At 41.9% G+C, this 72,089-nt stretch overlaps 1 protein-coding gene and 1 long non-coding RNA gene across 2 annotated transcripts; both read right to left on the bottom strand.

Moving 5' to 3' along the window:
• Positions 1-33,231: 33,231 nt before the first annotated feature.
• LOC139752664 (uncharacterized) lies at positions 33,232-51,551 on the bottom strand. The gene is made up of 2 exons (XR_011713554.1): positions 37,533-51,551; positions 33,232-37,490 (listed from the first exon to the last, which is right to left on the bottom strand). It is a non-coding gene; the product is annotated as an uncharacterized lncRNA (long non-coding RNA).
• A 5,311-nt stretch (positions 51,552-56,862) lies between these two features.
• Positions 56,863-59,221, bottom strand: Ktl (BTB/POZ domain-containing protein Ktl). The gene has a single exon (XM_071668420.1). It carries the CDS (start codon positions 58,669-58,671, stop codon positions 57,835-57,837), a length of 837 nt encoding a protein of 278 aa, XP_071524521.1. The 5' UTR covers positions 58,672-59,221; the 3' UTR covers positions 56,863-57,834.
• Positions 59,222-72,089: the final 12,868 nt, after the last annotated feature.

Here is a 72,089-nt window from a genome sequence, read left to right as displayed (position 1 = left end):
AGGATTACAGTGCCACGGCCTGCCATGAACCAGAGATACTGCTGAGAGGTGATACTGACGGATCATAATGCTTCATGTATCATGAGACAGAGGCACTGGTGGGTCACAGTGCTACAGAAACCTTGAATCACATGGACTGCTGGGAGGAGGCACTACCGGGTCACAGTGCCACGGGTGCCATGGACAACCTCCAAGTCTTTGGCAACACTAACAGGAACTTACGGCAGCGTCACCACCCGCTACGTCTTTCCTCGGCTTCCGCTGCCTCCTGCGGACCTCTAAGGGCCTCCCTTGTCCCCTGGTGACCTTCCACGGTTGCCCTTGTCCCCTGGGACCCTTGAAGAGCTGCCCTGTCTCCTGGGAACTTGAATGTAGGTAAAAGTATCGTTCAACTGTCCAGCATGGGCAGATTTGAAGGGTAGTGGGGAGGGTAATCATATTCTGTACGTGCGTGTGTGCGTGTACAAAGTAAGACATATACACGTGAGACAATCGCTTTAAGCGTTTATTCTTTCCTCACTTTCTTTAAATGAAGTTGGCGGACCAACTGGTAATCCTAGGCAGAGGACCCGCCGGCCTTGTTTACTTTAACCAAACAGCCTCTGTCTGGGCAAACACATCCAGAGGCAGTGTCTTCATCAGCTGGGCCGCGGTGGGTGCTCTATAACGCAGCACAACCAACGAACATATTCCCACTAAAAAAGTGAGCGATAGTTTGGGGCCTCTAATTGTACACCGTTTATCACCATTTGTTAGCCAGTGGTACGTATGGCTTCACGGAAAATTACTCTAATTCCCGGCAGTTACTGTTATACTGAAATATGATTCTGAGTTACAGTGATAAGGTAGATAAAGGCATCAAAAATGCTTGTTACTCGTGGATAAAGGCTTGATCTAGTAAAGGAAACCTAGCGAGAGATTACCTTAAGCTGCTTCACTTGACGGTGTAGACTTGAGGTTCTAGTCACTGATGTCCTGTTCCTAATGGACAACTTTTTCAAAGTCGATGTTGGAGAAGATGGGAAGTGAGTACACCAGCGGATGTAGAGGCACCACACTCACCACACTCACCTGGATCCTATGTAAGAGCATCTTTGGCCTGTCACTTTCGTTCCGTCTCCCTGAGGCTCGGCAGTGGACGAGGTATTTCGTGGAGAATCCTGGATAGGGAGGTCGTGGGTCACGGAAATCGTTGTACGCAGGAGAGCTGGAAGCATTTCTTGCTGTAGCAGGTTACTGGTGTCTCCTGTGTCGGCCTGGATTACCTTAATCTGCTATGCTGACACTAAAGGTGTCGAAGTGTAGGATTTTCTATTTCGTGCAAGTTCCATGATGGATGTAACTGTATGTCACTTATATGTGCATGTGCATGTGTGTGTGTGTGTGTGTGTGTGTGTGTGTGTGTGTGTGTGTGTGTGTGTGTGTGTGTGTGTGTGTGTGTGTGTGTGTGTGTGTGTGTGTGTGTGTGTGTGTGTGTGTGTGTGTGTGTGTGTGTGTGTGTGTGTTTTAGTCCATAGAATTTAAAACATTCAGAGAAACACAAGAACTCACACACACACACACACACACACACACCATTTCAGCAGCAAAACAAGTTCAAACACTCGTCAACAAAAGCCAAAAAGACACTCGAAAACCTTTCCTTAGTGATCCAAACGCTGACATAACCCACTTCACCATACAACACACTTGATCACGCACTCAGAATCCCAGTATGTTACAAATGCACAACACACTTCATCAGACATTCAAACCCAGACTGTCACAGAAACAATCCATAACAAAATAAACAGACGAGTAAACAAAGGACATAAATTAACTGGAAAATGATTGTAACAAACGTTTTGATGACCCAGTTGTCTATATTGTAACTGGTTCTGCTGACTGTCACCGGTCTGTCCAACAGTCACCCACGAGTTGAGGCCCAGTCACCAGTTCCAGTCGAATGGCTATGTCCATGTAGGGCTGCGGGAGGCTGGGTCAACGCGCCCGCATGCTTTAATCAAATGAAAATATATGCAAATTGTTCGGTCATTTGCATATACGTGAGCTTGATGAAGAGTGAAGGGTTGAAGGTTATGGGGGAGGGGAAGGGAGGAGGGGAGGGGGAGCAATGGGGTTTTGAGCTCTCTCATTCGTTAACATTCATAAATAATGATAAATAATACCTTAATTCCCGACTGTCTATGTCATTGTTTCACATATCCGGTCTCGTTGTCATTCTCTCGCCCGTCGTTATTCATCATACAAACGTGTCTTACATCATCTCCGGGAGCTCACTCCACAAGGGCCCGGAGCGCCACTCCACAAGGCCTCGCCAGCAACCTAACCAACACAGTAATCCACATTTTTCGAGTACTGAGCCAGGAATCCTCGAAGCTTGATAAAACATTCATGAAAAGATGTAAAGTTAACATTTCTGCGGTGTTTGATCATATCCAGAGGAAATCATATTATAATTATCTACTGTGCTTTGTCTGAGGACGGGTCTGCTCTGCGCATTACAGCTCCAGGCGACGAGTGCAGAGTAGAAAGGGTCTGCAACCCCCGGTACAGCCCAGGGGGAGTACAGACTATTTGCTCAAGTTTTTTACACGAGGTGGGTGTTTACACTGGCAGCGTCTGGCAACTATAGCTGTTGCCAGATTTATGATGTCTTTCATTTACACTCTTTTGTCGTGGCCTTTTGTCTGTTATTCTCTCTCTCTCTCTCTCTCTCTCTCTCTCTCTCTCTCTCTCTCTCTCTCTCTCTCTCTCTCTCTCTCTCTCTCTCTCTCTCTCTCTCTCTCTCTCTCTCTCTCTGTCTCATCTTAACCACCGTTAATTCGTTCAAAATTGTTATGTGAAGCAAATTGCCTGAAGACTGTCATATATTCATAATTAGGATAGCAATATTCCTTCCATTGTAGAAAACGCTTTTCTAATTATTTTTTCCCGATCAGACTGTGGCCAGGGTTGTCACACCCGAATATAAAAACAGTCCCAATAATCTAATGTAATTTAATCCAATATTCTGATACGATCTGATAATCTAATATTCTAACGTTCTAATATAATTAATATAATTCTTATGCCAAACAACATTTCAAATAATATCGAGGATATCCACTAAACAGTCTGAATGAAAAATCTATAGAGGGAAAGAGTGAGAGAAATATAGCGAGACTAGATAAAGAGATCTGATACCTTTGTAAACCAAACGATAGGAATTTTTTTCACCTGTCTAAGACTTTCCTCAGTCCGTGTGATCTCATTATACTGCAAGTTTAATTGTAACCAGGTGCTAAGCGCAGTTACAATGGTACTTTAGGTCTGAATGTGATTACACTGACAGTCTAACTGAAAATGTCCTGTATGTCTAATACAACATAGACTGTGATTGTAATAGCAATTACACTGTATATCTAATTGCTATCATAAAGGAAAATCAATTGCAATGAAACTGAAACAAAGAATATATTTTCCTAACAATCAACTTTCGAAAAGGACAAACATAAAACCATGAACAACAAAGAAACTATGTTAGTCACACAAGACAGATACTGAATACAAGCCATATGAACTCTGGTCAGCATCTGACAATGCTAAGCAACAGTTTTGTGGCGAAACCTGTGCGGATATTGAGAGACTTCGCCGCATTACCTCAGATATGGAGTAATGTTAATGATAATCTATTTCACATCATTTAACATTATAAATTCTGTTACGTTAAAGGGGAAAATTTTGATGCGAAATTTTCTCTAATCTTCTTACAGTCAAAGATTTGTTTTCACATTTGTTTTTTTTAACTATCTTACTTTGTACTGGTGTAGACCATGCACGAACATCAGCCATGCTAAACTGAACAGAGTGAGGCGACGAGAACCCTCGGCTGGGTATGAGGTAACTCGTAAATAAACTGAGCGACAAACATGATGGGGAAGCTTACTTATTATGGTCTCATGAGGCGGGGCTTGATGTACATGGGGCTCGTATGAGGCGAGAACAGAGTGTGAGAGGAATGGGTAGAAGAGAAGGAGGAGGAGGAGGAGGAGGAGATTGAAAGGAAAGAAAAATTTAGGAAGCTGAAAATGGTAGGGTTATATAAAGATGGGGATAGAAAAGAAAATTAAGAGAGAGGAGTGAGGAGGGGGTGATGAGAGTAGGAGGAAGTTGGAGAATATGCAAAACAATCGCAGAGAAGAGTAGAAGGTCAAGGAAATAGAACAAAGACCAGAAAGAGGGAGAGAAGGTCAATGGAATGAGGGTCATCGTCAGGGGTAGAAGGTTAGAGACAGGGGTAAAGAAGGCAATGAAGAGGTTAATAAGGCCATCATAAAACGGGAGAAAAGACCATAAAGAGTGGAGCAAGGCCATGAAAATTAGGAAAAGACCGTAAAAATTGGGATACTGCCATTACGGGGCAATAAGAATGAGGAGCGCAAGCCACACCAGCGCCTCTGTGGCAGATGACCGGATGCTCTGATCCACACGAAACGAGGAAAGCAGCGTCACTTGCATGAACTTAGTACCCCAGCCTGAACCCTGACCCACAGCCCGAACTCTCCCCCCAGCCTGAACCCTAACCCACAGCCCGAACTCTCCCCCCAGCCTGAACCCTAACCCACAGCCCGAACTCTCCTCCCAGCCTGAACCTTAACCTTTCATCTGTACCGTAACTCCAAGCCTGAATTACATACTTCCAGTCTTGAACCCTATTTCCAAACCTTTATCCTGTCTCCAAGCCTGAACCTCATCTCCAAGCCTGAACCTCATCTCCAAGCCTGAACACTAACCCAAGCCATATCCGACGTGTTGACTGGGAGAATCATGTCTCGAGATGCTGGAACTTGAAGGGAAAACAGATGGTGATAAAGATGTGGGAGAGAGAGACAGAGAAACACAGACAGACAGACAGACAGTCTCTCTCTCTCTCTCTCTCTCTCTCTCTCTCTCTCTCTCTCTCTCTCTCTCTCTCTCTCTCTCACACACACACACACACATACACACAGTCAAGAGAAAGAGAGGAGGGAACGAAGGAAGAGAGAAAGCGTGCAATTAGTAACAGCACCAATATGTTGGTCCCGCACCAGCACCATCAGCCAACACAGCCATCATGGTTGCAGCGCTACAAAGCGACACGTCTTTCAGTCTATAAAACAGTGCCGCTCACACAGTATACCCACCCGCCTTCTATTTGCATAATGCCTCTCTCCAGCACCCCTGCCAACAGGATATATAACTGCTGCTCTACGTCCTCTCCTTCTCTTTATTCTGCTCAGAGTTTTGTATATTTAATAAACTCAGCGTATTTTTTTGAATGGAAAAAACTTCACACCTCTGATAGCATGATCACTTCAACTTCTTAATGTTCAGATGTGAAAATGATAAAGTGAAAAAGCAATACTGATAACTCTCTCTCTCTCTCTCTCTCTCTCTCTCTCTCTCTCTCTCTCTCTCTCTCTCTCTCTCTCTCTCTCTCTCTCTCTCTCTCTCTCTCTCTCTCTCTCTCTCTCTCTCTCTCTCTTCCTCTTATTTTGCTCCCCACAACATTTATCTAGAGGATCGAGCCAATAGGTGGCATAAGGAGATTACATGCGCATCATGGAACTGATTTGTCTTTTGGTCCATCTCGTTTGTAGGTCTGCAGGTCCCTTGGACCCCTCTGACCCCTGGTCTCCTCGGTCCCCAGAATACATCGTATTTCAGGAGGATCCTTTACTGTGATTGTTCACTAACATCTCCCTGGCAGTGAGAGAATCACTGCGAGTCAACTGATCGTCTCCTCAAATGACGTTACTAACTGTACGAACAGATGTTGCTCGAATGTGGATGTTTACTATCAGTGGGTCTCCGTTTTCTCCACCTATACTACCACCTTGAGGATCTTCCGAGTTGGGTTGGATTCTCTATCCTGGTTATCAGAAAAACAGCAGAAGGTGAGAGTCGTTCACTACTCCCTGGCTACGGCTGGGAGTCTCCCTGCCTCTAGTCGTCCTCCCAATTGCTGGTTGTTCTTCAGGTACGACCGTCGCCCTCTAGATGGACAAGAGGGAGGCAGATGGAAACAGAAAGCAAGAGCGATGAGGGAGAAAGTGGGAGGGAGATAGGGAATGACTAGCGTTGAGACCGGAAATCATGGGTAAAAGTAGATTGTGAGTGTGTGTGTGTGTGTGTGTGTGTGTGTGTGTGTGTGTGTGTGTGTGTGTGTGTGTGTGTGTGTGTGTGGTGTGCTGGCGCGCGCGGAGAGGGTAGGAGACAGACGGGCTGGAGTACTGATACCCTCTCCCCTCTCGAGCCAATACAGAAGGCGCCACAGAACTTGACTCCTTCTGTCTGGCTGTTTGTTGGTGTCTGTCTGTTTGTCTGGCTCTGTATACAGAAAACCACGCAGCTCTGAATGTGATATCTTTTTCATCCTGATCGACATAATACGGCCAAAGGGCTGCCCCAGTCCTGGTCGACTCTGATGAAAGAGAAGACAACAGAGACGAGAAGTGTAGGAGGAATGACTCTGAGCTCCTCAGGTGTTTGCAGATCCGATCCTTAAAGATGGAAGGGTCACAGGAGGTGAAGAAGACCACAGATGGTATAGAACACCAATTCTGGCATACGTGAGACGGAGATATTATACCGGTCAATCCTCGTGTTGTTGGTCTCTCCACGGAAGCTATGAGATACATCAGCCAGACGCGTGTCACATGTCTCACCTACGCTCTTAATCATTCATAGCATCATGTATATCTCAAGAGTCAGATCAAAGAACCAGCCATCATACCCAGCGGTCATGCTGTCGTGCTCAGGGGTTTTATCTTCGTGCTCAAGGGTCGTACCGTCGTGCTCGAGTGTTTCAGTACCTGTCTCCATCCAACTACCATCCCATTTACGTAAGAGAATCCTCTTCTAACCATTTCTCCTTTTCGTAATCTCTCCTCCGTGGCGCTCGCCTTCCCTGGACCGTTACTATCAATCTCTTCTAATCTTTATTTACGCTGGAATGTCCTTGGATCTGGAACTGGGGTGTCTGACGATTCCTGGAGGCCGGTGTAGAGTATGGTTCTGGAAGAGTGTTACAGACACACATTTGTGTTCAAAAGATTGTCTGGAAATAGTTTTGGCCATGGATATTCCAAAGGCATTACTTTTTCTCTTTAGTGTTCTGGGTTTGTTTACGGTGTAGTCTTATAACCAAAGCGCTTCCAGATAAACCTTTTTTTCTGAATGTTTAGGACGAGAGACATGTGAAATCATGACGTCCGCTGGAAGGGTTGTGCGAGGCCTGACGATTCTTTTTGTATGGATTATGATAGCAGGGACCAAGATATCATCACTGGGCAGGACAGCAGAACCTAGAATTTCATAAGCTGGCAGGACGTCATCAATGGGCACCAGTCGACAGGATACCATTAGTGGGCTGGATATGATTAGTGGACAGGATCTCACCAGTAGGCAGGGAATATCAGAGTGGACAGGATATCAATAGGCAGAACATCAGAGGACGTCATCTAAAATCAGGACGTCTGAAGTAAAGTTTTCCATCAGAAGGACATCTCGGGTCATAGACGTTTCCATGCATTTCATTGCGTATATGTTCCTTTAGGCTGGACTTTCGCTCAGAAGACATTCCAGGTGTCCGTAGTTGGGGCATTTATCTAGTGGGACAGTCTGAGTGTCTATAGGCTAAACATTTACTCAGAAAGACATTTCCAGCGTCTGTGATCTTGACAGCCACTCAGGAGGACATTTCCAGGGTCTGTAGGTTGAAAATTAATTCAAGAGGACGTTTCCAGTGTTTGTCAGCCGGACGGTCACTCAGCAGCGCATTCCGAGGCAGGGCGAGGGCAGGCTGGGTAGTTTTTCCGTCCAGACCTACTGACGGCACCTTTGTCCCTCCTCGAGGGCTGGTAAAAGCGTTTTCATGTTGCTCCTTTGTCACTCCTGTGGCCATTGTTACTCCGGAAGAGATCCAGAGTGACCGTCAAGCAAGTTGACATGACAACTGACATTTTCTTCTTTCTCACTTGTTTTCTTTATGGTTTCAGATGACAGACTCTTGTTTATGTGTTCCACGGAATGGTTTTCATTGTCCTCTGGATCGCCCGACACACAATAACCCTTGTTTTCAAATCAGACCGTTTTGATAACACTTTTTACTCGATGTTCGCTAAACCGTTCACAAATTTTCTTGCTTCGAATACCATCAAACTCTTTAGCTACAGCATGTACGAATTTGAAAGGTTTGCATCAGGTTTGTCATCTCAGTTAAATCTTCATCCCTCTGAAGAGTTTGAAGGTTTCCTCAGAAGGATAGCGCAGGAGAATTCTAAGCCCGCAGGAGGGCAAGGCTATATCCACAAAGATGCCTCTGACAAGGAGAGATAGGACTCACCATCCTTATGTATAAACTCTATCAAGATCTTTAACTCACTCAACATGTTTCTTGATCTAATAGTTCTTGTAACTTTCCTTAAAAACTCTCGATACGTCCTGAGGAAGATCTCTCTCTCTCTCTCTCTCTCTCTCTCTCTCTCTCTCTCTCTCTCTCTCTCTCTCTCTCTCTCTCTCTCTCTCTCTCTCTATCTCTCTCCACACACATACACACACACACACACACACACACACACACACACACACACACACACATATATATATATATATATATATATATATATATATATATATATATATATATATATATATATATATATATATATATATTTTTTTTTTTTTTTTTTTCATACTATTCGCCATTTCCCGCGTTAGCGAGGTAGCGTTAAGAACAAAGGACTGGGCCTTTGAGGGAAAATCCTCACCTGGCTCTCTTCTCTGTTCCTTCTTTTGGAAAATTAAAAAAAAAAAAAAGAGAGGGGAGGATTTCCAGCCACCCGCTCCCTCCCCTTTCAGTCGCCTTCTACGACACGCAGGGAATACGTGGGAAGTATTCTTTCTCCCCTATCCCCAGGGATAATATATATATATATATATATATGTATATATATATATATATATATATATATATATATATATATATATATATATATATATATATATATATATATATATATATATATATATATATATATATATATATATATATATATATATATATATATATATATATATATATATAAACCATCATAAATCCAGTCATATATGTTTGAAGAATGTGTATCAAACTGCGGTTCCTTCCCTGGCTATATCATCATAAACATGTGCACAATTAATCACTAAAAAGTTAATCACTAGACGAGGGAACAATTACTTCTTTTTGGTTAAAGTTTAGGCCATAGTATGGAATTAATCACTGCGAATGGCTGCATTAAAACATTTGCTCTTTTTGAATCAGTAATTAAATTTATGCAAATTACGAACATGTATATTTGCGATGAACGAATTCGCGTTTAATTTGCATATATATATATATATATATATATATATATATAATATATATATATATATATATATATATATATATATATATATATATATATATATATATATATATATATATATATATATATATATATATATATATATATATATATATATATATATATATATATATATATATATATATATATATATATATATATATATATATATATATATATATATATATATGTATATAGTGCAGTAAGTACGGTTTTCTGGTATTGCTATTATACTTACTATTATGGATTTCACTGACAAGTTCATCAATTTTTCTACCTGTTCCAATAACAATTCGCTTTCTTCTTGAAGGTACCTAGACTGAATTATAGATGATAATGGGAGTAATTATTTTTCTTATTGGCGCACATGTGCCTTTACGTTGAGCACTAGATTATTCATTATAAATGACAAAAGCTGAATAAGCGTATTGGGCAGCCTGAGAACATTAATCAAAGCCAGCTGGGGAATCTTTTCAAAACTTTTTTCGGGATTGAGTTCAGAGAGCTCTTAAAATGTCCCCTGCTGACGTCATGTACTACGTCATAGAATGATGTCACAATGTAAACAAGGCTCTGTGCGTCATCAGTTTCAAAAAAGGGAGAAAATTGAGGAAAAAGTGAAAGGGAGCAGATGTTTTGTTTGTTGCGCAGAATAGATAGCATTTTGTTAGGTTCATTGGCCAAGCAACGAACACCATTTCCATGAAGACTTGGATATCGGACTCACAACATCACGGAGGTGAACGATCTTTGTACCCAACATACTCGCGTTGCATAACCGAAGTTGTGTAATACATTAACTGTACTTGTGAAAGGCAACAACTGGTCTTGTGAAGGCCTCATCCTTGGTTATGAGAAGCACAAATGTGGTATTGGAATACAGGGCCACTGGCTGTTGCTAGCCGTGTCATGCCGCCGTCAGGCGAGGGACGATGACATGCGATGTTGTGTTCTTCAGAAGACGAGTCCAGCATGACGGAGAAATTGCGGGTATCCTCCCCACCCAAGTGTGGCGAGGATAGTGAGGCTACAGGCCATGGGATCCAGGAGCTGAAAGCCGTCCACCCACCCACACACACACACACACACACACACACACACACACATACATCTGCTGCTGGGGAGATCTGTGATGTGTGAGAGGTACTGGGTTGAGTGAGACGGTAAAGCTAGAGGAGTAACAAGAGAGAAGCGATTCACGGCTATAAGAGTGAAGGGTGTGTGTATGATGTGGAAGATGTGTCGGTAATGAAGACAGGGAGCTAGAAAGTAAGGGAATTGGAAACTGACCTACTGTTGAAGATCTATGAAGGTTGAAAAACGTAGAGGTTCTGTTAACCATTTTCCAACAGAAAAAAACAAAAACAAAGAACAAACAGAGAGTATAAGATATTTGTGAAGGTTGGGGAAAGTGAAATATGATAACACTGAAAAGAGGATCAGAAGAGAGAGAAAGATGGTTGAAATCATGAAGAAGGAAGATCTAGACAGAGTCTTTGGAGCCCAACCTGGGAAACTTAATGAGACTATCTTCAAACGTTATTCGTCCTGGGACTCGTACAGCGCTGACTTCTTCCTTCTGTTCAGTCTTTGAAGATAATCAATTTTACTGATGATGGCAATAAACTGCAGTAGATTAATCTATTCCTTAATTCTAGATAATAGTGAAAAGAGTTGGTAGCATGATAAGTTATTTATTCGTAGTGGGTTTATAATTCATTTATTACTCTATATTGACTCCTTCCCTGTTGAAGACTCTTTGTTTTTTTTGACGACTTAAGAAAGTCAAACTAAATCACATTCTCTCTGTAGTTACGGCTCACTGGTGGTGTCATCATGGAAGGCCTAAGAACTTTTAATTTTCTTATCAGTTCCAGGAATATTTCCTGCGTACATCGCCTGGAATATTATTCCAGCAATCCCATTAGCCATAAGTTTTGCTTCCATCTCTGGAATCTCATCATCTTTTTATCGTCGTCTCCTCCATTACCTTGAGTGCCTCCGGCCCCAGGCCTCAACCTCCAGGGGAAATCATACAACAATATGTTCAAACATATTTTTTTCCCAACTTTATTGCAAAATTTGATTATTAAAGCCTATCCCCGAGCTTCGGTAAGGATAAGATTTCAACTGGTGTTTTATATATATATATATATATATATATATATATATATATATATATATATATATATATATATATATATATATATATATATATATATATATGTGTGTGTGTGTGTGTGTGTGTGTGTGTGTGTGTGTGTGTGTGTGTGTGTGTGTGTGTGTGAATTTACATAAGAATAACTTGTCTTTCTGCAAGAAACAATTACGTTTGAATAATGAGACACATTTTATTGTTGGCATTTTTCTGCATCACCTAGAAACCACAGGTAAACAATCAAAGACCTCATCAACATTCTCTCTCTCTCTCTCTCTCTCTCTCTCTCTCTCTCTCTCTCTCTCTCTCTCTCTCTCTCTCTCTCTCTCTCTCTCGATACAACTCATTACCAACTCCCACCAACTTAACGTCAATTACCAGATAACAGGCGAGAAGTTCAGACGTTCAATAGATAAAGGAACTTGCAACCTCTCCCTCCACGTCATGGGCAGGCTGTCTTCTCTTGCCATGGGGAAAGTACCCTCCCCATGTCATGGGAAGGCCCTGTCCATGTCTGTCATGAGAGACGCTCTCACAAAGTGTCATATATATATATATATATATATATATATATATATATATATATATATATATATATATATATATATATATATATATATATATATATATATATATATATATATGTATATATATATGTTTTCCCACAAGGTGACAATAAAGTAAAAATATCCGGTCACTTACGTTACTTCAAGAAGAAAATCGTCCGAAAAATTGATGATCGAAAGAAAAAGCCAAAGTGGAATAACCCGGGAGGAAATTTGTGATGGTTGTTTGGCAAGAACAGCCTCGTGAAGATCTTCCCACGACTCCAGGCTTCACAATACCCCAGGCCCTGGCGCAAGAAGGAACCAAAACACAATCTTCATAAAGAAAAGATTACTAGTGTAGTGGAACAACGAACAGTCGAGGGACGTATGGATTAGATGTATAAGAATGACCCTTGTCGACAAAGCATTAGTAACAGCTGTTCGGATTTTGTGACAGCGTGTAACGAAATAAATCTGGTGTGTATGTGTGTATGTGTATGCATGACTCATAACTGTATTTTGCTCCTGACTCACGTCTAGTGAAGTTGGTGGGTCCTGGTGAGCCTAGGGGGCCTGGTTTATTGATGACAAGCGTGTGGTATTGTGATGGATTGACTTCCCAGCTGACCCTCTCTTGGGATGAGTATACTAGCTCTCTCTCTCTCTCTCTCTCTCTCTCTCTCTCTCTCTCTCTTGATGGGCAGTTGGTGATCGTCAGCTACCGACCAATTTGGCAAATTACCTGTGCCACCCGCCTGGGCGCTGACTGCTGCGCTGAGAGCAAGCACTTCAGTGGCTGTCATGTAATTCTGCCTCACCCTCTCGCAGGCTGCAGGCTTTCACTCCACAAACGTACACTAACCCTGACTTTGGAAGAAAGTTCTTCGTAAGTAAGGCGTCTGCCAACATAAACTAGTAGATTGTCTACTTAAAGTAAAGGAACCGTTTCTTTCCTTCACTCCATCATCTTCAGAGCAGCGTTCCACTTCCTTATGTTTGAGACAACAGGTTTGGCTCTGGTCCAGCTCTCTTACACAACTGCTACTCAGGACCATGACACACACACACACACACACACACACACTATATATATATATATATATATATATATATATATATATATATATATATATATATATATATATATATATATATATATATATATATATATATATATACGTATTCGCCTTTTCCTATGCGCGCATTAATTGCTCTTGTCAATAACATTCATTAAAATCTATTTTTAGTTTATTTTCTCTTTCATTATTCTAACTTCATCTAACTTCCTAAACTTTATGTGTCCCTTTTAACTATTGGTTATTTACTTAAGTTTTATTACCCGGTATCTGATCATTACCCATGTAATGTCTCGACTGATGTTCCTCAGTTATCACTATAGCCATCTGTTTCATGGTACGTGTCCACTGGTGTCTGGGCCAGGTAAGGGAGGTGTGTCTGTGTGCTTCTGGCTGGTTTGTCTCCATTAAGTCAGTTTTTATAGTTCCCTCTCACTTTGGACACTTTTTCTCCCTCCCTCCCTTCCTCTCTCTCTCTCTCTCTCTCTCTCTCTCTCTCTCTCTCTCTCTCTCTCTCTCTCTCTCTCTCTCTCTCTCTCCTTTATAGGTAGTAGGCAGTAGGTAATCACCGACCAGGGAGGCAAAATTACGTCGTGGGTGAGCACGTAGGTAGGTCTTTCGGTAGGTATGTAGGTAGGTAGGTAGGCAGGCGAGTTGGTCGGACGGTCGGTAGGTATGTAGGTAGGTAGGTAGATAGGTAGGTAGGTAGGTCGGTCGGTAGGTAGGTAGATAGGTCGGTCGGTAGGTAGGTAGGTAGGCAGGTACTCACTCACGTAGTGGTAATCTACATCGACTCCCGGAATTGTTCACTGTGTGTTCCTCTGGTAAATGGTGAACGCAGCCAGCGCGATGCGGGACCCTGCCTGACTATCAATATTTTCCTAGCTCGTGTATTCCAAGTTAATTCTAAATCCCTAAATGCGTTTTGAACAAAATGATAAAAATAAAAATCCGGATCCATGAATACTGAATGGGTTTTGGAGTTTACTCAGCGGACTGTTGGTGCGTTGGTTAAATGGGTCAGCCTGAATTGGAATTATGAAGAGGAAATGAATGCTAAACTGTAGAATGAATAGGAATGAATGGACGGCAGCAGATGAATGGAAGATACTGAAAAGAGGAAGCGTTTGGCAAATTCTTCATCCATGAAATACATACAACACAAAATCTATTGATGGATTTCAATCCACCCAGACAATACGAACCTAAAGGTGGCAATGTCTCATGAAAAGGATAAATCTGGTATGAATTAAGAAAATAATGAGAAAATCAAATGACCTTTAATGATACAGAAACCAAAATTCTCTCTCTCAACCCCCTCCTCTCTCTCTCTCTCTCTCTCTCTCTCTCTCTCTCTCTCTCTCTCTCTGAATAAACGAGCAACAAAGTCAGTACACGTAAGTACCTCTAAACAACTAACACACAAGTAAATAAGTTACGAGAGTGAAAAGAAACCCTTCCCAACACCTTGTTGTTCAAGACCTTTAAATCTCTAGGATTAATTTCCAGGCACCATATATCTTCAGCCGGCAACGTTGCTCTTGTCGTACGCCCATATTGCTAGGCCATAAATCCCCCTCTGCCAAACGCATGAGCCATAGTCGGCAGCGTGTTTACATTTTCATTGTTGCCAGAACCGCGAGTCAATGCCTCGCTGGGCCCGGAAAGGGAAACTTTATATCCGTTATTTTTTTGTTATTTTCCTTGTTTCTTTCGTTTTATTGAGTAACTTTAATAATGATCAGAGTTTTATAAATCGTGCATTGTTAGATGATGTTAGCAGAGTCCTGACTTTACGTTCAAGTAATTTCTCTTCGTAATATCTTGGAAGACTTTCATATTTTTGGTCAGTCGGCTCCAGTCCACAGTGTGGGACGCTGAACTTCATATACCGCTTGAAAGCGCTTAGTTTTTAGCCCATTGAGCACGACGATACGATCCTTGAACATGGCAGCACCGTCCTTGAACACGTCAGTTGTGTCAAAGACCAGGCCTTCAAACTATCGCACTATCGTATTCAAGTATCGCACCGTCCTGCTCGAGGATCGTATCGTCCTGATCGAGGATAGTATCCCTCCTGCTCGAGGATCGTACCGTCCTGCTCGAGGATCGAACCCTTCTGCTCACGAGGTTAATTCAAAAATTTCCTCCTCCATGTTAAAGAAGAGTTGCTCTTCGCTTCACTTTTTTGTGGCTGCATCAGCACGACGCTTGAGCTGCCCAAGTCTGATTCTTTCCTTGTGAACCGGTACGCCAGGAGTTAGCTGCTGATAGCTTCTCTGGTTCGAGGGATTATTGTTCCTCGGGGGCAAAGTTATGGCTAGTCTCGTAATGGCAGAATCCTGGAAAGAGTACCACAGTGTCAGGGTTGTGAGAACATCTGCTGAATCGGATCGATTGCATACTTCACAGAGAGTTACAAGATTCCTCCAGTTTATGCTTTCCTCTCCTTTACTGAAAACATATCACTCCGAGCTGCATGGTGCAGGTACACGGAGCATTTACATGGTACCCTTGCACGGTACATGTGCATGGTACGCTTGTGGGGTACATTTGCAGGATCAAGATAACTATAAAACACACAGACGAAAGGTCAAGTATTGTGGGCTATACATGTAAGATGAACATGGAAGATCATGACTCGTACACCTCCCACCTGCAGGAAGATAGTTACCTTTATAACCTTCACTGGTCAGATACACTTGCATAGTGATGTAAGATCAAGACCACTAAACGTGAGCACAGTCAACACCATAACTCTACAGGGAGAACCATAACAATGATACGAAGAAAAGCAACAGAAATATATCAAAAAAATATCACAAATGTCGCCTTTACCAAGACCCAGGCTGCCGGAACTAATAGCCGAGAAGGCCGGCCCAGAACTCAACAGTAAACCTCCTCTTTCTTCTTTTAACACGTCCTGCATCCTTCTTCACCTCCTTATCCCCCATCTTCCTCGCACTACAACACCCTTTTACCCTTCCCATAACCCGTCTTTCACTCCCTTTAGCCCCACTAAACCCCTTGACCCTTGTTCGACAGACCACAATGTCCTGGAAACCCTCGACTGATGGATGGGTCTTTTGTGTGACCGTATAATGCCTGAGTGCCTTACGCAATGCTCTCAAGCCATATTATCAGGAGCACCTCAGTGCTCCCTGGAGGCCGAGAAAAGACTGGAGAACAAGAGAATAAGGTCACCCCTGACCACAACGCCTTCAGGTTAAACCTGAAGAGCTTGAGGGGTCAAATCACTCTAAGTGCTCACTTAAAGGTGATCAACGTGTGGATAAGAGCATACGAAAAGCTAAAGTAATATCATTACACCTCACCCTGCTTCTCTTTAGTTTTCTGGCGTCTAGAAAAAGTGAGCTAATCGTCAAGAAATGTTATCGCGTTTGAAAGAACATGAAAAAGAAAGCTTTCACTTTACACTCCAGGTCTTTCGAGTAGTGTACTTGTAAACGACACTCTCTCAAGGAATGTAGATGCCACTAGCTGATGTTACAGAAGAGATGAAGAATATATCATTTAGAAAGTTTGGCTTTATAAAGTGATTTGCTGTTTGATAAGTTATTAGACGTATGACAAATATTATGTATATGACAAATTACTGTGCTTGTATGCCTGGCTATTAGCTGTATAAGATCTAAGCAGGATCATACAACGAGGATCTGTGATGACAGTAATGCTGGTTAAGATGGTTGAGATACTGATAACTTTGAGGAATCTTTGATAGCCTTTCAACCCTCGTAGTGACCTTTCAATCCCCAGTGACGACTTCTGATCCCTGTGGTGACCTTTTGTCTTCCATTGTAACCTTCCTCCCTTCCACGTCCTTCCCTCTTTCCTCTTCGTTCATCTCATCAGACCTCCTTCTCCTTGTCCCTATCTCTTCCTTCTGTTCTTCCCCTGACCCCGTGTTAGGCACGACCAATATTGCCCGCAGAAATAATCTCCGGCTGAGAGAAAGAGAGATGGCTGCCTTTTGTGCCGCCTTATATAGCCTGATGTTTTCCGCGCTGCTGTTCAACCGCATTATCAGGGAGACCAAAGAGGGTCCACGGCGGCCAGGAATAAACACAGAGACCGAGAGAAAATCCCAGAAGGTCTACAGGAGCCAGGGAATAAACGAGGCCATCAGGGAAGGCCTCAAAGGGTTCCTGAAAGCCAAGAATAAACAGAAGCACCGGGAAAAGTCCAAGAAAATCCCCATTAACTAAAAATAAACACCCGGACCATTGAAGACCCCAGAAGGACCTCAGGAGCCTAGAATAAACGAGAGCAGGAAAGACCCCTTTGGTCAACGGTCAACCTCCTTCAGACCACATCTGAAGAACAAGAAACTCCTGTTTTTTAGGCAGAAATGGAGAGAAATCTCGTCACTTTATAGTACTTTCTTTGGCCTTTACGTGACTGGAGAGAAACAGCCGGTGGGTATGAAGTAATCTTGCAGATCTAAATATATAACAAAAGGACATTTCTCAGTAGACACTTGCGTTTGCGAGTCCAACACTTGTATGAGACACTCACCTGGAAGTGTTTAATTGCTCCCACTTCTTAAGGCGAAATAAATGAGGAACAAACCTTGCAAGATGGTTTGAATGATCGGATAAATGAATCATTAGATTATAAAAGTAAGATGAAAGAATGCAGGCGACAACAGCAACAATGATGATGATGATGACACTGGTTATCGTGAACATTTTGTAATCGCAGAAGAAGAGATGGTTAAGAACTCACTTAAAAGTAACTGACGCTATTGATAACTAAACCATATGAACATGGGTAAGTGAGATACCAACTTGGCTTCTCTAGGTTTATTCTCCCTTCTAATTTCTATTGTTTCGCTATTCTACTGGGAATTGATGAGGCAGTGGAGCTGTGAAGTTTATGAAACTTAACTTTGATTGGAGAAGTTATTTTCGTTTTACGAATAATCTCTCGAGTGTAAAGTAAATGATGGAGGACTGCTATGATTGCACGGTTATTGACTTTCGTGCACTGATGATGCCATGCAATGGATTCATCCCATGATGATGCCAGCGACCTACTCGTGTCTGTACTGCCATTAAGCAGATGCATCCATCAGGACGTCAGTCATTCATAAAAGTGAGAACACTCCAGGCATCCACCCTCTTGCCTCATGGCATGGTGACGGTGAAGGACTGAGGATTGGAAAGGAGTCCTTGGAAGTGCACAGCCTGACGATGGGATGCGACTCGTCAGCAGGTCAAGGTCGACTTTGTTGATCATGTTATGACTGACAAGGTTTAAATGTCTGCGTCTCTTTAGGTTGAGGTAGAGAGAGACTAGGGTGCTGGCTAGGCACCAAGTTGTGGAGGAAGTCCTCACATCACCAAGAGGATGAGAGTTTACAGAATTTCCAGTGTCTGTGTTAAGCCCAGTTGAACACAAAACGTTCAGAGAGACAAGCTGGGCAACGGGATGATGACGTTGTGTCGTAACTCATTGTTTCCCTGTGGGTCGGATGACTGAGGTATCGAGGAAACACGTGAAACGTGCGTGCGTGTGTGTGTGAGGTGGGGGGTGAGGAGGGATACTGTAGGACTTTACATCCAGACAGTCTACCTGCTCACTACCGACCCAAGGCAGCAGCTATGGGTTAAGACTTTCCTCGCTACACAGTCAAGAAGACAGGTAAAGGAGAGATAGTTGGGGAGGGATGCTGAAGGAAGAAGTCTGCTTTGACTAGCAAACACCAGGAGACGACAATGAGAGGAGGTCCACACCACAATTCAGCACCAGGCCTTGGACCACCACCTTACCCCAGTCTCCTCCTATACTCCAGTAAAGTAAAAGGAAAACACAGAAAAGGAAACTCTTAATGAACTGCACCAAAGCAAAGAAAAACGTGTGTGCAAAAATGTTTGGAAACTTCTACAATAAATAAGCGAACTCTATCTCAAACCTTACATGAAAAGAGAGAGAAAAATCGGCATAAAAAGAAATAAAGAAAGCTGAGGGAACATCGCCACACATGAGGAAAAAAGAGACAGAGAACGCCATCTGTCATAATAGGAAAGAAAATGACGGTCTCTCTTTCGGGAGATGCGAGCAATATGTAGCCAATTGTTGGGTAATCTTGCACTCCGAGCTCGGAGCCCAGAGGAGAGGAGCATTGTGTGGGCGTATAACTCCTCTGGTTGGTTCCTGATTGAGCTCATGAATAGTTCCCTGTTCTCTGGTCTCTTGGGTGGTCTCTGATATGGATCTGGTACGGATTCTAGCTGGTCTCTCTCTTATCTGTCAGGGGTATGGTCTTCATTGTCTCTTCGTTAGTCTGGATTTTAGTTTTCTCCACTTTTGTCATGTAAGGTTTTCTTGGTTTCCTGTTCTCTGCACGGTTTGACATCTTGCTTGTCCTTTATTTAATTCTGGTTTCTATTTAGCTGGTTTTTGGTACGATCTCCGGCAGGATATTTGTGTAGTTTTCTCTAGTGTTTGGCCGCTCCCTCCAGCGGTTCTGTACTGGATGTGGTTCATTCTTGGTCGCCGGCCCACCATCTCCACTCCACCACCTGTCCCTCGTCTGGTCCCTGGTTCCCTCGTGTCCCACGTCCCTTCCCTCACCTATTTCCTGGTTGACCACCGAACCTCAGCCTCCTGTTCCTTCACCCATACCCCTCCCTTCCCCTGGTCCCTGGTTCACCACATCAGCTCTGAACATTCCTCAGGCAAGGAAGTCTTTGAAGTAAAATGTTTTCATACAGAAAAGACGCAGAAGTGTGGAGACTACAGCATCAACATTCTTTGATAATGGAAGATTTATTGAATCTCTCCTCCAGTAGGAAAAAGCAAAGAAAGACTTTTTTATTCGTTTCTCTGGAAGTAATCTATGTGAGTAGAGAGCACTTGAGATGGCAAAAGGAAAATATTTTACCCATTCCATCGTATATGACAAATACACTTGATCATTCCACCTGAATGATGAAGAGCCAAAAGTGATTTGACAATAGGGAACTCAAAGAAGGAATGGTCAGATGTCAATAGGTTTCTCCCACTCTGTCTCAATCATTTCCTTCAGCAGAACATCATCCCCCTCACAGGGTGGCCAGACAGCCGGCGGCACCTGCACGTTGGCTACACCTCCTCAGACGTCGGCAGCTGCTCCTCCCTGCAGACTGGCCAGACCACAGACGAGCCCTCGGCTCTCCCCAACCCTCTCCTCCCTGTCTATGGTAAAAGAGATTTATGCTTTTGAATATTTTTCACATTTTCCCCTTCGGATCAGCGGCCCTGGCGGCGATCAGCCTCACTTCATATAGATTTATGGCTCCATAAGGACGGCCATCGTGCCCTCTCCATATACTTTTATGGCACCATTACCATAGACGGATCGTGAATTCATAATGAGTATAACTAAAGTATGTGACGTGAGTCAAGAAGCAGACGATGATAACCATAAATATCAGAACTTTATGGAAGAAGACAATTTCATTTTGTATGGACAATGATTTCGTGAATAATCACATATCTTCTAACTTGTTGCTCAGGTGATGTTCATCTGTTATTATCATTCTCTATCTTGCATACACAGACTAGTTACCAGACAAATTATCATCATATCGGAGCGATCTGCATACGTAATGACCTATTCGTCCTGCACAGGTAGTGAGATATGCAACAGTGAGGCCCCAACTCTTGTGTGATGACCATATCTCATTACTGTTTATGTGTTACGGGGAAAGGGTTTTGCTCGTGTTGCCCCGTGACTCAGCTTTGTATATAGGTACTAGGTCTTTACTCGTATGTGTATATACACACACGAGCCAGGTACCCATTTATCGACCAGCCCCAACGGGGAGGACGAACACCTGGGTAGAAGATAAGCCGACGGCAGCACCCACGATCTGAACCAACGTGGGCCCAACCCAGGTGGGACCGTGCTGACTCATGCTCAGTAAAGCTAACCACTACACCACGGAACCCCGTGTGTGTAACTATATAAACAAATGAATAACGGCTTATTGGATCTGGGCATTGTGTGTGTGTGTGTGTGTGTGTGTGTGTGTGTGTGTGTGTGTCCATTTCGTTATTTGGACATAATGAGTAAGCACCTTCAGAGGTTTATTAGGCCTAACATCCAGTTATGTATATTTACCAAACCCTAATGTCTCTGTTCCTCTAAGGAAGATGGTCAAACTATCAGTAAGGTTCATATCATCATCATTACGACCAGAACGATATTATCGAAACGAACATCTTTCACTGCAGCGGAAAATAAACGTATCCTTAGTCTGTCTATATTGGAAACAGCCTTTCAATGACAGGTGGTATTAGGATGAAAATTACATACCATGATAGCAAAGGGTTGCTGACGTCTTTCTATAGTCTGAGCTAGACAGGGAATATTCCTTACCTCAGTATTCCTCTCTTGTCCTGATATTTATATCTTCGATTTTGTTTTCTCTTGATGTACTGTAGAGGTGGGTACCCGGCGGCCATATTTTTTCCATGCAATTTTATGGAACCATAATAGAAAATAGACCCTTAAGTTAGAGGAAATTTATATCTGACTTGACTTAATTAGGTTTGTATAGGGAATATTCATTTAGGTTCATGAATAACGTTAGTGGTGAGGTATCTTATGAATGGGTAGATTGGTCATATTTCTTCACTCCCCATTTACCCTCTTCCTCCTCACTCTTCCATTAACCTCCAAAGAGGAGTCTGGGGGGACTACCCATCCCCCAGGACGAGTGAAGCGGTCCACAACACAAGCGATGGGTGTCCAACAAAGCGGTGGTCAACGGAGCAACACAGATGTATCCTCTTTTAACATGTCCTCGTCCAGGATTTTATGATTATCAATTACATTTTTTTCTATCTCGTGTTAACTGGCAGTTAAGGATAGACATGTATCATTTACAATCTTTTTTCTTCTTCCCAGTTTGGATAGTTTTCATCTATACGTATATACTTTGCGTACAACACAAATTTTGATATAAAATTTGCATGTGTGAAAGTGTAGATTGAATCTCTGCATCCCCAAAACTTTAAGGACGTGAGGTGTCCAAACATTGGAAAGAAAAGCATAGAAGACAACAGGATGTGTTTCTGAGCATGTTAAGTACTCAATTGCAAATCAATTTATGGTGACTCGTATCTCGGAGAGAGAGAGAGAGAGAGAGAGAGAGAGAGAGAGAGAGAGAGAGAGAGAGAGAGAGAGAGAGAGAGAGAGAGAGAGAGAGAGAGAGAGAGAGAGAGAGAGAGAGAGAGAGAGAGAGAGAGAGAGAGAGAGAGAGAGAGAGAGAGAGAGATGACCTACTCTTGATGTGAATGTGATATGAGATGAACGAAATGCCTCCATTACCTCACTCCGTTTCACTGAGTGAGAAACCTTGTGTGATTAACTTACCAAAAGGATGAAGAATTTGAAAATTAATGCGCTCCCTATCATCTAGCTTTCTTATCTTTTTCTCAATTCTCATCTCCTTGCTCTCTCTCTCTCTCTCTCTCTCTCTCTCTCTCTCTCTCTCTCTCTCTCTCTCTCTCTCTCTCTCTCTCTCTCTCTCTCTTGTAGCAACACCTACCATCTGTACAGTAGCAGCGGCAACATAGCACTATCATCAATAGTAGTAACAACAAAACCAAAGAAAGGGGCATCAACATCACTGAAGTCAACAGGAACATTAAGGAACGAAAACATCAAGTAGAAACAAGTGGATGTAAACAATATATATATATATATATATATATATATATATATATATATATATATATATATATATATATATATATATATATATATATATATATATATATATATATATATATATATATATATATATATATATATATATATATATATATATATATATATATATATATATATATATATATATGAGATTCTAGGCTTTACATGTGAGATATAAAGGAGAGTCATTTATCATCACAAATATGATATCTCCTCCCATGTTCTCCCCCTTGAAGGCATCCTATTCTCGTGCCGTCTTGGCACACTTGCCCGGTCCTCCGGTGACTGACGACAAAGTCCAGTCTTTTGTTAGCCCTTTATGTCCCTCCTCAAGCCTTTCATTCCCTATCTCGGCCACCACACCGCAGGCCACGCCATTAAAGCTTTTATTCCCCCTTTATCGTATTGTCATTTCCTCCCTAGCGAGTCCTGCAGCCGCTGGAGGGACAAACACAGGTATAAATTGGGTTTGTTTTGGGTGGCGGAGACGTGTTCCACCCTATTGTTTACACCCACCCACTCTCTCTCTCTCTCTCTCTCTCTCTCTCTCTCTCCTCGTTATATTCTTAGTGAGAGAGAGAGAGAGAGAGAGAGAGAGAGAGAGAGAGAGAGAGAGAGAGAGAGAGAGAGAGAGAGAGAGAGAGAGAGAGAGAGAGAGAGAGAGAGAGAGAGAGAGAGAGAGAGAGAGAGAGAGAGAGAGAGAGAGAGAGAGAGAGAGACCAATATAAGAAGCAAAATTGCCAGAACATACCTGCAGGTGGTGAACATGTGAACGTTCATGTTATTTAGTAATCATCAAAACTGATGGAATGTAAACCATGAAACAAGGGATAGTATTTAGGACGAAAAGAAAGAGAACATTGAGGTCAATTATAATAAAACTTCGTATTGTTCAGCATTTACCTTTGCACACGAGTTAACGATGATTACATAGTAATTTATTTCTTGCGTAGTTGCCGGCATAATTAATGTAAAATTAATGACTCTAATGAGGATGATTGCGTCATGTCCAATATCAAGGCCTCTTTCTGTGAGCGCATTGCATTATATTTAGATAGAACTTACTCCAAAGCATTGGTTTATAATGATAACTAATGAGAGAGGAGGTGTGGCATTGTCTACTGCAGGAGGAGGCTCTGGGGTTTACCATTGCCCTGACCTACCAGGGCCAGGTCAACAAGAGGTCAGCCAGCTTTCACTTAATTGTTTAGATACACACCATCGGATGATGTATAGGGTAGAGGGAGCACTGCTCACGTGCTCCCAGAGGCAAACGATGGACCAAAACAATGGCCATACCAGAGGCATCCTATTTCAATATTGTTAATATTTTGTAATTTCGATATACAAGACTAAAGTTTCTTCTATACAAAGATTTTACAAAACTATGAATTTTTATCGCTAAAGTTAGAATAAACTCCTGAGCAGGATTATGCAAATTCAGGTAAATAATATACAGGGTTTCAGGGATTAACGTTTCTGAATGTTATTTAGATTTTATTCTAACAACGTAAAAGAAATTACACTGCACACGGCTATATTTCCACCATCAGACTTACCACACTATATCAAGATTATATTCTTAGAAAGAAGGAAATCATTACCCACTTAATTTCTATAGATCTATACACAACTTCTACAATCAATCTTTATATTCTTAATAACTTGAAAAGAACCTTGCATATCGAGGAAGTTTGCGCCTTCAACATTTCTCTAGATCTTCAGTATTGCCTCCGCTACACACAGCCAAAATTAATATATCAGAGAAGAGGAGACGATACTTAAGTAGATTACAACGATGACGTATCTCCCTTACGTGCAGGAAATCCGGATTTAACCCTGTGTAAGAGGATTATATGTTGCCTTTTCAAGGCCTCTTCCATTAGCCAATTTACATGCAACGCGGAGCATAGCCTTAAATGATTATGTTTATATCATGAAAAATGTTGATGATTTTGTTGCACGTTACATTTTCACAAGTACAGAAAGCAATTCCGCAAATCCTTGAATTGAGTCGAGATTTGATACCGCATAGAACAACCGTTGTCATGTATGATGTACTGAGAACCTTAATTATTAACTCACTGCCGGTGCGTGGATGATGCCATCATTGTACTGACGTTATCTATTTCCTGCTCGTATCTTGGTCCCAGTTCTCTAGAGAGGAGGATCCTGGTAAGGATCCGGCCCATTACAGAGGTTGCTAAGCTTTATAGGCTTATACCTGTAAGGCCAACGGCTAAGTCGGGTCGCAGAACCCAATTACTTCCCCATAGACTACCAGAACATCGACCCATTACAACACTGATCCATCATCAGAGCAGTGACCCATCAAGACACGCACCCATCACAACACTGACCTATCAGTAGAGTGGCTCATCAGAACAGTGGCTTATCAGAGTAGTGGCTCATCAGTTTACCGAAAGATGGATATCAGAAAGTCATACAGATACAAACGATGTTTTTTTTTTACATTTATTGAATTAACGTGTAAGAAAATTAACTTTCAAATAGAGCGGAACATTGTTGAAAAATATTGACTTTCTTTCAGGAAATAAATAAAATGTTTCAAACTCTTTAAAGAAAAATGTTTGTTTAGAAAGAGAAAGACGAAAAGGTAACAGAAGATAACACAAGATATAGTAACCACAAGGTCTCTGAAAGGTTAATATGTGATGTATAGGTCAAGGTAATTAGAAACGGTTCGCGGCCAGACAATTAAACCCACTGACCCTAATTCCGTACTTAGGGGGAACTAAGGCTGTAAGGTTAATGTTCTCATTATCTACCAGGCTGAGGAGCTGAGTTGTGAGATGGGGGCGCGTTGAGAAGGCTGAATGTGAAGTGATGGAACTATGGTGATGGAGGACTGGTGCATGTGTATGGTGATGGAGGACTGCTGCATGTGTATAGTGATGGATGACTGGTGCAGGTGTATGGTGATGGAGGACTGATGTAGGGTAAGATGACTGGGAACTGTATAGAATACAGAGATGTTGGAATGATGTACAGGTATGATGATGGTAGCCATGTGTGATGGAGTAAAAACAGGTGTTTCGGTAACATGATAATGGGATGTAACACAAGCATGTGAGAATGAGGGTTTAGACACATGTATGGCGTTATAGGGGCTTAAACAAACATATGGGGATATGGAAGTTTAGATATATGTATGGGGATCTGGGTTTTTTAATCATGTGAGGGCTTGACATGGTGAAGGAGAATTGACAACATTGATTGAAGACACCTTCACTAACTGACTGAAGGAACCTTCATGACTGACTGAGGGAAACTTCGTCACTGACTGAAGGAACCTTCATCACTGGCTGAGGGAACCTTCATGATTGACTGAAGGAACCTTCATGACTGACTGAGGGAACCTTCGTCACTGACTGAAGGAACTTTCGTCACTGACTGAAGGAACCTTCGTCATTGACTGAAGGAACCATCATTACGAACTGAAAGAACCTTCTCCACTAACTGAAGGAATCTTCACTGACTGACTGAATGAACCAACGTCATAAATGGACTTAAAAAACGCAGATGGAGATTAGACTATCTTCTTAAAAATCCCAGAGAAGGATTTTGAGGAGCAAGAAGAGATTTATGATACGTTGGAGGATTACAAGCTTTGGAGAGACTGAGAACCGCTAAGACCAAGTGATGAAGGCAAGACATTAACGAAGAAAAATGGAAAGAAATGATGGTAAAGGACCGCATACCTGTATACTGCATAGCTGCATACCTGTATACTGCATACCTGTATACTGCATAGCTGCATACCTGTATACTTCATACCTGTATGCTGTATACCTGCATACCTGTATGCTACATACCTGCATAATGTATACTGCATAGCTGCATATTGCATATCTGGTTGGAGGGAAGGTAGGGAGCGGTCAAGGAGAGGGAAGTACATTTTTTTCCTTATAGATCAAGTTACTTATTGATCTTTATCATCGTTTATGGTCACTACTACTATTACTATTATCATATTTACTCATTTCTACATCATAGATGTTATTGATATCGTCATCAATATCACTCAATATAATCATCATCATAATCTTCACTATTGTTAAAATTTCATCGTTATTCCTCTAATTATGTTTTCTACCCTTATAATTGCTTCTACTGCTCTTATCATTAATCAGTATCATGATAATTGTTGTTCTTTTATATATATATATATATATATATATATATATATATATATATTTTTTTTTTTTTTTTTTTTTTTTTTTTTCATACTATTCGCTATATCCCGCGATAGCAAGGTAGCGTTAAGAACAGAGGACTGGGCCTTTGAGGGAATATCCTCACCTGGACCTCTTCTCTGTTCCTTCTCTTGGAAAATTAAAAAAAAAAAAAAAAAAAAAAAAAAAAAACGAGAGGGGAGGATTTCCAGCCCCCCGCTCCCTTCCCTTTTAGTCGCCTTCTACGACACGCAGGGAATACGTGGGAAGTATTCTTTCTCCCCTATCCCCAGGGAATATATATATATATATATATATATATATATATATATATATATATATATATATATATATATATATATATATATATATATATATATACATATATATATATATATATATATATATATATATATATATATATATATATATATATATATATATATATTATATATATATATATATATATATATATATATATATATATATATATATATATATATATATATATATATATATATATATATATATATATATATATATATATATATATATATATATATATATATATATATATATATATATATATATATATATATATATATACCATTTCATTATTTGGTGGGTGTGCCTGGAGAAAATTCTTGGTCTCATCTCTGCATTACACATCATTCAGGAGGCTGAGAAAAGAAAGCTCTCCTTCACAAAGCTATTTTAATAACTTAAATTCTCAAACTTCAATAAAGTGTAGTGCGTCAAGCCAGACAGACCTGACGTGGGTGCATGAGAGAGAGAGAGAGAGAGAGAGAGAGAGAGAGAGAGAGAGAGAGAGAGAGAGAGAGAGAGAGAGAGAGAGAGAGAGAGAGAGAGAGAGAGAGAGAGAGAGAGAGAGAGAGAGAGAGAGAGAGAGAGAGAGAGAGAGAGAGAGAGAGAGAGAGAGAGAGAGAGAGAGAGAGAGAGAGAGAACGAACATCCAGCTGTCCTCGCACGAGGCAACATCACTCTGGACTTGTCTTTTCCTGGAGCTTCCAGTATCACAGTAGACGACCCGCCTGCCCCTGCCTCCAGCACCGACTGGTACTTGGGTAAAATCATTCTCTCTCTCTCTCTCTCTCTCTCTCTCTCTCTCTCTCTCTCTCTCTCTCTCTCTCTCTCTCTCTCTCTGTAGCCATCAAAGTACCCGTCTCTCTATCCTCAGCCACCGTGGGAAGGCCTCAGAGGAGAGCTAGGAGACCTGTGCAAGGATACCACTATGGGGGCAGCTGCTCCCTCAGGGAATCTGCCTCTCGAGCCCTCCAAGCGCCGTGTCTCCTCCTCCGTGGGCGTCTGCCGCTCCTGCTGCCATTCTCTGCTTGCTGTCATAACCTGAAATTGGATCTTTCGAGTTCCAGATGTCATTTTTGGAATGTTTTTATTGCAGACGACGATTTATGTTTCATTGTAAAAGTTGGATGCCACCACTATCCTCTCTGAGAATGGAAAAACAAGAGGTTAACGCAATGATCTTGTGATGTATTCTAAACAGGTATTTTCTGTTCAAATTACAGCTCGTATTGTGTTCTTGTTTTCTTTCTTTGATGATGTAATGATGCATATGTATCCAAGTGTATCACTCAGTCATTCAGCTCATCTATCTATCTATCATCTATCTATCTATCTACCTATCTATCCATCATCTATATTTCCATCTATCCATTTCTCTATCTATCTATCTATCTATCTACCTGTCTATCCAACATCTATATTTCCATCTATCCATTTATCTATCTATCTGTCTATCTATTTATCTGTATCTATCTCTGTATCTATACATGTGTTTGTTTGTTTGTTTGTTTGTTTGTTTGTTTGTCTGTGTGTGTGTGTGTGTGTGTGTGTGTGTGTGTGTGTGTGTGTGTGTGTGTGTGTGTGTGTGTGTGTGTGTGTGTGTGTATTCATGCATATATTTGTTTTTATTTTGAGTTTTGGGTGACCGATAATTTTCCAGTAACATATTGTTATGTAGATATGTTCTACATTATTTTGTATTGTTGACAAAAGAGGAGATACCTCTAGAAGTCGCCTCCCGCTTGAAATCCCATTTTGAGAGACTTATATTCACACTGAGCTGCGCAAACTGTCCTGAACATTTTCTTGAAGCAACAGTCACTTACCTGCCCACTCCAGCTGCCACGAACGTGAGGTGTATTACACTAAGGAAATCAAGAACACGAGTGTGTTTACCCAACAATATATTCAGATCTCTCAAATTCTCCAGCTTTTATCTTTCTTTCGTTTCCTTCTCTGTATCTCTAGCGGGAATGAGATCAGAGATTGAGAGGACCATCGCAGCAGAGGCGACCTGATGCTGTGTGCAGGAAGACTGGATGGCAATACAGGCAGCCTGATGAATGGTTGTAATATGTTGTCTGTGTCGTGTATACCTCCTCTGAGATGTTCTCACATATTTATGGTGTAGTGCTGATGGCGGCCATGAATCACGTCTGAAATATGTGAGTCTGATGGGATGACGGGGAGGCACGCCAAGCACACCAGACGGCAGAGAATTACCTGTGATATATCTGGCTGGTGTGGTAGAGTGTAGAGTAGTGTGAGGAGGTGCAGAGCGATTCAAGGGCAGGGAGGATAAAGATGAAGAGAAGTGTTAATTGATGATTACAGTGATGGGTAAGCCAAAGAATGTAGTTATGAGTAAAGAGGGAGTTGAATAGAAAGGAGTTGAGCATGCAAAAATTGGTGAAACCATGAAATGAGTAGATTGGTAGAGCAGGCATGTGGTCATGTGCATCACAGACTTTATGACAACGCATCATGAGAATTATTGATCGTTCGTGTAGCATCCGTCATACAACCATCAAACACTCTGACATTTGCTAGTGTGATATCTTCCTTAGTATGACTCAGGGTGTTGTTAGGTTCCACTGTTCTTATAGTTAGGTTAATAAGGTCTCATATTTGTTTTTGGTCTTCGTCTTGCAATTTTCTGACCAACGATGGATTCTGAGCTTCTCATTAGTTCTGTCTGTGTTCCTCCTTGCCACTATTCACTGTTACCTCAGTTCGTATTACATCAAGGACCAGGACTGTAATCCTGTCAGAAATCTGCAGCTATTTTCAACTTTTAGATAATCCACATAAACGTCGAGATGTGTTTGAGTCTGAGTTCCCGATGATACCACAACCCTCAAAAGATTTTCTAATAGGAAGTTTTGTACTTCTCATGTTTTGATGATCATCTTAACATCCTTCTAAACACAGGACATAAAAGACATGACAGTCCTATACAGACAGATCACAGACCGATCATATATTAGACCGTAAGGAAATTTCACCTTCAGATGATCCACGTCAGTGGGTCTGTATTCTTCCCAGTCAGCACTTTATAATGAGCCTCTCAGCTTCAAGACCTTAGCTTTCAGGGCCCAGCATAGCGCCTCTCTCAGCGTTCTGAAGGCATCTCTCTCCTCCCGCGGCACCATCAGCTGAATCATACAGAATCTGTTAATTACTTCAGACAAGATGTTTATCACTGCCACACACTAGATTGGCTCGGCCACTTCTGAGTGCCTCCACTGACTCAGCCAGTCCTGAGTGCCTCCAGTAGCCCTTCCAGTCCTAGGTGCTTCCACTTACTTAGTCAGCCCTCTGAGCCTCTAGTGGTGTTATATGTTCAGTTATGATTATGATTATGATATATATATTTATATATATATATATATATATATATATATATATATATATATATATATATATATATATATATATATATATATATATATATATATGTATATATATATATATATATATATATATATATATATATATATATATATATATATATATATATATATATATATATATATATATATATATATATATATATATATATATATATATATATATATATATATATATATATATATATATATATATATATATATATATATATATATATATATATATATATATATATATATATATATATATATATATATATATATATATATATATATATATATATATATATATATATATATATATATATATATATATATATATATATATATATATATATATATATATATATATATATATATATATATATATATATATATATATATATATATATATATATATATATATATGTATAAAGTCAAAAGGAAATATAACAGAAAAGGGTAACAGGTGGGCTGGCCATTCAGCAGAGACGATTTGGTTTTTGTGTTTTGTTTTTCATTGCGTTGCCTGTGTCTTCTCTCCAAATGGTGTTGTTTGTGCTTGTATTTCTTCCATTATGTCCAGTATGTAGGTTGTGTGTCATGTATTGATTTCCTTTTCTTTTCTGTTTGGCTCGTGTCTAGCTGCTCCTGCCTCGCTGATGGGCTGGGGCTCTTCTGGTATTTTTGTCAGGGTTTTTGCCAGCAACTTGGAGTTCCTGGGTCTGTGTGTATTCCTAAGTTTGTTACACATAATATATTTCATGATGTCGAAGGTAGCAGATTTATCTTATGACTCCTAAGAATACATTTCATACATATCGACAATACATTTAGTTCATACAATGTTTTAAAGTCTGTAATTCAAGCAGATAAGGAGTAAGTAATAGGAAATTCTCGGTGTCCAATATTCATCCTTGATGGAGTTCTCTCCTGTTTTAGGCATAGCATGAAGCATTGTTTTCCTATACACGGTCAGGCTCACTGAGGCCGTCCGAACAAAGAAATGTCTGAATCTTTGGCAACAGCTGAGAGAAGAGGCCGGAGGAATGGGCAGACGCATTTCAGATGGAAAAAAACTGGCAACTTCGTATGAATGATTCTAAATAATGCATATGAAGTCGTAGTATTCAAATGATGCAGCAGGATGATGATGATGATGATGATGATGATGATGATGATGATGATGATGATGATGGCCGCACGTCAGGAGAAGAAAACCTGTGACGAAAAGTACCTTGTGATGTTCACACGGAACAGTGAACCTTCCAACTCAGGCGGTGCCACGGACATATCATAACCCGGTATTCCAAGTAAGCCTTTTGCATACTCCTCCTTAACCTCTTCAGTACGATGGTACGACCATTGATCACAAAGGGCATGAACCTTGGGCATGACGATCTTTCCTTTGACCTGACCTGTGCGAATCATTGTCAAACTCCATCTCATGAAAGGATCGTACCGTCATTCTCAAGGGAAGCAGCATCGTGCTCAAGTGATGAATTTCAGCACTACGTCAGAGTCCACGTAGATGAGATACACCATGATATATATGACCGCAATTAAGAGCAGAGCTATGTATAGTATTTGTAGTGTCCCAGTAGAGGTGGCGCTATGAGGTTAGGGTATTCTGTCACCAACGTGACTTGAAGCTGAGGAATAACTCTTACCTTCAGATGCTGCTAGCAAAACAGTTCTTCATTCTTGTTCGTCTTTCCTGTTACTTTTTTACGCGCGTGTGTGTGTGTGTGTGTGTGTGTGTGTGTGTGTGTGTGTGTGTGTGTGTGTGTGTGTGTGTGCGCGCGCGCGTGTGTGTGTGGCTGTACCCTTAGCAGTCATGATAAAAACCAAGCCATCATAATCGAGGGTTGTGCCGTCATGTTCCAGGGTTGTACCGTCGTTAAGGGTTGTACTGTCGTGCTCAAGGGTTTGCCGTTGTGCTAAAGAGTTGTACCGTCATGTTCAGGGGTTGTCCTGTTGTGTTCAAGGGTCGTACCGTTGTGCTAAAGGATTGAAACATTTCATGGAGTACTTGATCCTGTCCCACCACAGCACACAGTGGATACTAATATATTCCATCGTGCTATTCATGTGTCCACATATAATTTGATTTGTCATTAAAATTTACATATTTCAAATTCATGAATTCACATGTTTTGAATCATATATATATATATATATATATATATATATATATATATATATATATTCATTAGCTTTCCTTTGTATTACCTTTGTCTGTTTGTCGACTTGACTCTGTCTTCTTTACTCTATACGAACCTCCTGGTAAATGCTCCAGTATCATGGATATAAAGACTGACCAAATTAGATATCAAACACCAATGGATCTCATGAGACTTCTGTAATCAACTCCTACTAATATAGGACAAAATAAAACACCGAAAGTCATATTTGCCATTTAATGTTTTTTACATGAATACAGTAACCTTAGATTATGCTTACAATTACTGCTAAGAGGCTACTGAAAGTGTAGTCAGATATTAGAAGCGTTTGGACCCTTTCCGATATAGATTATGGAAAAAATAAACATATTTAGAAATGATATATTTATATATATATGTAACAAAAGACTTCTTGTGGAGAACGAAGAACCCATCCTTGTGCCGCCAGCAGTTGGTCTTCAACCCAAAGCTAACCCTTACGCCCAAAAGCTAACTCTGACGCCCCAAAGCTTACCCTGACGACCAAAAGCTAACACTGACGCCCCAAAGCTATCTCTAGGGCCCCAAAGCTAACTCTGAGACCCCAAAGCTTTCTCAGAGGCCCCAAAGCTAACCCTGACGCCAAAAGCTAACTCCGTTGTTTCAGTGCTAACTCTGACACCCCAAAAGCTATCTCTTACGCCGTAAAGCTACCTCTGACGCCCGAAAGCTAGATCTAACGCCCCAATGCTAACTCTGACGCCATACAGCTGACTGATATCCCAAAGCTAATTCTGGCTACCCAAACCTCATTCTGATACCCTAAAGCTAACTCTGACGCTCCCAAAGCTATCTCTGGTGCCCCAAGTCAATATTGACGCTTAAAGTTAATCCTGAAACCATTCAAACATTGATTTCTCTTGCGGAGCAAGACTGAACCAGCTATAACTCTTCATGTTATCACTAAGGCAAAACTGCATAAACCAAGCAACAGACGCAGTTCAAGGATGAGTCATTCGAGATATATTATAATTATTACTTTTATACAACTCACAATCATGGAAACATTTAACAAAAATCCTCTGACATACTTCAAAAATTCCACATTTTATTTTAAGCCTTTCATGTATTTATGTATATAATATTCACGATTTTCAAACATCAAATGTATCTCTGACAGACAATGATAACCAGCAATGCCCACAGAAGGGGAAATCCTTACGGTACACAGTGATGGAGAAGCCTAAACAGCAGTGTGTCTATGTCTCTCGCTCAGACTCTGGGACCTGGGTTACTGACTACAGGTGAAGCTGGGTTAACGCCATAACTTCCTGCTATATTTTGATAATGAAATTAACATTTCTATAATAATCTATATCTGGATTATATACAAAAAATAATGTTTTATTCTCACACGACAAATGATAGTTCTCACATATTGCCTTAATAGGGTTAGACAAGACTCTCTTTTGGTTCGTTTCTCTACTTCAACATCACGCTCGTTTCGTTCATATTAGCCAGTGTTGGAATGCACTATATGTTGGATAGCACGGTCTTAATCTTCCAGTGATTCCCAACTTGTCTTACAAGGTCATAGGAAGTGACGCCTGACGTTAATTATGCATAAACCTAATCTAGGCAGCTTGATTAAGACTGACTCCTGATTTGGAATATTTACTTTTTGCTTCTCATAATTCGCCTGAAATGATACAGAGTAATTTGATGGTAATAGATTGATGTCTACAAATCTTTTTTGGATTTGCCAGATCATAATAGAATGGGTGTATCACATTTGGTTCTCTGTATCTGGCATTTCTTAAAAACACCGACCCAGAATACTTTTGTAAATGTAGCAGTTATTCAGCACCTGACGCTGTTGTATGTTTTGTCAGGACCTAATCCGACCTGTTAACCACAGTAACAAATTATCGAAAGAAATACATTATTTGATACGGTAATGAGAGAGATCTCCCACTTGGAGTCATATTTTGCTCACATTCCACCAAGAAAGGAAACTTAACATACAATTCAGGTTAAGACATCAATGTCTTTGAATGTCATGAGTAGATATATATTTCATTAAACATACGCCAGTATCCATTTTCTTTTAACCAATCTAACATTTTCAACACAGAACGAGAGAACCCCGGCAGTAGGAACCATGGGTGCCAGGGGGCTTGAAGGGGAGGCCCTCTGGCAGTAGGGAGTTCTCCTCTGGGTGTGTGTTGCGTCAGCCCTTCAAAGTCATCTTGACTCGAGACAGATGGAAAGTAAACAATGTTGGAGAAATACTGTTCATAGATTGACCTGACATGATCAAGGGGATTTCAAATTTCGACAATAATCATGTATGTAAAGCTGGAATCGTTTGTATCAAGCAAATTCAAAGATTATCACATCCATGAAATCACTTGGGTCTGGATCAAGCAGTGTGGAGACTCGGTATTATTTTGTGATAAACTTGGGGATAAAAAAACTCTGAGATCCCCAGGAAACCCCAGCCAGACTTGTCAAGACCCAACAGAACCCAAAAATAAAACCCAAATGCATGAAATGCAATTCCTCCTCCAACCTGCTCCCTCACCTTTACTCCTTATGTTCTTCCGCCCTCGCCTGACCCCATGCCTAAAGGTCATCCTCCGAATGTTTTATCAAGTCCCACTTGATCCCTGAACTTCATGATAATGTTTCCCTCATATCATATTCTTATTTAGGGAATATTTTTCCCAGAGATCACTTTATAATCAAGTCGTTTTCTCTGTATTTTGCCAGAGGGTCTTATTTTTCCTCTAATACTTGGCAAGATACTACGATTATGATATTCTTTCTCTCCTTTACAGGCTATCAAATGCTCGTTACCATCCTCAAAATGCTTTCAGGATAAACAGATTTTAAAGTCTGCTCGCACCTCTTCACCGTCTCCTCTCCTTCCCTTTCTCCTCTTTCTCTCTCCTCTCATCCTTTCCTCTCAACCCCCCCTCTCTCTCTCTCCCTCTCTCTCTCTCTCTCTCTCTCTCTCTCTCTCTCTCTCTCTCTCTCTCTCTCTCTCTCTCTCTCTCTCTCTCTCTCTCTCTCTCTCTCTCTCTCTCTGATCGCTCTATTATAGATCAGAGAAGGCTGCTGAGAGGGTCCTCCGGGCTGGTCTCCTGCCATCCAACTCACTTCTCTATCTCCGACTCTTCCTCTGTCATAACGCACTTTCCACTCACTCCTCTCTCCCTCCCGATAACGCACTCACCATCGCTCCCTCCCTTGCCTCCAAACCTCACCTAACTTCTTAAACTTTCGCGCCCAACATCCCTCCTCCTACATCTTCATCCTCATTCCCTCACCACACTTGTAGTCTGCCTCCCTCACAGTTCCTCACACTCCTCCTCCTCCTCCGTCTTCGTTATCTCCTCCTTCCTCCCCCTCCCCACTGATCTATGCCTCCTGCACCCTCTGTGCTCGACGATCTGTCAACGCCCCACGGCCACGCTCGTCACGTGGATGTCAGCAACTCGGCGCCTTATCAGTTCCTCTTGTTTTTATCAGTGTGTTCCCCTCCGTCTTGTGTATCTGTCTTGCTCTATCTTACAGCAGTTTACCTTCCCACTATAACATCATTATTCTGTGATCTACATCCACATAAAAGATGAAAAATAGATATACACAATTTCTTCTCTTTTATTCTTCTTTTCGTTCGGTTGATGTCGAACAATCAACTCTGACAGGCTATAACGAACGAATTGAAAATTGTAATAGTACATCTAGAAGTCGTATCAGACATGAAGCCTCGAACCCACATTTTAGAGTCTGAAAGACGTTTGACAACCCTGTTTGCCACGACGTAGCAGACTGTGTACAAAAGAAGTCACATGGGAATATCTGTAGTTACATTCGCTCAGCTTTGTGAGATTTACACTGGTATGAAATGGTTCAGTCGTCAGAAACTTATCGTGTGCGTGTGTGTGTGTGTGTGTGTGTGTGTGTGTGTGCGTGTGTGTGTGCCTTTTATGACCCCTCTATCATCCACTTTCACCCCATTCTCATTATCCTTATACTGCCATCGCTATGCATCACGTATGCCGTTGAGTGACCTATAATCTTGAAAGTCGTACAGTCGTGCTCAAGGGTCGTACCGTCGTGCTTAACGATCGTACCATCGTGTCCAAAGGTCGTACTTTCAAGTTCAAGTGGCTTTAAACAGATCTAATGCCCTTCGTCACTAATGCAACAGTATCCAGAGTTATTTGTTTTTAGCTATTAGGCAACAGAATCCACAAAGAATGGGGGTCCATCCTGCGTCTATAGCCTCCCAGAAACGGGTTCCAGTGCCGACAAGGGGATTAGATGCCAGACAATGTTTGCGTAAAGGAATCTGAATTCGAATTACCGCTCGCTGTTGACTTTCAATTTGGGAGTCTGTGGAAGCTATAGTCCTGTATTTCTCAAAGGATATTACTTGGTTCCAGAGTTGGATTCAAGCTTTTCGGTGTTTCCTGCAAGTATGAAAATGGATTTCTAATGCATACATTGATATACATAATGCATACATTGATATACATAATGCATACATTGATATACATAATGCATACATTAATATACATAATGCATTTACGAAAAAATGCATCAGGACGTAAACATAATCTTTAATCGACAGACGTTTATATCTGTCAATTCAGATATTTAATTCAGCCGTGTATACGATGCGTTAATACATGAATACATACACATATACAGTACGTCATTCCATTATATGGATTCATACATATACTTACATCCATCCATGTAGTCATCCATGAATACATGCAGATATGGATTAATGCATACGAGCCTTGCATCAAGTTCTACATACATACATACATACATGCATACATACATAATCATACATACATACAGACAAACATACATACATTCTTACATACATACAAACATGTTTTAAAAATGTGATACATACATACATTGTGATACATGTAAACTATTGCTTTAAGTTCACATGACACACAGACGCAAATTTGTGTTTATGGAAATTCACTGAAGATTTGCCTCAGAATAACTGGCAGAGGAACCCATCCAAAGTGTCTCATATCTGGCCGTGCTCGAGCAGTCATTACTTTTGTTAATGTTCACCTCTGCTATGTGGGGCGGGGAGGACACCAGGTGTGGCGGATTATCTCCCATAAAAGGTATATTGCGGGTCTTCATACTTAAATCCACTCTCGTGGAAATAGAAATTATATTACTGAAAAATAGAAGGATAGAAGTTTGAGGTTATTGAGAATTGATAGATAGATACACATTCGTTCGTCCTCTTACTCTATCGTATGTATACAGGAAGCCACAGGTCTTCAGGTTAATAGAAGATTATGCATTCCTACATTATGTATTATACATTAGGTTCAAATGATAATAACCCATCCTATCACTCTCTTTCTCGCACACTTTGTCGCTACACCTTCAGTCACTCTTCGTCTTGCTCATCGTCTTCCCTTCCTCTCCCGCCCTCCTCCTTTCCTCTCCCTTCCTCCTCTTTGCCCCTCCCTCTCCCTCCCTCTGCCAAGGCCCCGCCGGTACCCTCGGTGTAGCCAGCAGCCAGGCTGGCCGGCCTGCGTCTCCCGGTTATCATGAAGCCAATTTTCTCTCTTTTATCTTCGTCCGTCTGCCACATGACCGGGGCCCGCCGGGGCCTAGGATGGTTGGGTGAGAACTTGGTGGGAGAGGGAAGGTTGGGGTGAGAGTATGTGGTAATTAAGAGAGAGGTATGGGGAGAGTCTGTGGTGAGAGAGGAAGAGGGTTGTGAAGGTGTTTGGTAAATGGGGGACAGGTATGATAAGAGTGTATGGTGAGAGGGGTAGCAGTTGTGGGAGTGTGTGATGAGAGCGGGGAGGGGGTGTGGTGAGAGCGGTGGTAGCCTCGGAAGTCGTGGAGAGAGGCACTAGGACACAGTGGGGAAGTGACGTAAGAGTAATGGTTCAGGATTAACAAGTCATGGTTATGTGTACGATGTGTAGCGGAGATGTTGTGAAGAGAATGTCATGGAAATGTAATGACGTGGGGGGGGGGAGATGTGAGGGAATATTGGAGTGGTCCAAGGAGGGGGTGGTCAAACGTATACACATGCATGTGTATGGGTTTGTAGTGTGACCATTGTCGTATTTTTTTGGTGTATATAGGTCGTGGTGTATTGAATATACATTAAAGGAAGAGGGTATATAGATTGACTTATTGTCTATAGAGCGAGACAATATTCACAATATGTGTGCGTATAAAAGGTATTCATGATGAACGATGTGCATACAACTTCATATGGTAATATTTCTTTATGTAGAAGCCAGGAAGGTGATAACAATTCTGAACTCGACCGTCTGCAGACTGTTCTGAACACGACCGCCTGTATACTTCTGAAAGCCTTTAACCTATTTTGAACGCTACTTTCTGCAAACTGTTGTGAACACGCCCGAGTCATGTTTACCCTTTACCATATCGTGAACACGACCGAGTGATTCCCTTTAACTCGGCGTCCTAATTCAGTAACACAGTACACCCACGACCCATTCATCACCACAACTTTGAGTCTATACTTTACGATGCTGTGGCCAGCAACGCCCTCCCTAACCCCTCGACACCATCACAAGGATGATGAAGTTCGTCGCGCTGGTCGCCACACAAGACTGTCTCTCACCGAGAACGATTGTTTTAATGTTCGATTTGTTCTTCCCGCTATGAATCAACACCACTTGAACAAAAGGCGAAAATACGTAATATCTCAGAAGATGAAGGTGGGTAAGCCTGGAAAGTCAGTGATTTATTTTCATTGCATTTTGCGAATCTGTTGATAGTAATGATAGATCGTGATTCGTGCAACTCACTCTGAGGAGCAGAACCTGTGTACAGTGTCCAGACATTCAACCACGTAAGAAATTGCATCGAAGGGAAAAAAAGAATCTTTTCTTCCCTAAGAGGCGACGGAGACGGAGAAATTCCCCCACCAGCTCCGTCCTCCGCCTGGCTATTGGCGGTACTTCCCCTATTGATCCGCTAAACTGAGGAGCGATTCCCGGCAGATCTGTTGGTAGGGAAAAAATAGGGAAAAACGCCAGGGGTGAGGGGACGTAAGCATGTGAAGTAATCGATGATTTTGAGCTCATACAGGGAATTTTTTTTTAATATCGACATTTTCCGTATTTCACCGCTATTTGTGTTACTTTCTCCCCTTCAAAGGTTTAAAATGAGTGATATGCAGGCTCTATTCATTCATAAATCTGCGAAAATAGGTTTATCCCAGAGCTACATGCTGGTGGAAACTGCTTGCCGCGAAGGATCATTTCATGAAATATTCTGAACCTTATCCAGGGTGATGCTAAGGCCTATAGACCCTTTGCCCTATAGCTTCAAAATTAGACTTTGTAGACCCTGGACATGAGCTCGAGATCAGCGATTTTCTTGTCGCAATTTTGGTGGATAAATAGAATAATAGCAGCAATGATAATAGTGGTAGCAGCAACAGCAATAGTAGTAGTAGTAGTAGTATTAGTAGTAGTAGTAGTAGTAGTAATAGTAGCAGGAGTAATAGTAGTAGTAGTAGTAGTAGTAGTAGTAGTAGTAGTAGTAGTAGTAGTAGTAGTAGTAATAGTAGCAGGAGTAATAGTAGTAGTAGTAGTAGTAGTAGTAGTAGTAGTAGTAGTAGTAGTAGTAGTAGTAGGAGTAATAGTAGTAGTAGTAGTAGTAGTAGTAGTAGTAGTAGTAGTAGTAGTAGTAGTAGTAGTAGTAGTAGTAGTAGTAGTAATAGTAGCAGGAGTAATAGTAGTAGTAGTAGTAGTAGTAGTAGTAGTAGTAGTAGTAGTAGTAGTAGTAGTAGTAGTAGTAGCAGGAGTAATAGTAGTAGTAGTAGTAGTAGTAGTAGTAGTAGTAGTAGTAGTAGTAGTAGTAGTAGTAGTAGAAGTAGTAATAGTAGTAGTAGCAGCAGCAGCAGCAGCAGCAGCAGCAGCAGCAGCAGCAGTAGTAGTAGTAGTAGTAGTAGTCGTAGTAGTAGTAGAAGGAGTAATAGTAATTACTGTTGTAGCAGGGATAGTAGTACTAGCAGTGCGGGTGATCGTGTAAAAGCAGTATATGTTTCCTGCTTTACTTATGTACATATGTGAGTTTTGCTATGTCTCCTAAAGACCTTTACATATATTCAAATATATATATATCTATAAATGTAGTTATATATGTAGAGATAAGAACGCGTAAACGCAGTCATAGATTGATTTCGTGACGAGTATGTTGCATTTGAAGCCAACAGACTCAGCAAGGGCTCAAATATTATCCTGTGTTCTCTGTCTCTGTCTGTCTCTCTCCCTCTTCCTCCCCCCGTCTCTCTCTTTTACCAATCTCTTATGAATAGGCAAATGATATCGAAGATATGAAGTAATCTATTTACGTATCTATATCTACTAAGTACGTTATACAAGTTGATGAATCTGAAAGATATTTACACTAAAACAAGTCAATATTACTAATACTGTACCGACAAACTTAAGCAGACGCCCATAATAGGGATGAAAAAGAGCGTACGAAAAGTCTACGGTGGTTGCAACCCACGTTTCATTACACGAGACGCAATTCTAGTGACTGGGACGCTAGAAATCGTTGCGAGTAGCGGGAGAATAGGGGAAGACGCACATACACTTGATATATACATACAGGGGTTTGTTAAGTAATGTATAGATTATAAATGAAGAGTTCATCCAAAAGAAATAACACTAATGTAGCTGAGTGTATCTGGATTTTGTGGTGAAATGAACGAGAAATTGATTGAGAAACTAATGATGTTGATTCGAGAACAAAAACATTTAAGGATGTTATCTCCAATGGATCGTTCTGAACAGTGTCGCCCTCGGTGAGTCATGAAGTTCATTGTTCATGGATGAACAAGTTGCTGCTTGGGAACAATGGTCCACTCGGAGCCTCGCCTTGCAAACTCAACAGAGGAAGCGAGGTGCCGCCATCTGAGACGCGTCTCGCCCCAGAATGAGGCAGTGTTGACTCGGCATTCTCAGTTGGTGGTGTGTATAGAGCGGGCAGGATCCTCCTTCCTTAGGCTCACCCCGGACCCACAAGGCTCCTCTTTGTGGCAGTTATAAACGAGTACCACCACGTAAACAATAGCACGTGTGGGACTGGATCTTTGTTGGCCAGATTCTTCTGAGTCTGTAGGCTAGATCAACGTGGTTTCACTTCTAGTAATGGAAACAAACTCGTGAGCAAAGGCGAGGCAAAATACCTTTTCCACCGACACAGTTGTTGGCATATGGGATGGCTCACCAATTAGAGTAATTGAAAGCAGCACTACACACGTGTTTCAAAATAAAAGACAGATACTTCGCTTAGTTCCACGACTGAAATTATTTGCACCTCTGTTTATATTGAGTTTACAGGTATTTCTCTTTATCTCTTTCCTTTTGTACTCATTCCATACGAAGTTCTGTGTTTCTGATCTCTCTCTATCACAAACAGCCTCGAAAGGACCTTGTTGTCTGTTGCTCTTTGCATTCTCATGTATTCCATTATCATTATGTTGTGCAGTCCAAGGCACCAGTGACTGAATGGCTTTCGGTGAATATCAGCTATATTCTACAGTTCACATAACCAAACCTCGGAGACAGAAATTATAAGAGAAAATACAGCAGTTCACAACATTCTCACTGATGGTCCAAGTTGAATAAGGGAGCGACATTGCCCGACCGAGCCAGGCGTGTGAGGTCGCTTCTTCCCTGGCGGCCAGCGCCTCCACAGGTCCTCCACGATATTGCCGTTGGAGGTAATACTGCGGAGGCCCCGTGTTGACTTAGGTCGGACCAGGAGGGAGGGTCTGGGGAGCTGGGGAGGCTCATATGACCCCCGCCAACTCGACCATTAGCGCCTCAACCCGGACATTTGATACAACCAGCCATTCGCCACGCGACACTCACTTCATTATATATATATATATATATATATATATATATATATATATATATATATATATATATATATATATATATATATATATATATATATATATATATATACACCACTGAATCATTATTTACATACCTTCAGAACTCTGGAATCATGAAATTTTCAGTTCCAAAAACTGAAATTGTTCTGATTCCGCTTTTCTCTCCTTACACATTGTATAATATTTCACTCACAATTGACAAAACCATTCCGTCCCTGAAGTAAAAAAAATCCTTCATATAAAGACTTCAGAAAACACCCTCGTTCTCTCTGCAAACGTCGTGGAACCAACACTTGGCTGGCGTAACCCTCGAAGAGCAGTGACTGAAATAGTTTACCTCGCCCAATGAGGATCTGATGTGTTTGTTATGTCCCGTCTTTGATTCCACAATGTTGACGTGTGGTCGAAGCAGAGAGGGAGGGACCATTGACCTGACGTTGGCGATGACGCAGAGTGTGGTGGTCTGTTGGGAGAGTGCGAGGAGAGAGAGGACAGGGGATGAAATGTATTGGGAGCATTTGGAGGATGGGTTGAAGAGAAGGATAGGAAGCAGAACATAATGAGTGTAAGGACAGAGAGATAAAACATGGGCGACAGAGGAAAGGTTGCAACATCAGGCAATGACAATGGGAAGGAAACCTAGTGACATCCTATAGAAGGAGTGGTCGTGGTCAGAACACTGAGGGCGTGGTGTGCCTAACGAAGGGAATCACACGACACCTGACTCTCTCATACTGGGATACCGTCACCGCTGCCCTCCACCACAGGTCACAGCAGCAGATGCTATGGTGATCTCTCGAAGCCAAAGTTACACATACATAGAGACAAAATGTACCTCCAGCGTACGCCCTTGCTTTTTCCCAAACGCTGGATCCCCAAAATACGTTGGAACCCAAAGATGCTGGAATCCACAGGGAAGTAGAACTCCCAGGGACACTGGAACCTCCAGGGACACTGGAACCTCCAGGAACCTAATGACAGACAGGACACACGGGATCTCCCTCTTGAAACTGAGGGAAAAATGTAGAAGTAAAGTAGAAATGATTCACTTCAGAGCAATTGCTTTTCATAAGTCGAGATTGGCGTCTCGTCTTGACTTTTAAACTGGTCTAAATTAAGACCCGGGCTCCATCCCTAATCACAGACTGAAATTAGCGTCAATCAGAGACTGGAACTGGCGGCCTGATGGGTCCCTGCAACTCATACGGGGGATCGTGCTCTGATGAAAATGGTCGCTGGTGAGATGTTGAGAGTTTTACTGAGAGATGTGCTGGAAGGGTTTGCTGCCATCAACCTGATTGGATCATTTGTCGGTCGTATTAGAAAACTCTGAAGTGAAAGTTGGTTGTATATCATCTAGCGAGTTTGGCTGTGATTATCAACGTATGACTTTCATAGAAAATTAGTCTCTAATAAACACAGATGACTTTCAATCTCTCTGTCTCTCTCTCTCTCTCTCTCTCTCTCTCTCTCTCTCTCTCTCTCTCTCTCTCTCTCTCTCGGCCACGACGGTTGTGGATTTCAACGGTATAAGCAAATTTCGTCACGTTCTCAGTTACTTATAATTTGTGACAACCCCAACTCAAACACTCCTCAGACTCCGTAGCCACTTCCATATCTCTCCCCAGCCTCTCTCCGAACTCCTCAACTCCCAAACCTTCATCTAAACTCCCCATCTATTTTCCAGCCCTACAAATCCTGAGGCCTCCACTCAGCGGTAGCATCTGGCAACACGTAAAAGGAAATTAGGAAACCTTTGGTACAAATATAAACTCGCACTACGTGGATGTTCATCGTACCTCTGGCAACCAAGAACATAATATTGCGTCAAGAATGTTTCTTATCTTTGGACTCTAATTACTTAGCAGCTCCTAATTACGTTTTTGTTGGGTATCAATTGGGTTATTATCCACGAAAGTAATTAGCTCGTTGATAGGGACATGTCTATCAATCATCGTGTTACTGGCGATCACAGTCACTAGAGATTGGTTTAAGAATCCCTCGTACCCTCGAAGCTGATTATTGTGATTATCCAGATCATCTCATTATTCTATATCAAACAAGAACATTTGTTCTGAAACTGATCATCACGGTGTTAGAGACGTCCTAAGCAAGCCACAATTATAGAGATTGATGAAAGAAATTTTCGTTCCTTGAGCCTTAGGTTAATGTACCAATCCCAAATTATGCCGTTAATAAACAATTACTTTGTCTCGAAACTAATTACTACACTGATACAGACATGTCTGTTAATCTTTAGAACGAATGGATGAGTTTTTCATTTTTTTTTTTTTAGCAATGTTTACTATCCCTCAGATCGCCACTCGTCTCCGTGATCGCTCATCATGTAGTTATAACATCACCAGGGAAGAAGGATAACCTCTCACTGATCAAAAATCTCGTTTGCGACAAAGAGAAAGAGATTCTGCGATTCTCCAGACGAGGCTTGACCACACGAGAGACAGTCTGGGGGTGTCCATACGAAACATGACCAAAAACATGAGCAAAAACACGACCAAAAATATATCTAAACTATTTCTCACACACTATCATCTGTCCTCGAAGGCAACATCCTGGAGAAGGTCTCAAACCTCTCCTGGGTAGGTTCCAAACTTCCAGGGTCTGGAAGTGTATATAATTTCGGAGTATCATCAGACCCGTGATTGCAGTGGGAGGAACAAGGGCACAAAGCAAATGGAAAGAAATCTTGACATGAAGAGAATAAAAGTTATAGAAAATAGAAATAGAACATTAAACACATTGATCGGACTTTACTTAATTAGCAGGACGAAAGCAAGAGCAGAAGAATGAGAAAGAAAACGTTTGGTGTGAAATAGAGAAGTTGAAACGTAAGGAAATGAAAGGATCATAGGAAATGTGATGGGGAACAGAAGAGTAAAGAGGGGAACAGAGGAAGAAGGAGGGAAACATATATATATATATATATATATATATATATATATATATATATATATATATATATATATATATATATATATATATATATATATACACGTGTCGTAGCAAGAGCTGTAAGAGTAGTGTACGTGAGAGAGGAAGGGGAATACACCAGGTAAAAACAGGTGGTTGTAAAGGAAACAGCCGAGAAAAGAAGCGAGAAAAACGAGAGGTTAGATAAAGTGCGAGTGAAGGAGAGGAGCAATATAGCGTCAGTCCTGAGGGCTGTGTTTGGGAAGGTGTGTGGGGAGTGTGTGAGAGAGTGAGGAGAGGTTTGGCAGTGAGGGAAAGTTCACTGTGTGGGAACCCAGGATAGAAGACATGAGAAAGAGAAAAAAGAGGTAAAGAGAGAGAGAGAGAGAGAGAGAGAGAGAGAGAGAGAGAGAGAGAGAGAGAGAGAGAGAGAGAGAGAGAGAGAGAGAGAGAGAGAGAGAGAGAGAGAGAGAGAGAGAGAGAGAGAGAGAGAGAGAGAGAGAGAGAGAGAGAGAGATGACACACTTATTCTTAGCGAGCAACATATCCACTAAGTTAACAGGTACAGCCAAGATGGCTTTCTACCCTCGAGGTTCCGCAACTCAGACAATATATGGATAAGTTAGGAATGTCTTCCTTACTTTCCTGTGAGCGAAAAGGATTCATCTGCTGAACACGGCTCACATAATTCGTCGGCTAGGTAGTAAGGTGTTCCTAGATTCTGCCTGTGTGAGGTTATACCGTAATGGAAAAGTCACCTTTGGTGAAGCTGTACCACTGAAAGAATAGTTACGTCAAATAGCTTGTCACTCAAAGGGACTCCATCATTTTCCTGGTACTGGGAATTAGGTAGGCTTGGAGCTGCTGTGGGGGCTCTTGGAATGAAGTCCTTTCTGAGAAAGGTTTGTGGGACAATTGTAAACAGACAAACTATGTCTTGGTATGTTAGGCATTTCTTTCTTACTCTTCTGTGATTAAGTAAGGACGAGTCTGTTCAGCTTAGCGTACGTAACTCACAAAACCACATCTGGATAGATTAAGAATATGATCTTTACTTTCCTATGAGCAGGAATTATCCAACGTCCAAATCATCATGTCATGGCTCTGCTCGCCGTGTAGGTCTTCTGGTGCCATTGTTCTTGTCTCATAATTGTCTCGTTAGAGAAGCTGCCTCATGAATTTCCGTCCTTCATGAGACAGATAGATTATTGAGCCTCGTCGACTCATATTAGAGACAGTCTCATAGATCTGTGTATCTCACATGAGTAATGAATAGCCTCCTAGGTTCTTGTACTTCACAAAAGACGCTGCCTCGTGCTTCTCTACCTCATGAGAGACATCCTTATTGATCTCTACAGCACAAGAGACACCGATTCATGGATCTCTGTGAATTCTATGACACAACCTCATAAATTTCCACATCCAGGGAGAAACTCTCATAAATTTCTGTAATTCATAAGAGACACAGTCTGAAAGATCTGCAGGTCGTGAAATACCGCTTCACTGATCACTTGATCTATCCAATATTTAGAAAGTCATAGCCTGGATCTATATTCTATCTTTTACAAGTCTTTTATAATGAATTCCCTCAGTTACCCTTAATCCATGAAATTTATTTTCACTTCGGAACTAAACCTTTTATCAGATTTGCGTCATTTGCACTTTTATTGCAATGAAAATATAGCACAGAACGGGATCATACAATCTCTGTCAACATTTTGTAACGCCAGAATTCTTTCAGTGCTTCGTGAATAGGGCGATCAAAATCCATATTACAATGGTAACTGATGCGTAAGGTTACTGTACACGTATTGTACTGTATATACGAAACGTCAATATTCGTTATAAGTGAAAAAAGTAACTGTTCTTTAAGTAAAGACGTGATAGTAATGATCAAGGAGCCGTCTCATCAGTACACGACGGACATGGTTACTGAAGTGTGAGACAAAGTTGTCTATCCTCAGTCCTAATCTATCTTGACCTACAACATGATTATAACTTACTATAAACGTTGTTGTTATTCCATTGTGATATATTCCACAACCTTATGAACATTGTCAAGATATACTGACGTGTTGGATCAGGAAAGGTAGCAACTGAGAAGAAAAAGATTATTTTATACCGTTAGTTTGAGGACAAATAAGAATATGGAGTGAGGAAGAATGGGAGGAAGTACGGAGCGTCTACGTCGAGGAAGTGAAGAAGGAGGAAGGAGTACGACAAAAGCTTTCGACTGTCATTCTGCATTAGACGTGGTCTGGCTAGCAACATGCCTTCCCTAGGGCTTCCAGCAGCGTGACCCAGCTCTCTCTCTTTAATGCGATGTACACTTGACAGCTCTCTCTCTCTTTCTTTCTTTCTTTTTTCTTTCTCTCTGGCGAGAACTCATCAAAATGAGATGAAAGGATGAGAAATAGAGGGTTGGTCTGGAGGAAATTGACCCACTAAGAGAGGTTACCCACTAACTGAGAGAGGGTACCACTAGCTATCGAAGGTTACCCATTCAAGAAGGGAGGGTGCCCACTGAATAAGGGAGGATATCCACTGACTAAAGGAAGGTATCCACTGACTAAAATAGGGCATCCTTTGACTAAGGGAGAATATCCAATGATCACGGGAGATTACCTACTAACTAAGGGTGGTTAACCAATGGCTAAGGGGGTAAAGGTGTCGCTAATGGATTGTTGGTTTTGTAGATTTCTAATTAAGTGGCAGGAGTTTGGCAATTATCGCGGATACTGACGGAGAAAGTCATCATAAGAGTACTTGGAAAGTGGATGGAAAGACCTTTTGAGTAAGATAGGATGTCGTAGGTATGATAACAAGTGATGAGGATAATAGCACCTAGCAAGTATGATAGCACGTCTTGAATGTTATAGAGCGTCTTGAGGATGATAGCATGTTTTCAATATGATAGGATTTCTTAAGTGAGAATGAAGGCATATATTAGTACGATTAGCATGTATTGAGGATGATAGCACGTTTTAGGGAATGATAGAACGTCTATAGGATGACAGCAAGTCGTTAGGTATCGTAGAGATGATAGCATCTCGTGACCATGATAGCATTTCGTAAGGATGGCAGCATCTAACGAGTACGATAGCACCTCGCAAGCATGATAACACGAATCAAGCATGAAAGCACCTCTCAAACATGAGAGCACCTCATGATAATGATAGCACATCGCAAACATGATATGACCTCGTGAACATGATAGCACACCACAAGCATGGTAGCACCTCATGAGTATGGTAGCACATCTCAAGCATGATAGCATATCGTGAGTTTGATAGCATACCCAAGGTATGATAGCACCTGGCGGAAATGATAGCAGCACACTCTAAGCATGATAACAACTCTTGAACATGATAACACGCGCTCAATTTCAGCCGCCATAGAGATAGACAAGGGAAGGCGCAGATATCAGAGGTTAGCCAGACGAAAGATATGATGATGATGTATGTTTACATTCATCATACATCGCTATACATTCAGTAAATGTTTCCAGGTATCTTCTGCTGATAATCTGTGTCTGATATAAAACTGTTTATCGATAAAGCAGTAACGTGTCGACAGGAAAATTTCCTCCTGTGTTCAACAGACATTTACTGAAAGAAATTATTTCAAGATCGGAATCATATGCATTATTTACCTTATCAATATAAGCTATGTATACATGGGAGATAATCACTGATATACCCTCTGTCATATTTTTCGAATATGCTGATATGTTAATTATCTTGACTTAACTGTTTATCTATACATGTCGCAGATATTCCATTATCCATTCATGGTTAATACTATATATATATATACATATATTGTGCATATCTACCAAACTCTCACAATCGAAGCATCAGTTGCCAGTTATCAATTTTTCATAGTGTTTTTTCGTCCATCCCTCAACCTACCTCACGCCTCACAAGCCTGTTGCCAGCAATTATGATTTTCAGAGTAAATCTTGCCTAACCTCACAACCTCACTGAGCCTTCCTACGTGAGGGATTTCCATAATTTTTAAAGGTTCGTCAGCCAGGAGGGATCACCCTACATCACTCCTTTGTTGACCTTGTTCTACACAGTGGGGGAAAGATCGAGGAATTCATCATCCAGATTCACTATGACATCACACAGTGTTTTCTCGTGACCAGTTGGTTGGATTTGTAACAATATAATCTCTTCCAAAATTGTTCAGGTTGTCCTACATTCCTCTAGTGAAGGAGAGAGTACAACTGGATCTTGAAGAAAATAATTCTTTAAGGAGATAAGTCAATGGGTCCAACGCTTTCTCTTTTCTCTTGGTTTATTCTGTTAAAACCAGTGTAGCTCTGTCACTAGATAAACCAGCGTGGCTCTGTCGCTGTATAAAACAGCGTAGCTCTGTCACTAGATAAACCAGCGTGGCTCTGTCGCTGTATAAAACAGCGTAGCTCTGTCACTAGATAAAACAAGTTCAATTCAACTTCCACCATTGTCAACCAAAGCATCCTACACTACCAGTGTTACCAGACACACCTGACCACCACACCATCATCGACCAAGCCACCAGTGTTACCAGACACACCTGACCACCCAGCTACTCAGGTTCAGCCTCTCTCTTTTTGTGACTACCTCACATGGACCTGACGACCTCTGCTCTCACCACACTCTTCCTCAAACGGACTCGTCAAGATCAGAGTGCGATGGGGAGGGGGAGGGAGGGGACTCGGTGAGAGATCAGAGTGTGTTGTGGAGGGAGGGAGGGAGGGAGATGGGGGAGGGAACACAGAGGGAGGGAGGTGAGGGAGGGAGGCAAGACGTCTGTCCTCTTTAAAACCTTGCGTCATGGCCGTCCTCGCGGCGAGGGAGATATACATGGCAGGCAGACTTCTTGTTAACCAAACACCACATCCGCCACTGTGGTGTGTGTGTGTGTGTGTGTGTGTGTGTGTGTGTGTGTGTGTGTGTGTGTGTGTGTGGTTTCTATGTCTGTGTATTTGTGTATTAGTTGTACATTACGAGGTTGTCCTACACTCGTGTGTGTGTGTGTGTGTGTGTGTGTGTGTGTGTGTGTGTGTGTATGTGTGTGTATGTACGCGCGTATGAGCGTCTGTGTGTACACACACGTGTGAATGGCTGGAAGTAATGTATGCTCGCCTTGCGTGCGTCTTGCAGCGACTTCAAAAGCAAATTACGCCATTAACAAGGACGGGGACACGAAAGCACCAAGTGTTAAAGATTATACAAGCAAAGTAACGTTTAACACGAAGAGATTACCAGCGAAGACATACATACTCAACCTTTAGTAGGTGGCACTGTACCAGAGCCCCTCCTCTCTCTGTTCTCTCTCTCACTCTGGTTGATAAAGAAGCAAATGGTCCAGCAGTACCTTCCCGTTGTCCCCACGACACGTGTACGGGAGAGAATGGATGGGATGGATTGTTGAGGGGCAGGAAGAAGCAGTCGTATGCAGGAGAGGACAAGAGGGTGGCTGGCTGTAGCAGTACCTGCCTCTCTCCCGGCACAACGCTACTCGGGGTTTCCCCCCGTCAGAAGGCCTCATTCCCTTTAACTGTACTAGGTCCCTTCTCCACCAGAGGCTTCCACAACTCGGGGGAGGAGGAGGAGGAGGCTTCACCATCCGGGGTTTCACTCTCTCTCTCTCTCTCTCTCTCTCTCTCTCTCTCTCTCTCTCTCTCTCTCTCTCTCTCTCTCTCTCTCTCTCTCTCTCTCTCTCTCTCTCTCTCCTTATGTATGTATGTATGTATATATATATATATATATATATATATATATATATATATATATATATATATATATATATATATATATATATATATATATATATATATATATATATCAATCTGTTTATCTATCTGTCTCCACAACCTCGCTATGTTCTTTCTTTTGTGATGGAGTTTAACTTGTAAACTGGCCTCAGTGCAGGGGAATGGCTGGATGTGTTGCTTAATGTATGTCACTGGCGGAGAGGATTACCCGGACGGGTTTGTTATGTTTTTGTTGGTTCGCTCACTTACTGTGTGTATGCTCCCCTGTTTCTGCTTTCTCCCCCCCCCCCCCTCTCTCTCTCTCTCTCTCTCTCTCTCTCTCTCTCTCTCTCTCTCTCTCTCTCTCTCTCTCTCTCTCTCTCTCTCCAACACACTGCCAGCTACCCGCCAGCGCAACACACCTTTACCCTTTGTTTGCAGCCTTCCCACTAGTGTCAAGGAAGGGAGTTGCATGTAAGACCCTCGTCACATTCTTCTCTCTCTCTCTCTCTCTCTCTCTCTCTCTCTCTCTCTCTCTCTCTCTCTCTCTCTCTCTCTCGATGATCTCCCGCTCGTCTTCCCTGATCTACGCCACGGTGCTCCCTGCCTTGTAATGGCCACCTGCACTCCACTGGCGTAATACCCCAAGGAACCGACCAACAACCAGCCGCTTGTCTACGCACAGATACATCTCTCTGTATCGTGCCTCACCCTCCGCGCTCCCTCCTACATTTCAGTTGCCACGTCCTCAGGAATCTACGCACAGATAGATCTCCCCGTATCGTTATCACGCCTTGCCCTACCCACCTTCCCTTCCCTCAGAACTACGAAAATTATTCAGTAAATGATTTTCTCCGTTGCCGGAGATGTAGCGCCTCTAGCTGTTGCTTCTATTTACGGTATTTTACTGAGTCCATTGAGTTTTGGCTGCACACTCAGGGTCTGCCGCGTTAATTGGGTGGCTGGCGAGGACCCGCCACAAGAGGTCTTTCTCCACTCTCCCTTGGCTCCCGCAGCTGGCGGGTTTGGCGCGTAACCCCGGATTTCTTGGCGACTATACCCGGCCAGTTTGGCGGTTTCACGCCATACGAAGTTATCAGGTGGGAAGGATTCTTTACCCTATATTGCCTTTACTGTTTCACCTATTTTCTTATAATCTGATAAGGAATATACATAACTAATCTTATCTCGTGATTACCGATATAACTACCACTCAAACAATAACACGGATGCAGTCCGAACGCATCGATGTTGTCATGCAAAATATTGCGTAGTTACCAGTGTGATTTTTTTTATCAGAGGTGTAGCAGTATAAAGTAGAAATCTAGGATGAACTACATTTCGCATAATCGATTCGCAAATGTGAGTCCAAGTGGAAAATGTCGCATCGTTATTACCAATAAATTATCTAAATAAGAACTGTATTAATGTACTTCAATAACTGGGTGCAGTGTTCTTAGTCCTCCAGCTGACCAGATGAAGCTGCTTCCTTGTCATATAATCAGTAATTTACGGATTAAATGGAAGTTTTGATATTACTAAAGCCACGCTGACTTCCTAATCAACTCGATCTCAACCATGTTCCATCAGGTGCTGAGTCAGTATACATAACCAGGTTATTCATGATGAAGAACTAACATACAAATACTTCGATCGCGAAGTTCTTTTATGATTCATATTTTTAATTTTTTCTTGGACAAAACATTATGTTTTCTAATGATTGGTTGAATGTGATTTTGAATCGTCCACATCTTGAGAAAACTGTTGACTTTAAAAGCTTGGCTTCGACACACTGATGACGATTCCAATATGAAATCTTTCTGTCATCCAAGACACACTGTACACTCTCACACTTATGTCACTTTAGTTCTGTTATCACTCTGGCCTCACGCCCAGTGCACCAACGTATCACTTGCGTTATGTACAAAGCAGACTCGCCCAGGGAGCCCAGTCTGTCTCCGGGGCTCCTCATAGGTCGGACAGACTCGTAACACGAGCCTATTAGACTGTCCTCAGGAACCTCTCCTAGGATGGGTGTCCTGCTCAGGATAAAACTGGGTTGTCTAACACCCTGCTGGTGTGAGGTGCAGGAACACCTCTCCTCCTGCTGCTGTGACCTACAGGGAGACTTATATATTCATATATATGATGAACAATAATGTGAATTATTCATTTGGACAACACGGCTGTGGGCCAAGAACGAGTTAAAAAATTGGTTTTATCGAATTTGATTCAGTTTAAGAAATCTCTCACAATTGTTGTTAAGTGATCATTTCATGAGATATGAACAGTACTAATGAGGGTTTTTTTTTTAGGTAGAGACTAATGACTTACTAATAGACAGTCAAGCGATGGATCAGATTCAAAGACTTAATGAGAGAACGATCGTATAGTGTCAAGCACTTGCATTAAGTGTAGAGGGGTCAGCTTGTCTGAGGTTGACTGACAACCTTTGACCAATCCAGAAGTCGAAAACCAGCGGGAGCGTTAGACAACCTAGTCTCAAACAAAGTACAGTTCCATTCCAAAGTAACAGACTACCAACTACAAAATATTGTACAAAGCTGCCAATTACAAGTTTCTCAGAGTAAACCTGGTCACAGATTTACAAGTCTACTTAAAATCTAAAATCACAAGTTTACTTATAATCCTAATACTGGTTCATTATGAACGCCAAAAGGTTGTGTGATTCCATTATACATAAATCTGACATTCCTAGAGAGGTGAAATTTGTCGAGAGAAATGAATGTATAAGTTGGTCTTCCTCTTTAAGGTGGGAGGAAGTCATTCCACAAAAGCTTTGAAAAGTCATGAATTTCCCTCAAAATACTTGTCTGGCAATACTTGGAAAATATGAAACGTTCAAGTGTGATATTTGGAAGTAAGTTCATTTAGACGTTTTAACTAAACTTCAAGGGAAAGTTTTATTATGCAAATACCAGTATCGTTGTCAGTGAAATATGTATTAGGATTAAAAGTATTGCATTTATATGTTTATGTGTATTTATATATATTCATATATTCACTGGAGAAGCTACAGTGTGTGACTGGATCCCTTTGCCTGTCAGAGGATGTCTTAAAGAACTGACTGAACTCTCTCTCTCTGACTGGGGAAGATACATTAGTCTGTTTACAATTATTCATATTAACTGTGGAGACGATTATCAGTGTAAATTTAATCTCATTCTTGTAATCAAAATGAATTGCCCTCACGTTAGTTTAATGCTAAACACAATATCAAATGTACAAAATATAGTAAAAATTCTACACCAGCGAATTTACAATCTCTGATGTAAAATATGAAACCAGTTTAGATTTATTCATCAAGTAAAAACATTGCTTCATCCTCAGTTAAGTTAGATATATTATACATTGGAAAATCTACCAGAAATGGTACAAAATTTCCATATCTGAAGCTAAGTGCAAAAATCATGTCAAGCATCCCACTGAAGAATTTCCATAATAAGAATACATGACGTTCATCAAACGAATAAGAGAATCGTTCGCTGGGGCGAATCAAACCTCAGTCAGGAAAGACATTATTGGTGGATTCCCAGTAAGATCTGCAGAACTCACTCTCGGCGGATTACCAAAATGAATTCAGATAACCCTCCTGCATTACCCCGGTGTCTTCCTTATTCAATTTTTCATAACTTTCGTTTAAGCAACAAGAACGTATGTACATCTGCTTGACTTTATGTAAATATGATAGGATCATCGTCTCCTTAACGATCACATTAATCCAGATTAACACAATGAAATCAAACTGAGATTGTTAAGCGATTGATCTCGCATGAAACAGCTAATCTAACATATCTGGTTCAGTAAGGTAACTATAACAGACAAAACTATTCCGTTGAAAAATCAATGATACAATTAAAGCATGAAATGAGAAACAAGTCATCGATCATTGCTACATATACTTGAGTGAACAGAGAGTAAAAAGCATTTTGTATCTATCGCACCACAGATAAAGCCAGCTAAACAGGGATTAAGGCAAAGTGATCTGCTCACACACTATAACTTTCCATACATAAGGTACCAAAGCGCTCAAAAACACAAGGAGAGAGATGCTTAGCTACGGCACCTATTGCAGCCCGCTCGAGTACCAGCTAGGACATTGCAACACAAAAGAGTACCACAGCTGGATACTCGAACAAGTACCTCAGCTGGCTACCCGAGCGAGTGCCACATGTGGCTACCCAAGGGCATGCCACAGCTGGCTACCCGAGCGAGCATGACCGCCGCTACTCGAACGGGCTCACCTTACAAGCTAGACGTGTGTGTGGTGGTCCGCTGAATTCAGCTAAGCTTCTTCGTTACCACAGCTTTAGCCTGGGCAAGGGTGCAATAAAAGGAATTATCTACAAGTGGTAATGTCATGGAAAGCCCATCTGTGGAGTGTAGCAGACGATTTGGTCAGTGTCGGAGACATTTCCATTAACAAAGAACTCTTGAATTTCAGTCACAATTTTCTTTTTACAAATGATGATTGAAAACCTCATTATTAACTTCATTTCAAGAAAAATACGTCTCTCGTGGCATCCCTATTTTGTCATAATGGGAAATTTTTTCCATGGTAATTCACACACTGAGGCAGAGGTGCATCACAAACAGGAGGAACCACAGTGTGGTCCCTTTAGGTCTACGAGTTCGAAGCTTCGTCAATCATTCCGACGGAGCGGGCGAGACACGTTGTAAGTTCGCGCTCGAGCCCCCACCGCCTCCCCGTTCTTGCCACTTCGAGTTGATCACGAGTATATAAGTTGTGGAAAAAAAATGTTCCTGAATGACCTGGTTTACTCAAGTATTGTGTTGCCTTACTCGCCTCCCACAATGGTTATTTTTCATTAAACTACTTCGGCGACGCCCTAGAACTGGGATATGTATCTGACGATATTTTGGATACCATGGTGCCATAGACATAGACTAGTCATGAGGTTAATTCCAGGATAATCATTAACATTTCAAATATCTCAATTGGGATAATCGTATCGAGGGATAGTCATCCGATCAGCGAGTGCCCGGGGGACGTGTCGCGCGTGGCGTATCCCTGCGGTGTGCACTGCCTGACGGGGGTGTTCTCGAGGTCTTTAGTCATGGAAGTTTGGAGGACGAGTTCTGGATCGGATATTCGGGAACACAGGGGGGTGTCTGGTGCTCCCTGAGTGGAACTTGAGGGAAGAGAACAACATACACATATGCAAATGAATTTGACATAAACACACATGCCTCTGGACAGCTATCTTTTGATTTATATATTTCTGTGAACGCTGTGGTACAGTGGAGGAGACGTGTACAACCGGAAAGAAACAGAACTTTTCCTACAAGGGCATCTCAAAGGCTGTGACTGGAGGGCTAAAATGTCTTCTCAATTTGTCAATTGGAAATAAGTCGAATTATCCATATTATGCAAACTGACAACCATGTAACACTATACTTTCAATACAAGATTGGCGTTGGCCATTGTACTTATTGAAAGCATGTTACTATTACTTAGTTGTTCATATACCGCGATCTGTTTTCTTTGCACTTTACTATTTGAATTCGTGGTCGTTTCATTATATATATTCATGCACAGACACACACCAGCATGACGATGAAAATTAATTTTCAAACCACATACTCAAAACACAATCATTATTGAAGATAAAATTATCTCTCAGCTGGTAAATAAAACCACATTGAATTCCCGTAAGGTATTAGAAACAATATCTTTGTCTACATTTTCAGAACGTATGTGTCCTTCCTATTAACCTCTTCTACAGAACTGATCACACGGGTAAATCATAGACAAAAGACTGTCTAAAGCCTTCGTGACAACATGATCAAATATCAGTCTAGATATAATTTTAAGCGATCATCACAGCGACTAGCACTCTCACTCACGCTTCGGTTGTTCCGGGTCTTTGCAATACAGGAGAGCAAATTTTTCTCTTGCTCTCGACTTGATTTAGTAGTTCCAGCAGATGAATTTCTCTATTTACGTCAAGAGACAAGATGACGCATATCATAAACGGTCTCACTCGAGGATTATTTCATCACTTGATGAGTGCTGTTGGTATGAGAGGACGACACACGTGGTTGGCGGTGAGGCAAGACGACCACACGACTGATGATACAGGGGGTAGTCAGAAAAGTGACTTACTGACCGCGAAGAGTGGCCTCATACCGCTATCGGCCGTCTCCCCGACCCCCGCCTCCCATTATTCTCTCACCCAAACGAATTCGTTGTAGTGGTTCCATCGGTCTTCCTCGTTGTCCATACCTGGCTTCTTGTCCACCATGATGCCGCCTGCGGTGCTGGAGCCGCAGGAGCCGGAGCACTTGTAGCCAGCCATCACCAGCATGTCGAACGCCTGCTCCAGGAAGGTGTGCTTCAAAAAGAAGCGCGACGTGTAGCGGTCGACTGCTCCACGATCCGGATCACGCGATTCATTCAGCGTCTCACCGAAGACTTCGCGACACAGCGTCACTCGGCCGCTCACGAGGATGCGATTCAGCTTGCGGAACTTGACGTCAGCGAGTCCGTCACGCCCGAAGGCGAAAGTCCCGCGGTAGGAGACGGTGATGGTGCCCGAAGTGGGCCGCACTGTGAAAGATGAATCTAGCGGAGTCACCGACTTCGGCACCGTGAGTGAATCAACCATATCCTGCAACTGGAAGAAGTCCGCCTCCTTCTTGAGCCTCTCGCGCTCACTGAAGTTCTCAGGCAACACCAACTTCTGGTTTCTCAAGAAATCAAGGATGTACCTGAATAAGACGCCATCGCGATCTATGAAGAACTTGCCTTTCGAGTCTCGTAGCACCGGCGTCTTGGACTTGCCGCTGAACATCTGGCCGAGCAGGCTCTCCGTGTCTCGCTGGAGGGTCGTGAGCGCCGTGGTGTAGAAGACGCCGCCGACGTTCAGCTCCACGATGGGTGGGAAGACCTGCACGATGGAGTTCATGACCTGCCCTGGCTGCTGCTCCGTCGGAAGCTGCCCGCTGTTGGAGGAGGCGGAGGAGGAGGAACTGTTGGTGGTAGCGCCGTTGGTGGCCATGGCGGCGGCGGCGGCGGTGGTGGTGGTGGAGAGGGGAGGTGTGGTGTGGGAGGAGGCGGCCGCCAGAGTGAGGCTCCAGTCAATACCCGACACCACCACCCACCCCGCGCACACCTACACGCACACACACACACACACACGCACAGCTACACACGCACGCCTGCTCGACGCATATACAAACGCACATGCAGATGTAAACAGACACACACGTGACCACAGGTGTACATAACATCCCTCATCTCGTAGTAGAGGGGGCACATGACACCCCCGCATAATGTGCTCACATGACACATTATGTGAGGACACACGCATGGACGCACCATCACAGTTGGCAAGGCTATACCACAGTAGAGTCAGGGAGGAAAGACATACACATGATAGATTGAGGGGCACTTACGGTTAGAGATTGCCATCAGGCAGGACGAGCGCGTAACGCTCACCGCAGGAAAACCTAGTTAAGAATAGCAGATAACGTGAACTACGTGTTGTTAAGGTTGTGTGTGAGATGAAGAGCGTGCTTAAAGATTCAGTAAGGGAGAAAGCTTAGAATCACTCAGGTCAGCAACTTTAAGAAAAATCATCCAAAGATACCTACTTTTATATACATCATCGAAGGATGTATACCTACATACACATCAACGGAGGATGTGTACATACACACACACATCAATTGAGGATATGTGTCTACAAACATACGCACACACTCATCAACCGAAGAAAGAAATTATAAACTTTGATTCAATTTTTCACATATCTTTCTAAAGGGTCAAGTTAAGAATATTTCTTGTCGACTTGCATCATATCTGAATTAATTCAGACACTGAATATGATCTCTGCATTTATAGTCTCCAGCGTAGGCCAGACGCCACTGAGAGGTATGCTTTCACACATGTTGCTTAATCTCGCGCTTACATCAGCAACTACTAAACGTAAAACAACCCACAGAGGACATGGTGAATTTATACACCATGAAAATCATTACTACGGCTATGGAGATGAGAACTGTACACAAACTGATTTGAAATTATGTTAGAAAGCGAGAGATGCTGCCTTTAGTTCTAACCAAGAAAGTATTCGTTAAAAACACTCGAAAGTACAAACGGTACACAGGAGTAGACAAAGTCTCAGTTTTCCGGAGAAACTCTGTTTATCAAATTGACCAGAGCAGGAGGGATTCTATGTATGGGGAAGGCAAAGAGAACCTCTGTCGGTGGCAGGAGTCTGTTCTGATGCAATCAGGACAAGTTTCACAAGTAATGGGGTCTGGATAGGGTGTCCGAGTGAGATGAAAGGCGACGCTGATTAGATGAGGCGTGTCACCCCAGTGGTGTCATGCTCCCACCGATGGACCCGTGAGAGGACTCGTGGCCCCAAGTGAGGGCAGAGACGCTGAATGAAATAGGAAAAATAAGAGGGAGCACACAGTAGCGTTGTTGCATGTCCATGGTGGGTTTTCAGTGGCAACCAGAAGAGCAACTGCGGAAGGCGGTAATTGAGTTGGGTCGCGTAGGAACACAGAATTGAAAGTTGAAGCAAATAAAAGCATGGTTCTCATGCTATAGGTGCGAGTCAGGTGATCTTTCTGAATAATGGAAAAACTGAAAAAACTAACTTTCATGTATTTGGATAATACGTTTCGCAGAGATGGGAAAACAGACAGAATCGTTTGTGACAGGATGATGTATGCTAGAGGTTGTGGTGGGTGGGTGGGTGCGTTGAAGGTGTGTGGTGTAGGTGTGTGGTGACTCCAAGAATTCGAGCGGCATTGTAGGCAGGACCGAAAAGTACACCATCCATATGCCCGTGTGTGAGCAAACTCTCCTACTAGACCCTTCGCAGTCCTCCTGGCTGCCCCCCACCTCAGTACCTACATCACGGCTAGGAACTTTGTGTGGGTGTAGGTGTGTGGTGGGAAAGTGTGGTTTAGGTGTCATTTGTCTTCACCTCTTTTTTGGTCGTTGATAAGACAGACTCACTAACCCACCACCTGCAGCAACACCGTGGAGAGAATACTTGGTTACTTGCAAGGTGATAGACCCGAGAATCTATTACCCTGTCCTTTTTCTTCTATTTCCTGACCGTTCTTGTGATCACCCATCTCCCAGGAAACCTTCAACAACACTTTCCGAATTCTTGAGCTCCTAGAACCCCCGTCCCTCCAGTCAACACTACCATAATGCTCCAATAAATCCCTCCAAAAGCCTTCGGCCTCAAGAACCCGTCCGTTCAGTCAACGCAGCAGAAAGACACTCATAGCATTATCTCCAGCCACCTGGCCTGGCCATTTGATTTCTTTCGTCTGGCCTTCAAGGCCTTCAAGGCCTTCAAGGTATTCCTTACACAACTCCTTGAGTGGAGAAAGAGAATGTCTAAAGGAAAAGGATCTAAAAAAGTAGAAATACTGATTATATAGAATTTTCTGGGGCTTTATAATTAAAAGGGCTATTATAATTTTGTTTCATCATTGAAATCCTGCAAATTATGTATATCAACTAGGCAAATTGGTCACGTTGTTTGATGCATCTAATCTCCTGATCATTATGATCATAGGGTCAAACGTAATCAGTTTTAATCAGCATAATGTATTCTTCTGGCAATAGCTGGGTCAGTTGAATTAGAAGTGGAAACCTGAAAATAACAAATCAGTATATGAAGTCAGCAGCTCATTACAGTGTTGGCAGTAATACAATTCCTTCACAGTATTTACAGTAGGAAAACAATGGGTGACGTCTATATTTTCATAATTGAAAAACATTTCTATTTACTTTAGATATAATTCTCCATTTTTCAACTTGTTCTTCAAAATCAAAGACTATTGACGCTTATTCAAATTCTTTGTTGAGTTTTCATAGGACTCACCTTCTCCACCAGGAGCATAGCCTCTCCATCACAGACCAATCTTCTCCAACAGGGACATAGCTCCACCATCGGGGTCATATCTCCACATCGGGGACATAGCCCCTCCATCGTGGATATAGCCTCTCCAGCAAAACTAATTTCCTGCCCTGCGTATTACATACAAAGCCCTTTGAAATCACCAACATAGCTGGTAATATAATGTTTAGAAGACTGTAAAAAGCTATTTCAAGAAGGAAGTGTACTTATCCGTGCATAGTTAATGACCAAAACCTATATTTGAAACGACCAGGGATTTCAATCAAGATCTCATTTCATCAATTCCTGATCAAACAAAATTTATTTATGAATACAATTCTCGTTCAGTAAAGTTAAAGACAAAAAATTGCGGTGGACATCCCAATTTTCAGCGGACCATGCGTTAAATTGGCCAAACAAAATCTTTTCGAGCAAAGCCCAGCAGACAAAGGCAGTGTAGCCAGTGCGCGAACCACCCTTGGCCACAGGGTTACCAACACAAGAGAATCATGGAAAATAACCGGCCATTTTTCACCTCTGGATTTCACATCTTTGTGAACCGTGTGGAGCTGCTGCTGAAATTTAGTATTCAGATTTTGCATATTAGCAATTCAAAGTTCCTGATGCTGGTACATAATACTAGAAGACATGTATAAAGACCTGATAACACGCACACACACATACACACACACATACACACACACACACACACACACACACATCAATCCAGCTCACACCTTCCTGTCACCTTGAATAGACAAACGCGAATCACACTTTCCCGTCTATGTTCTGGAGATGACACATCCCTACATTACTGCCAGCAACGATGCAACACATCCCTCGACCCTTTACATAAGCACACCAAACAACTGCCGCTGAACACTGGGGAAGTAAACAAACCAGAGATTCTTTACCGAAAGAGAAAGTATTTTTTTCGGCTAAGTTTCATAGCAATACAGAGACCTTATCGCTCAAATGTACGGGCAGTATCCTCAAACCAGGACGGTCAAGTGTTATGTTCTTCCATAAGAATAAGTGAGAAATGACTTACTGATATGAGGTGTTTGAGTCATCTCTCCCAGTCAGTCAATATGGCCATTCACCAGATGTTCCAGGAATTGGTATTGCTCTTCACCAACACTGTTCCGGCTCAGACACTGCTGGTCAAAGCATTTCAGGAAGGAGACTCGATCTGGGATGAAATGGCTTATATTCAGTGAACGTTGGATTTCATGTGTGAATATATATATATATATATATATATATATATATATATATATATATATATATATATATATATATATATATATATATATTCGACACTTCTTAATCCCCCTCTTTTGGAATACGTAGGATCTTCTTACAATCCTCTTGGTGTTGCGAGTTCCGCCAACAATCTTACCTCCTTCGTGGCCCACCTCTGGTCCGCCTTACTTAAAACTTTTCTGCTTCTGTTCTCCGAAGCATAATTTCCTTTCCGGTTGATCCACCGCAGTAGTCCCTGACGGAGAGACTCCTCCATCTTACCCTGTCAACACTGGTGTCTTCAGCGTTCTCTTCTCTCGCCTCCACAATTACTTCTTTCCATGAGTTATCTTTCTTAATCTAATTATTCTTGCCTCGACGATTTCACTCTTCATACTTCAACTCACATTTCCTCCCTTCCTCATTGCGATACTCGTTCCCGCTCTCACACAATCTATTGTATCTCTGCCTCCAGACCAGTGCATCATCTGTGATTGGGCAAGCATTAACCTGCTTCAATTAGACAGTACAAACCCGCAATTAGAGGTTCAAATCTCAATTGTGCTTTTAACTTACGTATGATGTTTGTACTTTCCTCCAGAATGGCCATGTTTGGATATCGTAAATTAGAATAAACACCTTTATAAAAATGAATCGAGATCTTGCACCTCACATAAAGACGAGACATTCCAGTAACGAAAGTAAGAGATTCGTGTGTTGGGGCGGGGGGAAGAACATGGCTGGCAACAGCTGCTACTACTCCAAACTTCCCAAATTAATCAACAACTTGAACAATTCAGCGTGGCTCCTTCTTAGATTAATCTCTCGTCTGGTCTAGTCCTGTTCCGCTAACTTTGACTAATCCTTTGATTTTCCTGTTTAATTAAAGTTTATTAATTGGTTAAACTGATAATGGAAGCTATGAACATTAACCCTATGAGTCCATGAGATGACAGGAAATAAATACATATATTACCCATCAGTGTTTCCATCTGTTATGCTTGTAGTTGCGGTGTAACGATTCTATACACACACACACACACACACACACACACACACACACACACACATACGCGCGCACACACACACACACACACACACACACACACACACACACACACACACACACACACACACACACACACCTGTCTTAGACTGGATGTGTGTTTTTGTGTATTTGAACACACATGAGTAAAGACATGGTACACATATACAAGGTTCAGAGACGAGGCAATACGATTGAAAAGATCTCTCCTCGAAATACACAAACAGTAATGACAAATAGTAAACCTCACACACGTGAACTTGCGTTCACGTATTCTAAGCATTTGATTTTCTCGAATAAGATTTTTGTGTGTGTGTGTGTGTGCGTGTCTGTGTGTGTGTGTATGTGTGTGTTTGTGTATGTGTGTGTGTGTGTGTGTGTGTGTGTGTGTGTGTGTGTGTGTGTGTGTGTGTGTGTGTGTGTGTGTGTGTGTGTGTGTGTGTGTGTGTGTATAATTCTATGATAGCGTATTTTTACAGAGAGCGAGGGAGATACACACTGCTGAAACCCTATCATGCACCTTCTCTTTTTCAGCACAAATTTTTCGTTCTAGTTTTTTAATGTTCTTTGCATAAATTGTTTCTTCATTCAACTAGTTCAGCTCACTCACCACTCTGATGCTGTGTAAGTCTTCCTCCTCTTTTTTCCTGACTTACTTCTTTTCCAGTTGCTTGGTGTATCCTGGACTGATCTGCTTCAAGTGTGTTTCAGAAGTGACCAATAACGAAACTTTCTCTTCTTGTTTCTTCTTCTTTTTCTTGTCTTCTGACTTCGTTCATCCTGTGGCTGGTATTCTCTCCTCATAGCCTAATTTCCTGCCTCCAGGTGATTGACGTTGGTATAAATTTGATTCTAAGATTGAATCAAGTTCTCTGTCAAGACAAATCGCAGGAAACAAATGCCTTGTATTATTCTAAGTGAAGGCAACGCTCCGTCCTTTTCCTCCACGTCCAGCAACATTTTACAACTAGACTTATTTCCACCTGATATAGACGCGTGTCCGAGCGAGTGTCTGGAGACATTCACGCTTCTCACTCACTTTCCACCACCTGTCAGTTCGCTGTCCTGGAATTTGATTAAGTTTCTGATAAGGTTGATAAGGCCGGCACAGAGGCAAGTTTGTTTGGGTCATTGCTCGCCTCCGACAGAGAGGAAGGTTTCAGAACCACCTGGTGTGTCAGCCGGTGTGAGTGTGTGACGGTAGAGACTGCTAGAGTGCGTGAGTGTTGTTAGACACCATTAAAGTTCGTGCAAGTTGCCAGAGACCGCTAGAATAAGGGTGTTTTCCGAGAAAAGACCAGAGTGAGTGCATGTCGCTTGAAGCCAACAGAGAGAACGCCAGTAGTGAGGGACAGACAGAGTGTGTGCATGTTGTTCAAGGCCATATACGTGAGTGCGTGGGGCTAGATACCACCTCCGTTGTAGTGAATCGTCCGGTTGGTGTGACCAGAGTTGGATAGAAATTCTTGTGTCGAGAGATATTTCTAACACAGAGTCAGAGTATTTGCAGTAAACAGGCACGTCGTACGCTGTGCAAGACCAAGGAGAAACATTTGTGTTTACAGCAAACACTTGGGTTCCTGCGCCATGTGTGTGTGGACAAGGAAAAAGCGCATATGTTTGCAGTAAAAAACGCACTTTCCTATACGTCGTGTGTACAAGCAACATACAAGTTCTTGTTTGTAGCAAGCAAGCACTTTCCTCCACTGTGGACGCACGAACAAGGAAAAGACACTTGTGTTTGCTGTAAACAAGCACCGCCATACGCCCAGCGTGTACAAACAGGGAAAGATCATTGTTGAAACATCTTTTCTTACCAAATAAGACAGAATTACTTCAGTGATCACAAACTTCTGTTCACTTCGCTGAGAACAATATATCTTGCTGAAGAACAATGAAAATATCATTTTGATGTATCAGTAATCTATATATTATAGAAAATAATGTGCTATATATTTTCCCAACATGCTAAAGCTATTTGTTTTCGTTTCAGTATATCGTTGATGACATGAACAATATGTTCCTAGATTAGTGAGAATCTATAACGAGTTAGAAACCACTTATGGTAATGGGAGCCCCTAACATCGTAGACCATTAAAGGAATTAAACACCTCAACGTTCAGCACACCTTCCGTCACGGTTACGTCACGACAGCGAACGCGAACGTCAGTTAACTTGGATATTGTTGCAAGTCTGACGTCCAGAGCTGATGTAATTTGTTTCAGAAGCGACGGCTGTTACAACAGAATATATATATATATATATATATATATATATATATATATATATATATATATATATATATATATATATATATATATATATATATATATATATATATATGATTTTATAGGGTGTAACTAAAGAAGGTAATGACTTCTGTCTCGGAAACAACACTCCCCTTGTCTCTGTCTGTCTGTCTGTCTGTCTGTCTGTCTGTCTGTCTGTCTGTCTGTCTCTCTCTCTCTCTCTCTCTCTCTCTCTCTCTCTCTCTCTCTCTCTCTCTCTCTCTCTCATGTAACCAAGATTGCACGCTGTACTTATTACTGCATAATTACCTCTTGTGTAAAAAGCTCAGGATCAACAAGCAATATACAAATACACGGTAAATAAACACCAGCTTCCTTTTTCGTATTCCCGAGCCTTGGAATCGTAAACGTGTGTAAACAAGCTATACGATTTACATACATTTAAGTATTACCATCCTGAGTGCCTCTCCCAGCGGATACACTGCCTCGCCGGGGGTGCGTTGCCATCATAGATGTGGCTTAGAATTAGGAAAGGTGCGTTTCGGCTGGAGTGATTCGACTCGTAAAGTGTGTTCGTCTGAGGTCACCCGTCTCGTCAATTTCATTAAGGCGAGGGAATCCCAACCATAAAGTGCGTTCGGTTGAGGCAACCCGACACCTTAGGCTCTGCTGAGTAACACACTTGAATGCAAGGTTCACTTATGACTTTGGTATCAGTTAATGATAACCCCGGAACAGATGGTTCAAATTAGTATTGAAATTCATCGGGAGGAAAGACACTATGTTTCAGGTCGGGTGATGAATATCCCTAAGCTGAGCATCATAGTGCAGGGCAAACATGGAAGCACAGTCTGGGTGTGGACATGAGAGAGGTGAAATGTTGCGAGCATGGCGATGCAGGCAAGCCACCAGTGGCAGATCTATGCAAACAACGACCTAGCGAAAGAACAGATGGCAGAATGGGATGGTAAACAATAGAGCGAAAGCTGGGAAAGGCAAACAACCCCGCGCAAACATGGTAAGGGAAATAAGAAGGTGGAGGCATGGACAGATACATGCGGGAGTGGAAGAGGAGGAGGGAGAGAGAGGACGTAGCAAAGGTGGAGAGAACAGCGCCATCATCGCCTTCGTGGACAAGCACAGAGCGACGCAGGAGAGGAAGCTCAACACTGGCGGGAAAATATTTCAGCATCATTCATGAGTCTGGGAGGCCCAGCATCCTGTGTGCTGGTGACCCAGTCAGCTAATTAGTTCGGGGAGGATAATTTGTGAGGGTAATTAGGCAGGACTTCTGACCGGACGAGTGAGGTCAGCTAGGTCAAAGGTCAGCTGTCGACAGGGAAAGAAAGATATGTCAGAAAATATCATATATTGTCGTGATGACGATGGTTTGACCTTTGTGTATGATTCCGTGGCCCTCAGCTTGATTTTTAAGATTCATATCAAAGGGCAAGGCAACATGTCTGAGGGCCATGGTGTCGCTATGAAAGGTGGTCAGTTGTACCTCTGTATCCCCTCCTTAGGTTGTTCCTCCACCCTGTGGAACACTTCCTGCTCATATCAAACATTTAGATATCTTATGTCAAGTACAAACTATATAAACACAGTTCTTATGATATGAAATATTTGGCAAAAATCCTCTCCTTTCTTTTTCAGTTGTTTTCTGAAAATCATATTAATCATGATGGACTATAAATCCTTGATTAGGGTCAAAAGTTGATTTCCTAACCAGACATTACGAAAGAAAATATTGAAAGCGTTTTGCATGTCAAAATTTGAGAGAGAGAGAGAGAGAGAGAGAGAGAGAGAGAGAGAGAGAGAGAGAGAGAGAGAGAGAATCAAAAGATATTCTTTCGAATTAAAGCTAACAATATTCTTAGAGTGTTTTATACTATTAATTGTATAAATGAATATATACATTTATGTCTCCATGAAAAATAGTATTTTTTTTTTATCAGGAAATATACCTAAAATATTTGTGGGTCAAATACTAGGACACAGGGCCTAATTTGGCTCGTCCTGCCCCGTCAAGCAAAAAATGTTGAATTTAGAGAAAAAGTTCGTGGTCAAGTTGGAGGAATTTGTTTCAGGCCCGTGACCATCTCTCTTCCTGGAATCAGAAGTTCTGAAAACTTATTTGTAATTAACAACTGTTAAGGAATGGTGATCCATTTGTGAGGGTTGTCTCCCGTCTGAAGAAAACTGTTTCTGATTTGTACGTGACGAAAAGTTACTATATATGTGTCCACTTCAACTCCCCAATTAGAATATGACTTCAAACGACTTTAAGAAAAACATACATGGCTTGAGATATAAGATATACCCATGACTCGTGATCTTATGCAAAGCATGTGAGACAGACAATGATACAGAATGGGAGGCAGATGACACCTTTAAGTCTAATATTCTTTCCATTCATAGTTCTCAGAAACAGAGATTCCCTTCCCTTCCACTGTCTATTGTCTGTCTGCTTTAGAGGCATGGTTCTTTGAGTCTCGTATAGTTGATACGGTCGGCCGCACATATCCCACACAGCCGCCCACACATGTTCCACACAGCTGCCCACACATGCCCCACACAACGGCCCACACACCTCCCACACAGCCACCCTCACATAATGATACAGATATTCATACTAAACAAGAAAGTCTGATAGGCATTTTCTCAGTATCTTAGAAGGTATAAGAACTCTCCTTGGTACGTGTACCATTCTGTGCTTAAATGTGATACGAAACGCTTCGTTATCTTGCGAGATCGATCAATAAACTGCAGACGAGGAGGGGCTCGAAGTGATCACAGAGACACAGGATTTAAAGACATCTTGCTGATCTAGGTGATGATAGAGGCCAGGATGGAGGGTCAGGTCTCCCCTCAGCTTTAGACCCACTGGCCAACTGGATCTCCAGGATCTTCAGACCTAGAGCAGCCTCTCTCTCTCTCTCTCTCTCTCTCTCTCTCTCTCTCTCTCTCTCTCTCTCTCTCTCTCTCTCTCTCTCTCTCTCTCTCTCTCCCTCTCTCTTTCCGTCGGCTGGTGGTTGACGAGGATATGTTTAACTCTCATAAAAGTTTGGATTACGACACAAGGAGAGAAGCGACCATTCTATACGGGAAACTAATTTCTCAACGACCTTTAGTTATTCTAAAAGTCAGATTCTTAATAAGAGAGAAAATAATAAAACAGAACTTTCTTTTGTTATTCAAAAACAGCTAATTCAAAACTCTTATTCATTAACGAAATTCTGATTTGATGAGGAATCAAAACAAGAACTCTGAGAGAATTTGTTTTCAAAGATACTTAGAAAACTCACCCAAAATCCTGTAATTCATTTGATATATCATGATTCAATTACTTCATGCATGAAGACATAACTTTAATTAGGAATTACGATTTACACACAGCCATTTGATGTAATTTAAGAGAGTTTACCTAACCGCATGAGGAAGAAGCTTAGTGGATGGTTGCTATTTGGTGTTCAAAAGACAACTTATGGTAAGCTTGATTCAGTTGTTTGCAAAGCTTAATGTAAGTCATGAAAGCGAGGTATGTGTGCGAATAGTTCCACAACACATCAACCGCTTGCAAATTCATTCTAATTAAACATATACCCAACGTCATTACCCAGAGTGTCGCTTTGATGTATAGAAACACAGATTTTAGTTGATTGGATGGAGAGTCTGCGGGGGAAAAGGTAGATTTTGAAAGCCTCGCTAAGTGAAATGATAATTTGAGGCTTCATTCGAAAATGCGAAAAATAAAATGGTTGATGTAATGTTAAAGATTAATTGATGACGCTGATGAGTTATAGTGTTTAGTCCCCTCAATTCTCGCCATTTCATCTGGGGTAAAGAGTCCCACTGAACATACTCATCATATGACTCACATTCATCACATTCCATGCTAAACTCTGAGGATTTGTTTAAGGAAAGGAAGAGAGTGAAGTACCTTTTTGTACGCTCTGATTGCTCTATATCCAGATTTAAAGATTAAGGTGTCTTTAATACTTCTTAATTTGTTTACATAAGAACAAAAAGGTAACGTACTTACTTATTTGCTGACGTGAAGGGAAAAACTAGATTACCTTTACTGACCTTTTGAAATGTTTGCATTGATATCCCGTTGATTCATTCCCTCCTTGCTCTCCTCCAACCTTCCTGTTTCACCCGACATGATCATTCTCTTACCTTATGAACCTCCTCTCTTATTTTCCTTTTCATTTTTCCTCCCTTTTTACCACGCATTTCTCCCTAAAAAACTCCCCAGCTCTTCAAACCTTCCTCCCCCTCCCTGGGGCGATATCGATCGATTTACTTCGAGACTTTCGAAACTGTGTTGGTGAAGTGAACCACATGGGGCCCAGGAGGGCTACTGCTGACTAGGAGGCTAGGAGAAGAAAGAAAGATGAGGGCTGAAAATAAATGGGGTCTAGGCGAGGGCTAAGGGAGAGTTAGGGCTAGAAATGGATGAATGTTTGGGGCGGATGAAGGCTAGGGATGGGTCTGCCCTCGTGTAGTAATCAGGAAACACTGCAGCACATACCAATCACTAGCCATACCCACAAGACAGTCACACTTCCGTTACAAGCCACATATATTCACAGGTATGAATCAAGAGGGTGAGTGAGGACTGGTGGATGAGAAGGCTGAGTTAGGGCTGGTAGTGAGGAGGGTGAGTGAGAGCAGGTAGATAAGGAGAGTAAGTGAGAGCTAGTAGATGAGGAGGGTGAGTGAGGACTAATGGATATTCTTTCATTCTCTGTTGATCATTGGAACAATCACGCCAACAAGACGGGGAACTTCCTCTGTTGTCACGTTACCCAACGAGAGTTGATATAAGACGTCTCCTCCTCACTCATGACTTCATTTTCAGCCTCGCAAATCCTCCTCATGGTTCAGCCTCAAAGCCTTCACATTTAGTCTCCCTCCTCACCTTCACCAAGCCGTAAACAAACTTCGTACACCTTCATCGGTATCATAAACAATTTTTTTCCACACTCACCGTCCAGTAACCACTCTTCCTTCATCTTAACCGGCCACTAACTAACCATCCCTCTTCACCGGACCAGTAATCAACCTTCCCTCATCTTCACCGCTCCAGTACCAAACCTTCCTCTTCCCACATCTCTCACATTCTCTGTTCTCTTTCCCTTCCATCTGTTCCTTCGATACAAACTTGTTATCATTACTTAACTCCTTTGTTTACCATTCTTGCCGGGTCCCCTACACTGGCCTAACATTCTGATCTACAAATCGTTTTATGTTCTTTGAGGAACGCCGTCCTTCCCACCCCTCCGTGTGCAGCTGAACACAATGGCCCCCTGCCTCTGAGTGACCTCATTACCATTCCAAAGACGAGGAAGTTGATCAACACACCACACCCACCAAGGAACACAAAGGTCCTCTTGGCCAGTGTTGAGGAGAATTAGAACATAGAGAACCATTATGAGATAGGCCTCCGGTGGTAGTGTTTAAAACGTTCCATTCTTATGTCAAAGGTTCCATTGACGAACAAAGGTCGTAGTCGAGGCCAGGCCTTGAATGAATCGGTAAAAAGGTGAGCTAGAGAAATAGAGAAGTCAAGAGAAAAGAAGAAGAATGATGTGAGTGTTTTTGAAGTGATGCAAAACCTGCGTTTTGAAAAGGTTCAGGTTAGAGCCGCTAAGAGTAACATGCGAAGGTAAAGAGCTCTAAAGCTTAGCGGTGTAGCGAAAGAAAGACATATTTACGATAACCAGATGAAACAAGCTTTTTGTTATACCTCGGTTTCCCCCAGTACACGTCTTTCTACAAGTGATGCATTGGAAAATCCTTTACTGTGATATGAAGGATTGGAAGCTGCACGCAATATGTATATAAAAGTTCGATGGGAAAATAATGCTCAATCCTTCTGCTTCATTTTTGAATATATAGTGACCTACACGAGCTTTGCTTGACCCCTGATACCCAGCAGCAGCCAGGGGCTCGTCCCTAGCCAACCTGGGAGCTACGATCGTGGGTCGTGGGTCAGC

Source organism: Panulirus ornatus, chromosome 13 (genome assembly GCF_036320965.1).
Source record: "Panulirus ornatus isolate Po-2019 chromosome 13, ASM3632096v1, whole genome shotgun sequence".
In the NCBI taxonomy this organism is placed as follows: domain Eukaryota; kingdom Metazoa; phylum Arthropoda; class Malacostraca; order Decapoda; family Palinuridae; genus Panulirus; species Panulirus ornatus.
The sequence above is the reverse complement of the archived record's forward strand: the minus strand, read 5'-3'. Positions and strand labels throughout refer to the sequence as shown.

What these genes read in the sequence shown, in the direction of transcription:
- Ktl (XM_071668420.1), bottom strand. Translation starts at nt 58,671, where the DNA reads ATGGCCACCAACGGCGCTACCACCAACAGTTCCTCCTCCTCCGCCTCC.